This window comes from Rosa rugosa, chromosome 7 (assembly GCF_958449725.1).
Source record: "Rosa rugosa chromosome 7, drRosRugo1.1, whole genome shotgun sequence".
In the NCBI taxonomy this organism is placed as follows: domain Eukaryota; kingdom Viridiplantae; phylum Streptophyta; class Magnoliopsida; order Rosales; family Rosaceae; genus Rosa; species Rosa rugosa.
The window spans coordinates 16,844,058-16,914,091 of NC_084826.1; the positions used below are offsets into that span (position 1 = coordinate 16,844,058).

At 37.7% G+C, this 70,034-nt stretch overlaps 5 protein-coding genes, 2 long non-coding RNA genes and 1 pseudogene across 14 annotated transcripts; 3 read left to right on the forward strand and 5 right to left on the reverse strand.

Moving 5' to 3' along the window:
- Positions 1–804: 804 nt before the first annotated feature.
- Positions 805–3,880, reverse strand: LOC133722759 (ent-kaur-16-ene synthase, chloroplastic-like). Of its 5 annotated transcripts, none has more exons than XR_009852901.1 (7): positions 3,530–3,880; positions 2,807–3,273; positions 2,547–2,727; positions 2,039–2,256; positions 1,806–1,841; positions 1,508–1,659; positions 805–1,324 (listed from the first exon to the last, which is right to left on the reverse strand). XR_009852901.1 is itself a non-coding variant. In XM_062149632.1 (7 exons), exons 2-5 carry the CDS (start codon positions 3,057–3,059, stop codon positions 1,831–1,833), a joined length of 642 nt encoding a protein of 213 aa, XP_062005616.1. In that variant the 5' UTR covers positions 3,060–3,273; positions 3,530–3,880; the 3' UTR covers positions 805–1,324; positions 1,508–1,646; positions 1,806–1,830. The 5 variants fall into 5 exon arrangements, 4 of the variants coding, with proteins under 4 accessions (XP_062005616.1, XP_062005615.1, XP_062005614.1 ...); XM_062149632.1 differs by having other exon boundaries at positions 1,508–1,646; positions 2,828–3,273; XM_062149631.1 differs by having other exon boundaries at positions 2,828–3,273.
- Positions 3,881–9,661: 5,781 nt separating this feature from the next.
- On the forward strand, positions 9,662–12,367 carry LOC133721294 (F-box/LRR-repeat protein At4g14103-like). 2 transcript variants are annotated; one of them, XM_062147868.1, is made up of 4 exons: positions 9,662–9,901; positions 10,210–11,272; positions 11,500–11,679; positions 11,939–12,367. In XM_062147868.1, the coding sequence occupies exons 2-4, from the start codon at positions 10,265–10,267 to the stop codon at positions 12,191–12,193; spliced, it is 1,443 nt and encodes a 480-aa protein (XP_062003852.1). In that variant the 5' UTR covers positions 9,662–9,901; positions 10,210–10,264; the 3' UTR covers positions 12,194–12,367. The 2 variants fall into 2 exon arrangements, with proteins under 2 accessions (XP_062003852.1, XP_062003851.1); XM_062147867.1 differs by having other exon boundaries at positions 9,665–9,901; positions 10,234–11,272.
- A 6,253-nt stretch (positions 12,368–18,620) lies between these two features.
- Positions 18,621–20,723, forward strand: LOC133721850 (uncharacterized). Of its 2 annotated transcripts, XR_009852365.1 has the most exons (4): positions 18,621–19,009; positions 19,090–19,185; positions 19,341–19,393; positions 20,514–20,723. It is a non-coding gene; the product is annotated as an uncharacterized LOC133721850 (long non-coding RNA). The 2 variants fall into 2 exon arrangements; XR_009852364.1 differs by having other exon boundaries at positions 18,624–19,185.
- Positions 20,724–21,436: 713 nt separating this feature from the next.
- LOC133721643 (laccase-15-like) lies at positions 21,437–23,951 on the reverse strand. Its single transcript, XM_062148315.1, has 6 exons — positions 23,815–23,951; positions 23,570–23,721; positions 23,207–23,451; positions 22,891–23,019; positions 21,793–22,737; positions 21,437–21,705 (listed from the first exon to the last, which is right to left on the reverse strand). The coding sequence occupies exons 1-6, from the start codon at positions 23,911–23,913 to the stop codon at positions 21,575–21,577; spliced, it is 1,701 nt and encodes a 566-aa protein (XP_062004299.1). The 5' UTR covers positions 23,914–23,951; the 3' UTR covers positions 21,437–21,574.
- Positions 23,952–32,794: 8,843 nt separating this feature from the next.
- On the reverse strand, positions 32,795–35,228 carry LOC133722933 (uncharacterized). The gene is made up of 4 exons (XM_062149779.1): positions 35,190–35,228; positions 34,573–34,686; positions 33,336–33,419; positions 32,795–33,181 (listed from the first exon to the last, which is right to left on the reverse strand). Exons 1-4 carry the CDS (start codon positions 35,226–35,228, stop codon positions 33,125–33,127), a joined length of 294 nt encoding a protein of 97 aa, XP_062005763.1. The 3' UTR covers positions 32,795–33,124.
- A 1,336-nt stretch (positions 35,229–36,564) lies between these two features.
- LOC133720980 (uncharacterized) lies at positions 36,565–38,964 on the reverse strand. Its single transcript, XR_009852028.1, has 6 exons — positions 38,848–38,964; positions 38,611–38,785; positions 38,060–38,106; positions 37,450–37,688; positions 37,133–37,223; positions 36,565–36,927 (listed from the first exon to the last, which is right to left on the reverse strand). It is a non-coding gene; the product is annotated as an uncharacterized LOC133720980 (long non-coding RNA).
- A 4,924-nt stretch (positions 38,965–43,888) lies between these two features.
- On the reverse strand, positions 43,889–46,605 carry LOC133721642 (laccase-15-like; annotated as a pseudogene).
- Positions 46,606–63,383: 16,778 nt separating this feature from the next.
- Positions 63,384–67,129, forward strand: LOC133719683 (putative F-box/FBD/LRR-repeat protein At4g03220). 2 transcript variants are annotated; one of them, XM_062145852.1, is made up of 4 exons: positions 63,384–63,618; positions 64,733–65,788; positions 66,223–66,402; positions 66,721–67,129. In XM_062145852.1, exons 2-4 carry the CDS (start codon positions 64,814–64,816, stop codon positions 66,997–66,999), a joined length of 1,434 nt encoding a protein of 477 aa, XP_062001836.1. In that variant the 5' UTR covers positions 63,384–63,618; positions 64,733–64,813; the 3' UTR covers positions 67,000–67,129. The 2 variants fall into 2 exon arrangements, with proteins under 2 accessions (XP_062001836.1, XP_062001837.1); XM_062145853.1 differs by lacking the exon at positions 63,384–63,618 and having other exon boundaries at positions 64,692–65,788.
- Positions 67,130–70,034: the final 2,905 nt, after the last annotated feature.

Consider the following 70,034-nt stretch of genomic DNA (forward strand, 5'->3'; position numbering starts at 1 on the left):
TCCGGTTGCTGCATCCACATCTCATCCGTTTGTCTGTGGGATCCTCCCCCTTCGGGTTTTCATCGTGCCTGTGCCACCCTCTTCAGAGATGGTGACGGACGGTGGTGCCGTGGTTTGGTGGATCCAAACCAGATGTGGGATCCGGGATCTACCGAGTGGAGGCTTCCGGTAAGAGGTACGATCGGACTTTCTTCGGCTATAGCAAATCGGCTCCGGGTTGTTGCTGAAATCCGGCGATGGTTAGAGAAACTGCTTTTGATTTCTCTACGTCAGTGGCGATCCTGGCTGTCATGGGTATCGACCAAGAGATCGGCCCTTTCGGGTGAAGGATGGAGGCGTTGTACTTGGGCCCTTTGGTTGCAAGGGGATCCTCGGTCCGGTCTTGGTCAGGGGATGGCAGCGGCGGTGCAGTGCGGCTCGGCATCATGGTGGTGCGGCTCAAGAGGGGGCACTACCAGAAAAAAGGCCTTTTACGGCCCACATTGTGCGCCGTAAATGACAATTTACGGCACATTAATGTAGGCCGTAAATGAACATGTCGTAAAAGACAATGATTATTTACGGCGCTCTTGATGTGCGCTGTAAATGAGTTACATTGTGCGTCGTAAATGAATCAAATGTGCGCCGTAAATGATAGTACATTTACGGCACATATACAATGCATGCCGTAAATGAGTCGCACTGTGCGTCGTAAATGAGTTAAATGTGTGCCGTAAAAAATGATACATTTACAGCACACATACCATGCACGCCGTAAATGATATTTCAAAAAATAAAAAAAAAATTATATACTCCACGTTTTTTTTTTATTAATAAATAAACTTCATTCAGATATCTACATCACATAGGATTTACTTACAAGTAGAATACCGGAAGAATGAACAACATGCAGCTATCATTAATCACAATAATTGTGATACATATTGACAAGCACAAATGTGAGAATACAAAAATAAACCAAGGCCAAGGAAAGAACATATTACTTCTTTCCTGCTTTTCCCTCCTTTCTTCTTACAATTCCTTCAGCATAATTTCACACTCTTACCTTTGTATGGCTCTGTAAGTCTCCATTTCCTAATGGAAGCAGCAAACTGGCAGATTTCACTCTAGTCATAACCACTAACTATGATTCTGGGGTTTTTTTCCACCTTCACTTGTCTGCCATCAGGAATATCCATCCTTACTGGATGGGAGAACCCAAGACTCAATACCAAGATCCTTCGTTCTAATGTTGCTCGAACCATCATCAACCAACTATAGCCTCTTCTCGAATCCTTTGGATACTACTACCACCAAGAATCTAGCATCACTCTCTTCCCAAAAGCTGCAGAGTAGAAAAGATAAAGGAAAAAAATGAGTCAAGATAAGCACCTACATTTATCAGGACATTTCTTTACAAATGGAATAAAAGACAAAGATTAAAACTTTTCTTGATTCTTTCATCATATGATTTTGAATTTAACATAAACCACACACAGAAGAAGCTGAGTAAAGAAAAATTCCCAACCTTATGCAACACAATGTCAAAAGGGCCTTAATCCGAAAGAGGCCTGTTATAATCAATAGCAACAAATAATATTCCCTTGTTTCTGCATTAAACAACCAATGGCACAGATGCCAGCATCTGAAAATATATCTTCATCCCCCTGCAGCCAGCATCTGTTTGTTGGGTAATGTCATGCTTCCCCATGGATGAGAACTAATACAATCTCACTTGAGAATAATAAAATAATAATAATGTGGAATCCAGTTTCATGAAAGTTACATTCCACTACTGGTTCTACATATGGTGTCGGATTTGATACCTGTATGTTTCATCAAGTACACTCCTTATTTCCTCCCTGAAATGTCAATCAACACCCATACTTTCAAGACTAGAAACCATAGAAAGGCGAGCATAGTTATCTAGAGGATAAATCATTGGAACTGGATAAGGTAAATTAAGAATAATCAGTTTAAATCAATCTCAATGTAGCAAATACAATTAAAAAGAAAAAAATATTGATGGAAACTTGGAAAGTATGAAGGTAGTAATAACCTGCACTTCCAAACTTTTCTATGAGTGAGCGTAGATAACTAAGACAACCAGCATTGTTGAGGTGAGTAAAAGCAGCAGCAGTAGTTGATGGTGAGTTAAACAAGGACCCATTCTTCTTCTGGTACTTCATGACCATCTCCCAGTCCTGTGACTTTCCGATTCCTTCTGAAATATATGCGAGATAAGCTCTCCACCCCTCTGAGTTGCTTCTGTTGCCTCTAAACAATGGCATAATGGAACATAATTTTCAATTACAATGAATTAGGGTGGAATTCAGAAATGTATTCCATGGCTTTCACAAGCATAAGACCCAATTTTATTCTATACACTCATGCATATCTTAACTCTAAGAAAGGAAACTTGGTCTTTTTCACCCAGTATCGAAAGAAAACATTCTAAGATTCCAATAACAAAGCCAAACCTGCATGTTAAGCTCAGTTGGATTGACTAGGCAAGTCATATAATTTAACCAAATAACCAAAACCCAAGAAGAAAGTTAAAAACATACCTTTGAAGCTCAAAGTCTCTCCTGAAAAGTAAAGCATCTAAGGTTAATCCTCCCAAAGGTAGATTCACATCCAAATTCATTGCAGATTCAATCATGGAAGGAAATATTATATCAAACCCAACAGGAGATGGTTGCTCTCCATCAGTAGCTGAAGCTAAATTTGACTCGATAAAATGCAGACCTAAAATAACAAGAAAGGGTATTAATCTATAGAACATTAATGCAGGAAACATAGAAATATGCAATATCAATGAATGTACCCTTGTCAATTAGTTATTCACCAATATTCCATCGCTTTAGTGCAAGGATGCATGGTAACGTGGATAAGAGGGCATCTTTGGTTAACAACTGATGCAGATTAGGAGGACCCCATGAGCCATCCTGAAGTTGATTATCTAACAACCAATTTACACATTCAGGGAAGAAAGGCTCCTTCCTGGAATTTGGAGAATGGACCATTGCCACCCAAGCAGTGTCATATGATGAAACAGAGAGATCAACCTTGTTGAACATCTTCTTTATTCTTTTTTTAGTTCCTTCCCAACTCTGCTTAAATTAAGAGAAGCATTATGAACTGAAGAAAAGGCTGAAAGTACTTTGACTGTTGAACCCTCCTAATGTCAACATCTCCTTAAACCGTTTTGTGCTGAAAACAAAACCAGGATCTTTTTTCGTTTGCTCAGAAGCTTTGCTGTATGCAGATAGCATCTCAAGGACATATCTCAACCTGCATGTGCAAATTCCATGACCAGATTTAAGCCCTCAATATGAAATTACATTCTAGTTTTTGATCCATCCAATAATTAAAACTAAAATTGATTCAATTACTCCATAAAACCATAGTAATTCAAATTATTTTCAATCTCTAGCACATTATAAAACAAGAAACTAAGTATCTAACAGGAAATGGAAGATTGAAAACATAAACAGCTAGGGTTCGAAGAAAAATCGAAGCTCTGAGAGGGGAAGAGAAATAGGCGTACCGATCGGAATCAGAAATGCGCGGACAGCGAGCCTCACCGAGCTTGGAGATGGCTTTGCAGAGAATAAGGCTGACGAAAGCATGGTCGAGCTGAGAGTGGGACTATGGGACAAAGACTGCAGATCTGAGCGGAGGAGAAGTCGTTTCTCTCGGCGGCGAGTTCGGTTCCGAAGAGAAGAGATTGAAGGCGGTTTAGGTTATCGTCGACTTGCATATATTCAAATCTGGAAAAGACACCGGCTTGGCTTTTGCGTAGTTAATCGAAGGCAGGGGGTGAGGGTTTGGGTTTTTTTCTCTATTTTTGGTGGAGACTGAGAAGCAAAAAAAAAAACACAGAAGAGAAGAATGAAGAGTTGATCTGGACTCTAGAGAGATAAATTCTAATTAGGATAGAGGGAAATTAGAATTTGGCTAAAAATTTGAGCGGGCTCCTTACGGCGCAATGGAAATGTATGTCGTAAAAGACTTGAAGGCAAAATGACATTTACAGCGCACATAGTAAGTAGGCCGTAAATGACCATAAACAAAAGTCTTTTACGGCGCGTAAAAAAAGCATGCCGTAAATGTAATGTGACATTTACGGCACACATGGAAAACACGCCATAAAAGACCTGATAAGAAAGTCTTTTACGGCACACAAAAAAGCACGCCGTAAATGACATTCTTTTACGGCGCACAAGGTATGCACGCCGTAATTTGCGCGTCGTAAAAGACAAGTTTTCTGGTAGTGGGGGTGCCTTGCATTTCGAGTGTCCAAAGTTGGGTTGGAGCGAGGGTGCCCAACTGCCTGGGTGCCCACAGTAGATCTATTTGGGCCTATATTTGTGTCAAGCTGGCTTTGTCAGACCTCATTGCTTCAGGCCGGATTTGGATCTGGATTTGGGATCCAGGAAACACTCAAATCCGGATATTAGATCCGAGACAGTTGCTATTTTTGATCTGGTATTGGTTCTGGTTCTTAGGAGTTCGTTTGCTAATTTTCGAGTTTTTGACACCCTCGGTTACTTTCGAACTCCTGGTGAGCAAATCACCTCTCCTAGGTGATCATATCACCGGTTACGGTTACTATTACATTTACAATGCTTTCGTGACATATGCAGTGCAACGATGTCGTTCGGCATCAAGTCACATCCTGGTTACCTCCCATTTCAGATGTTTCTATGCATCTTGTTATCTTTTATTATTCTTTTTTCATTATAGATGTGTTTGTGCATCTTGTTATGCTTTTTTATTTTATTTCGATGCTTTTGCATCGCTCCATGTACTCCTTAGTTTCACTTAATATAGTTTGTCGTCTTCCCTTAAAAAAAAGATGTCAAATCTTATTATATTTCATGAAAAATGATAATGTCAAATATTTCATGAAAAATGACTAACTCATTCCCAATGTACCATATTTTTTACTGACAAGATCTTGGACTCTTGGTTGTGGTTGTAGGAGGGAATCAATGTTACATTGTTTGTGGGAGTGTTCGGTGTCCTCACTTTCATGATGGAGCAATGCAAAATATGGAATGAAATTTTTTTTATTGATTTGTTTCTTCATATTTCATCTGTACGTGGCAAGAGAGAATGAATGTTCAGCATGCTTTGTTGGCATTAGCAACAAAGGAATGATGAGTTCATGGAAAGAAGATCTTGCAAACAGAGGAATTAATTGATATATAAGACAGCTGGTCGGTTGGAATTGTATATGGCAGCTAGCTAGGATGACTTAAGGAAGGGCACCGGTCAACACAAAATCCATTGAAGTTGATTTGTCCAGGCCAAGGTTTGATTATACTTTGATGGAGCACTAGATAATGGTAAGGGAAATTTTTAGAAACGGTACATGAACTATTCATCACTGTGAAATAAGGTTTTTATATTTCTAGAACTACGATATAAATACATGGATTATAGATCCAGACCCATTTTCGATACATGTCGTTAATTCCCCTGTTAGACTCATGCTACCTGGCCTTTTGCAAAGGGCAATTCAGTCTGTGCAAGTCTTCCTACCATTTTTCTTTACAGACACATGCAACCATGTGATCCCATTTCCCTCCAAATCTGCAATCCCTCCTAAATATCAACCAACCCCTTTATTTTTTCCCTCCAAAACCTTACATTCTCAGTATAACTGTGGATTAGAAAAAGCTGCTATTGCAGTAGATGAGAAGGAAAAAAGCCAAAACATCACAAACACCATATTATCCAAACCAAACTGATAATCTCATACATAATATAGCTTACGGCATTGACATTGTTCAAAATCAAAACAACCATCTGTTACACAAAAGCCTATTAAAATCAATGGCATTTTCAAGGTTCAAAAAAACAAAAGAGAACAGAGGAAAATGCCATAATAACAGAGGCTTACATGCCATAAAATACCGGTAGGTTCATTTTTAAAATACCATAAAATAATTGAGGGTTCAGGGCTTCCACAATCTTCTATGTTCGTATTTTTGGAAGTTCAACATTCTGATTGCTCTGATTGGTTCTTGCAGCAAGTCGAGGTGATTTTCTGGGCTTTATCCTCCTTGCAGGCATCTTGTATCTTTTTCTTGAAGTTGATGGCCCCTGTGATAATGCAGTACAACAGGAATGTAACAAATAATTACAATGACAATTAAAAATCAAACCCATAAAATAATGGCATCATCATTGTTTGGTGCCTGAGAATTTGGAGGTGGCACCACAATGCTGTTGTCTTAAGAGAGCATAGAACTGTCAGTGACATTGTTGAAGTTTGGCATGTTCATAGATGATGCCTGGGTCTGCATTGACATTTGCAAAGTAGCTTGATTCTTGTGTGGGTATGTCTTCCTTTGCAGGCTGCTATTGAACATGGTGTTGTTCAGCTATATTAGCTTTATTAGCTTCAGGCACCTCATTGTTGTGCTCAGGAACAGGAGCTTCAATATTAGCTTCATGCACAGGGTTTTGTTTAGGAACAGGAGATTCATTGCCCTCATTTGCAACCTGCAAAAACAGAGTCATTTGTATCCTCAATTGCCAAACTCATAGCCCGTGTATATTGAACAACCAAAAAATAAACAAGTCATTTGTACCTAGTTTCTCTTCAAATAAGTCCTTAGATTATGGCCTTTCTTGCTACACAGCCCACAGCTCACTCAAGAATAATAGCTTCTAGGCAATTTTTCTATTCCTTGAGGTGGTGGCTCTTCACCTACAACACATTGACATTATTGACCAGTTGTGTAAAGTTTTACAAATAAAATGAATATTATAGTATGAGTTGAAAACAATTTACCAGGTTCTTTGGTCCTCTTTGTTTTGGGCATTCCTGGTTGCCTCCTGTAAAGGGGAGGTGCAATTGGCCTATCTTTATGTTCTCATTCCTCACCACCAGCTATTGGATGAAGCATAACCTCATATGTCTCCATATACTTCTTATATATGTGTGTACCATTCAGAGACAAAATCATCTGGAGACCAGCCACATGGCAGTCCACACATATCCCATTTTCTGCATGTGCATTTCCTCATATCCAATGCCACAGAGTGTTGAGTAATCACTCCTGATTCACATGCCACACCTCTGCCTTGTACTTCAAACCTCCAATCACTGGACTGTAATGCCCTGTAATCACTTGCCCAAGCTGCATATTTCTTCAATAATTTCTCTACCCTTGGTCCCACCTTGCTTCTCCAGTTAGCAGCTGAGTTCCTTCTATTAGCAAGTCTGACCATTGTTGCAACCCTAATCTCCTCTAAACATGGAATTATGGGATTCTTTCTTGCTTCCAGAATGCTCTTGTTGAAAGATTCACTGTGATTATTTAGCAGAACATCACACTTAGTCTCTTCAGCAAAGTGAAACCGTTACCAATGCCTTGCATGCCTGTCGTTACACCAATCCCAAGCTTTGAGAGATATCTTCTTCATCTCATCCATATTCTTAGTGTATTGGGCCATGGTGGTTGATCTGGTCACTGCCCACAACCTCTGTTTCAACTCAAGTCCAGTGTGTCCATCCCTTTGAAATTATTGTGTAAATGCCTTACACAATGTCTGTGTTCTGAGTGAGGAAATAGTTCAACAATTGCTTGTTCCAGCCTTTTCTGCTTGTCTGATATAAAGACATAATGAGCTGAATGCTCAATCTCCAAGTCATCCTTAAGAAAAGTCAAGAACCAGGTCTATGAATCTCTGGTTTCTTGCTCAGCAATGGACCAAGCTATGGGATACATCCCATTGTTGCCCTCAATACCTACTGCTGAAAGCAGTTGCCCCTTATGAACAAACTTCAAGTGACACCCATCCAATCCTATGATGGGTCTGCAGCCTGCCCTTCCAGCCTTCCCTCAATGCAGTAAAGTACATGTACATTCTCTTAAACCTGGTCACACTGCTATCCAACTCAGTTTGAATCAAGATGGAAGTTCCTGGATTCCTCATCTTCAATTCATGAGCATAACTTTCCAACTGGTTATATTGATCCTCAAAACTTCCCTCTGCGATCTTCTCGGCTTTTGCCTTAGCCCTATAACACATGTGGTACCCTATGTTCATTCCAAAGTCCCTGTTCACAACATTTTAAATGTCGTCTCTGCTCCATTTTCCATCTGTCATGAAGGTGGACTTGTACTCTTGAGCTATAAAAGGGGCATGACAGTGATAAACTCTCTTTGCAATGGATGAACAAGTGTGTTGTGGTATGTATGTCCTAACTTGCAGGGTGGGGTTTAACATGTTAGGGCTGCTTGCATACATCCAGTATGGGCAGCCTGGACTTGTCTTGCCTCTGACCAACACCTGATGCTTGGTGTTTCTAGGAAAACGAAGTTCATTCTTAGTCAATATAACATGTTTTCTGACAGCATGCTTAAACACCCCATTGTTAGGGAACACCATTCCCAAACAAAACCTTGGATTCTTCATGTCCGTCTTGACATTGAATTCTTCCCAACCATGAAATCTCTTCTTCCCCTTGACTCTGAAAGGCCCCCTATCTTCACCTTCAATATCACTTGAATTCACACTACTGAATCCATCATATTCTTTTGCATCATCTGAGATATTTCCATCAAACCCCATTTCTTCATACTCAGGCACTATGCTTGCATCACCATCCACATTCTTCTGAAAGAAGACTTCATCATCATTCCCATCTAACTCATAATCTGAGTCTGTGATCACATCAATATTCGGATCATCACTGTCAGAGCTGTACTCATACTCTTATGCAGGAGCAGGCCTTTAAGACTCACCACCACTTCTAGTAGCATATGCACTCTACACATCTTTCCGTGGTCTTCCCACTTTCTTCTTTGGCTTTTCCACCACTTTATCCTTTCCTTTACCTTTATCATTCCTAACTGTAGAAGTTGGACCAGCAGCTGCCACTCCGTCATTTGGTTGAGGTTCCCTAATTTGAATGTCATGCCTTACTGTTCTTCTTGGCCCATTACTGTTCAAATTCCTTGGCCCATTGACTGGCCTGCCTCTTCCTCTCTGATCAGTTAGTTGTACATGTACATCCCCAAAAATAGCTTCCAATTCTATCATCTCTTATGCTTTCCCCATAGGTTCATCCTCTGCATTTCCCAATGCCTCATCATCTGTTAAGGGTAAGTCTTCAATGTAGTGACCAAAGTAGTTCAAGTGGTCAGGGTCATCATCATTGTGGCGCACTCCAATTCCCAAGGAGTGAAGTGTCTCCTAGGTGCCAAACAGACAATGTATAAATCCACAATTCTTCTACTGGTTGGAATATATTGGATCATGTCCAGAGCATCACGATCATTTGTAATAGGCAGGTACCCGCTCCCATCCTCTGATCTAGGTATCCGAAATCAATAAGCAATTGGGCCATGCTGGTAGCCCAAATCGTATGCCTAGTAGTTCAGCCCGGTAAAAGCCAGCTTGTTAGGGTCAACCCCATCCAACAAAACTACTTCCTCTTCTCCCCCAACTGCTTGACAACAATTTGATTGAGTTAGGCTGACGTGGCGGGATCACATAGTTATCCAAGCAGATCCTAGCAATAGTTTTTCTAGCAGAGAAGTCGAATCCATACAAAATAGTCTTTTATTGAAATGTTATCAATGGTACAAGAAGGCAGTGTGTATCGATCGGTTGAAAACTTTTGGATTGTGGACTTGTGTTAATAGGTGGCAGTCGAACTTGGTCCTAAACCCAAAGCCCACTAGCCCAGGCAGCGAGCAGCTTGGTGGGAAAATTTTGGGCACAACTCGAATCTCCCTCTTTTATTTAGAAGTAGAACGAGAGATGGGTGTCTCCTTCTCCTGGTAACCCACTCAGTAGATCGGCGCGTCCTCCCTTTTTGCCGCCACCAGATCGCCCCGTCCTCCGTTATCGGCTTCCAGTGATACCCATCTTCCTGATCTGGGACAGCTATCGGGTATGGATTCACTATTTACATGTTCGTCCCTTAAACCCAATAATTGGGCATCATCTCAAGTCTGTTCTCACTATTTGTTTCGAAATTCTTCTGGTTTAGCTCTAACCCATTACAGAGCAGCCATAAGCAAGGATAGAATTCATTAGGTTTTTTTTTTTTTAATTTTTTTTTGGTGCCCAAAATGTATTATATTTACAAAATTTGAACACTTTTGTCTATTGAAATTGCTTTTTGGTTACAAGCATATAGAGATTGACATATGATTGTGGGCTTGGTGCTGTTGATGTCACATAACATATGGGATGTAGTTTTCATGTCCTTAATGCTTGTAGGTGTAAGGTGGGTTTAGAAGAAGAAGTATAAATGGAGCGAAAGCAGAAGTCATTGGCAACTTCGAGTTCTCGAGCTCCAGGAGCTTGTGCTGACAGTGTTTTTAGATTCTTTAGTCTTCCAGAGGAAGTGTCCCATCACATTCTCTCCTTCCTTCCTGTGAAAGACCTCATTCGCTATGGCGGACTGTCCAAGAAATGCAAAGATTTGCAACTGTCGACTCCGTCATTGAACTTTGAGGGGTTTTTGCACCTGTCTAATAATAGGCATTTCAGGTTGTTGAGTTGCTTGGATAGGTTTTTGGTTCTTCGTGGGGATAATAAGATACGACGCTTCCGTGTTGATTGGAATCTTGCTGTAGGGAAAACTGCGAGCTTGTATAATGAGCTTTACCGAGTGATCACGTGGGTGCATGTTGCAGTCAAGTGTAATGTTGAAGAGCTTGATCTCAAGTTGGCAATTCCCGATGCAACGATGTTCGAGCTGCCTCTTTGCATCTTTGATTGTGGATCCTTGAGGTCTCTATTAGTGGAGTGCGATAAAGTTCTAGCAACGCCTTCCGTTGCGTGTTCTACTAATCTTCAATACATAAAGTTGAGAAAGGTTAAAATCGATGAGGGGTTTTGCAAATGGATCTCGTTTTCTTGCAAGTGCATCAAGGAATTACATTTCGAAGAGGTTGAAGTGGAAAATATTACCATTGAAAGCTTGTCTCTGGAGTCATTTAGTTTTGTGTGTCCCTCTTACTGTGACCTGCGTCAACTTCAAATCTCTGGGGAGAAACTTGAAGAGATAGTTATAGAGTGGAGATGTGATTTACCTAGCAGCACATCCTTTAGTGTTTCAGCTCCAAACCTTACATCTTTCAAATGGACTGGGAATTTGTTGAATCACCAGAGTCTAGGGAATTTAGTGTGTTTGGAAAAAGCAGAGATTTTTCTGAGTCCTCCAGCAGATGACTACAACTTTGACAACACATTTGAGGTTCTCCACAGCATATGCAAGGTTAAAGTTCTTGTTCTAAGCGAAGAGACTGCTAAGGTAAAACCTCATACCAAAACTCTTTTTTGCCAGATACCTGATCATTTGCAATATGCCAATATGGACTTATGCATACTATGTCTTCTTTGTAATCATTTTGACTATTACCTGGAACAAATTGCCTGGCTATGAGTCTTTCCTAGTCAAATGAATGTGTGAGCTAATTTATGTTAAACTTCTGAGTTGTTTTACTTGAGAGTTTGCTTTTCATGTTTTTAATTTTGCAGGCTCTATTTAGGGAAGGTCACATTCCTGCACAGTTCAATGATATTTCTTACTTGGGTATGGATATTAAGAGCTGGGATGATGATGTAGTTCCAGCAATGGTCTCTCTTATGAAAGGAATGCCGAATTTGAATACTTTGAACTTGAAGTCTAACCATTCCGTAAACATCCCAAAGCCTGAGGTATGTGCATGCAGTCTCTGTATCTCTCTGTCGCACACACATGTGCAGTTGTGCACACTTGCGTACACAACAATGTTACCATTTGATGTATCTAGAATGAGCCTGTGAGGTGCATATCAATCTTGGTTAGAGAAAACGAAAGCAGTTGTGCTCTAAGAAGGGTTATCCTAATATATCGGTTTTGCAGCTCTGGGAACAATGTTATCCTTATTTGCCAAATAATCTCTTAGTAGTAAGAAGTTGCTTGTTTCCTTTCCAGGAATGCCGATTTGATAGGACGTACTGGAAATCCCAAAACTTGTCTTTGATTTTGGAGCTGAAGGAGGTAATAATAGAGCTTTCCGTTGGGAACATTGAATTGGAGTTAGCAAGGTATATCCTTGAGGATGCTAAGAACTTGCAGAAAATGGTGATAATTTATTCACCACAGCAATCAAATCTTATCAGGGGACTAAAGGAGAGCAAGAAGAATTCCACCGCTATCATTGTCTTTCAGGAAAAACAAAGAAAATGAAGGAAAAAACAGAGGTTTAATACTTTTCTGAAGAACATATTATGTTAGAATATGAAAACGACTGAATGTTGATAAATGCAATGAGGCTTATGTGGCTTTATTTTTGGGCAAAGGATCCTAATTCTGTACTCCTAGTTTGTATGCTCTAATAGATTTGTTATTCACTTGCTTTGATTTTGTTTTGAGGACAATCCAATTGCAGTGTTTTGTTGAAAATCTATTGCAGTGTTTTGCTTAAAGTTACAAATGTTTGTTTATTTTTCAAAACCAGAGATGAACGCTTGTTATTATTACTAATATGACTTTACCCTCAAGGTAGGTTATGCCTTTATCATGTATGGCAACGATTTTTTTTTTTTAGTCATTTTTTTGCAATTAAAGAAAAAATTCCAAGTAAAGTAATCTGTAGTCCCCCCATTGAACCTCCAAAAGCAGGACATGGTGCTAATGTTTTCCCTTCCCAAAGAAACCAGAATGACCGGTTATAAACAGACTTAACAATCGTGTAGATTTTAATGGGAATTCGCTCCGAATTCATTAGTAGACACAGAGATTGATTCGGTGGTTCAATTTGATAATCTGATAAGAATCCAAGTCCGATAATTCATTAAGGCCCCGTTTGGATAGGGTGATTTGGAGTTGAGGATTTGGATTTCAGTCTTCCAAATTCAAATCATCTCGTTTGACTTTCTTCTTTAGTGGGTATTTGGATTTCTTCAAAATCAGCCCAGAGATTTCAGATAGCAAAAGTTGATGATTTCAAATAACTAGGAGACCTTAGTTATTTCAAATCATCAGGTCTTGGACTCGTAGAAAAAATAGATCGCCCCCTCTCTCTCTCTCTCCACGTCTCCACTTTCCGGCTCTGCCTCTGTATCTTCTTCTGCATTGCCGATGACTCCAGCAACGGTGGCCAAGCTCTCCACCGCCAACTCCATCCCAATCTACTCTCTCTGCATCTCTGCTCAGCCTTTGTAGCTTCTTCTACATCTCCTATGACTCATTGACTCCGACGACTGTGACCGAGCTCACCGCCATTGACTTCATCCCCTCCGAGTCAAGTTTTCGATTGCTCTGAAGCTTTTGATGGTTGACTTGGTTTAGTTGGATGTTGTTCTAATGTTGCAAATTCTAAATCTTCAATTTTAAATCTTTACATATCTTTTTTCAATCCAAATAGTGAAATTTAAAATACACATATTTCAATTATGCAGATTTTAAATACATAAGATTTGAAACTCAAATCCAAATCAAAATTCTGTTTCCAAACGGGGCCTAAGTTAATTGTATACGTAAGCTGAAAATGGATGCTTGAGATTTTTTTTTTTTTTTTTAAAAAGAAGGACTGATGCAGCTGTTCTCAAGTGAGTCAAGTCTTGATTAATGAAACTGCTGAATACAAGGGGGGAGGGGACATTGAACCTAAACCCCTGATTACAATAAGCATCTACAGAACATCCTGAAATAATATTAGGAGACTACAAAATACATGTATTCTAACAAGCACAATTAGCAAATAGTGCACTGCTGGCTACTCCATTTTCTTTGACATAGCGATGACACATTGGAAAGATAATATATAACTCGATTACAATGAAGCATGATTACTAAAATCACAGCTTTCCTACTATGTTGCCGCTAGAAAATAACTCCGATCACACTTAGCTTCATTCTGCCACTAGGAGGTGGATCGCCATTTAATAATGGATCGCCTCCTCACTAGGCCAGACAAGGCACTAGCCCTACAAGATACATGCATGGATTTATTACACGCCAAAGGCGAGACAACACTAACCAAATAAAATAAACAAAACTAAAAACATATATAATAAGACCAGCCCAGGCCAGGATAATTTTTTTTCTTAGTAACTCAATAAATATTAATACTCAGGGAGAGGCTCTAATGAGGACCACTATAGTGAGGATTAGTTGAAAACTTTTTTATTAGACCCAGTTTTCGATTACATTTCGGCAAATCAACTGTTAGATGTTTAGATATTTATGAGTAGATCATTTCTGCAAATTTTCAACCAAATTGGAAATTGTTAAGACATTTATAATAGTGATTTATCATTTATGAACATGAACGGTTCAAAATTGACAGATTTGGTTGTCCATTTGTTTGATCTAGTTTGATACCTTAACGATTAGCAATTTAGAAGAAAATTTTCAGAAATGATCTAATCATGCATACATAAACATTTAATTGTTGATTTACCGTAATGTAATCGATAAGTCGGTCTCCCAAACCGTTGATTAGAAAGTCATCAACTAATCCTTATTTTAGTGATCCTCATTAAAAGGGCTCACACTCAATAAATACTAATACTAATTAATACCCACATGAGTCACAGTCTGGGGCGTAGCCAGATGGTAGGCTGTCTGAGCTGTAGTCTAGACAAGATTTTGGCCCAAAAAGTCCTAAGTATATGTATATTTCCCTTCTGCCCATAATAGCCCAAAGGAGAAAAAAAAAATTATCTGGAGCTACTCCACCGAGTCCTCGACTGCAGTACGGCACAGCAGGTCAGTGGCTGCTTACTTGCTTAGTTGAACGATGGAACGCTTGAACCCACAAACTCCCGTCAGAAATCGCCGTGAGTCCGTGAGTCCATGATGTTCGGCAACGACCCCGAACCGCCCCGGTAATTTAGAGATTTAAAGTCCTATTTGGGGGTCATAGATTCACAGGTACAGAAACTCTATCTTTCATCTTCATGGAGATTTAAATTCGGATTTGAGGCAACAATCTTGAAGCCCAATTGTTGGGTTTGTAGGTTTAATCTGAAAAGCTCTAATCTTTGAAATCATCTGGTCGGGTTTGTGGTTTTGTTGTAGGCAGACATATTGCTGCTGCGTTTGGATGGAATTCACGGCATGCTCTAGTCTCTAGAGGTGCTTGATCAAATTTTTGTGCACTTCTAATTAGCCTAGACAAGTTTCGGTTCCTGAATCTACCACTAGTCACAGTTGAACTTTGGGGTGTTCTTTATGGCCTTCAACTGACATAAGATCCTGGTTACCCAAAAGTACAAGTACAATCGAGCTCGGCTGCTACTATCTCTTGAATCTGTTCATTGCCTCTGTCTTCACTTGCCACAATAATCAAGGCTTGTCAAGCTCTACTTCACAAAGATTGGTGCTTTAGTGTGAGTCACAAATCTACAGCCAGCGAAACTTTGTTGCTGATTTTATTGCTAGTTTTGCTTCATCTCTAGACATGGGTCTCACCATAGTGGATGCTCCTCTGCTCTCTTGTGAGCTGTTTGTTCCTTGAGGATTTGTTCTTGAGGGTGTATGTATGATTGTATGTATATATAATTAATGCTCTGGCAAAAAAGGACTGGATTTGGCGATACGAGATTGATGACAAAACTCATATCAATGAAAACCTCTTCGCCAATGATTATGTCTATAATTAGTTCTTTTTTTTTTTTGGTCGAAAGTGAGACTTTCATTAAGAAAAGGCAAAAGCCCAACCAAGAGCCAGACAAACGTCTGCAGCCCATCAACATGAGGAAATAGAAAGTCGAGTTCTCCTACGGATACCAGACTGATACAACAAAGGAGGGAAACGACTCAAAATGGAAATATACAGCAGCTCGCTAATCGAAACTGGAGGACAGGGAAGTCCATCGTTCCGGAGTACAAGAGTCATAGACGATGGTGGCCTATTGGCCCATCTGATTAGACCTACCGCCTGCTTTCCAAGCGAGGTTGCCGTATGGGCTGCCATGTTCGCTTCACGGGGAACCCATTCCCACGAGATCCGATTGAAGAAGCGACTCCTCCATCTAATCTCTTCAATAATAGAGGTAATTTTCCAGTTTCTATTCGTAACATTGGATTTCAGGGCTGATATTACCTCTAACGAATCAGATTCAACTCGAACATTCCTCAGGTTTTGGTCGATAGCCATTTCAATCCCCGAAAGGATTGCCTTAGCTTCTGCTGCCTCAACCGATCCCTCATAGCAGCGCTGTGCTCCACCCACCACCACTGAGCAATTTTGATCACGAATCACAAAACCCAGACCCCCGTTTGAAGAATTGATCCAAGACGCATCGCAATTGATTGTCACCCAATTCGGAGGAGGGGGTTTCCATCTTGTAATGCACTCAGAAACTGAAGCCGGAGTGGGAGCAGTTGCATTCATAAATTCAGTAGCAAGGGTCATTCCAGCATCAAGAACAATGGCAGGAGAGGGTATCCGATGCTGGTAAACAAATTGACATCGGGCCTTCCAGATTGGCCAGCTCAAGAAGCAAAATAAGGTAAGCACCTATCTTTTCTCATTGGTTTTTGTGAATGCCCCAGCAATTCGTAGTAACCAATTGTCAATAGAAGTAATCTTCTGTTTGTCAATTTTTAGTCCTAAAGGGGAACCAAACCAGATAGGATCAACCCAAGGACATAGCAGAAGGATATGCTCCATAGATTCTTCAAATTCTCCACATATGGGGCAGGTAGGATTAGTTGTTAGTCTCCTCCGAACTAGGTTCTGGAAAGTAGGGATAGCAGCATTCAAAACCCTCCAGAAGAACAACTTAACCTTTGGTAGAGTAGGGAGTTTCCAAATTAGTTTCCAGCATTTCGGGTCCACAACATAGGAAGATCCAGTGCTAGGGCAAGAAGAGGTTGATTCATGTGAATGAATCCAGTGATACCCTGATTTAACAGTATAGCTTCCCGATTTATTCCATGGCCAGAGAAGACGATCAGGTCCCTCCCCTCTGCTAATGGGAATTGCTAAAATGTGGTTGATAGCTCCCGGTTGGATTAAATGAAGAATCTGGTCCAAATCCCAGTTCCTAGTCTCCCAATCGATAATTTCACTGACCAAACTGGGAGCACAGCTTGGAACTACCCCCATAGTTTGTACCTGCCCAAAATTTGGAGGGGGGATCCAGCGATCCGACCAAATATTGATAGAAGAGCCATTGATGACTTGCCAGCAAGAACCATTTAGGAAAGCATCTCTAGCATCAATTAGGCTTGACCAACCCCATGATGCCCGGTACCCTTTCACCGCCTTCGAAAAATCACAGTCAGGAAAGTATCTTGCCTTCATCACTTTAGCCCATAATGTGTCTGGGCTCTGCAATAGACGCCAGCACTGTTTAGAAAGTAATGCAAGATTGAAGTTGTGAAGGTCCCTGAACCCAAGTCCACCCTCAACCTTCGGCCTGCCCATGTAGTTCCAGTTCTTCCAATGAATCTTTGGACCTGACTCCGTAGAACCCCACCAAAAATTGCTCAAGGCTGAGTTTATATCATCACAAATTCCTTTAGGGAATTTAAAACAGGTCATGGGGTACGAAGGGATAGCCAAAGCTACAGACTTGAGCAGAATTTCTTTCCCGGCAAGAGAGAGGGAGTTTTGCTTCCATCCCTCCAATCTCCTAGATATCCTCTCCTTGATAAAAACAAGAGCTTCTTTTTTTGATCTGCCCCATATAGTTGGCAACCTAAGATAGGTGCCTGGGTTTTCGACAACATCAATCTTTAGTAACATGCACATTAACCTCTTCATCTGATCTGGAGTGTTCGGAGAGAAGAAAATGCTAGATTTCTCGTGGTTTATTTGCTGCCCTGATGCTAAGCAATACTCAGCGAATAAACGAGAGAGTTGACTGCAATTCATAAGGGTTGCTTTCAAGAAAAAGAGTGCATCATCGGCAAAGAAGAGGTGGGAGAGGGTAGGACAAGACCTGGTTAGTTTAATCCCAATAAGACTGCTTTCACTCACAGCATTAGTCAGCCTAAGTGATAGTACTTCACTAACAATGAGGAAGAGATAGGGGGATAAAGTGTCCCCTTGCCTCAAACCCCTACTAGGGAGGAAGGCCTTTCCAGGATTCCCATTCAAAACAATAGAGAAGGAGACCGTTGTTACACAAGCCATGATAAGATTGATCCAACTTTGAGAGAAACCAAACCGGATTAAAGCCGCTTCTAGGAAATCCCATTCGACTCGATCATAAGCTTTATTCATATCTAGGGTTTAGGGTTAGTTCTTTCTTAGACCTTAGTTGTGAACATGGTATAATAGTAATTTTTAAATTTCCAAAAACAGAGATGTGTATTTAACATTTAGAGGGATGTATATAAAACTACTCTTTTCGCGGCTAACCTCGATCCATGGTTCCTTCAACTGTTTGAAGTAAAGGCATATATGCACATCTCTTGTTACAAGCACTACTAGAAAACAGGCCAGAGGGCACCGACTTGGGCACACCGATTTGGGTTGGTGCTCTTAGATAATAGTATGACACGGTCGAGAGTAGACGCTGTATTGCTCTGGAGATGTCACTGAACTTCAGTGCCCATATACTCTATTTCAATATATTACTTTTTTTTGGTCTGATATTTCAATATAATACTTTAGTTTTTGGTACAATTTTGACATAATAATCGATAAGTTGCGTGTGTGGCACACTTTCTGTTGCTGGTATTTACCATTTTGACCCCGACGTCAGTTAAAAGGACTGAATTTGACGTGGGTGAGTGAGTCTGTAGAAAAGAGCTTTCAAAACTCAAATAATTCCTTGGCCTTTCCCTCCCTCATCGTCTCCATTTCTTCTTCTATCTGAAATGATGTACGGATGCCGAATCCGCTATCACCTTAGATATGGTTGCGACACCGCCTACACCAATGGCTCGAGGGTGAGCCGATCTACAAAACCCATATGGTCGTGCCACTATCCATCGCCGTTGCCAAAGTTCATCACATCACACTCGATCGCCGATCCGGATCCACATGAATGTGCTCCGAAGTTCATTGTCTCGATGGTAACGGAGTAAGACCGGTTATGTGTATGTTTTCTCCATGCCTTAACAAATTTCTCTGTTTTATGCGAATTTCTTCGTTTGACCCATATGTGGTGATTTTGCAGATATAGAGTAAAATAACAACCAAGGTAGTACAAGCATTGTTTTTCCAGTGGCTATTTTTAATCAGGCATTCACATTTTCTAGTGTGATACATAAAGGTAAACATAATCTAGCAAAGCAATTGATAAACGACCCAGCAATTTATAAAACTTGTATTCAGCGTTGATGCATTAAATCTGCACGTCGAGGATTTTTCTGAATCCATAGAATAGAGTCAACTGTGCAAGTTGAGTTCAATGTTTTTGCAATGCAGGAAACACAGTTTGAAGCCGCTGCATCCAAAGTTTATGAGTCATATTTGAAGAGGTATGCTGCCAAAAATTTATATATTTCGTTTATCATGTTTTCAACATCTAAGTTTTATCTAAGTGTGCGAGCAGAGTTTAAGAACATGGGGTGTTAGAGGTTCCAGCAATAGGAGCCAATGTGAAGTCACTAAATTCTCAATTTTTGGCAATTTTCTGTCCTTGGGCATTGTGTTGTGTAGTTACCCATGGATATATCTAGGAATGTAATGATCTATATGCTTGGTGGGAGCTGGTTTCAATGCCACTATGTCTTTTAACGTTTTGGGATTCTTCTATCTATTCCTATTGTTATGAAATTGTCTGATTATTATTTGGGTTCAATTTTATTTCATACCCTGATTTCACAACAGTTTTGTTATTACCAGCTAAACGGAGATTTTAGTTTTTGGTTTACTTTGTTTGAATATTCAATATTCTGCGACATAGTAGTCCCATAGAAGGTTTTTGAGTAGTGTAGTTCAATTTGTATTGATTTACCCAGATACCTTTTGATCTCCCAATTACCAAATTCTAACAAGTACTCCTTTAATATTGAAAGGGTTAAAGTTTCTTCACTTCCTATCGTACCCTACGATGATGCAGATGAATTTTATCAAGTAATCATATAGTAGAATGTTATTGTGTGCTCTTTGTTGCTACAAAACTGTGTCCTTTTAAAATGTCTCCTATCCTTTAAGCTTTTGGATTTCTGGTATACATAATTATGACCTTGGAATTTCTTTTTTAGCTCTTCACTCTTTTTTGGCTTTGTTTTTGACAAGCTTATAAAGAACTTTGCTATTGCAACCAAACCAGAAAAAGAGTGAATAAAGATGGGGAGGTTGTAGGGTTATAGCTTAGTTAAAGCTTGAACACAACACTAGATTAATTGTTAACTTTTCACTCTTCTGGAATCATAGGTTCATATATTTGAAAAAAGAATGGTTTCTATATGAAACCATGTTCATGTTGTAGTCGGCTAATTGTTGTTCATATTGTTACCAACTCTTTCCTCTGATGACATCTATTATCATTTGTTCTTTTTTCTATGTTATCCAGTATGGTCTAGTAATATTCAATTTTGCCTACCCTCTACTTAATCACCTGCTACAATCTGATGCTTATTTCACTGTATGCAGAGTGAGCTTGAAGATTATTCGAGGACATAAAGCCCCACTATACGGCTCCAAAATATTTGCATTGAGCGTGTTGTACTGGGTCGAGAACATATAGATGCCAAGTGTAACCATCTATTATTGATTTGATGTAAACTTATGGTTTCAATACAGTACTTGAACAGCAATACGTTTGCAGATATTCAATGGATAATTCATAGTTTAGTTATTACATTTTGATGGAATGCAAATCATTTTGTGAATTGTGAGCCAGGAAAGAAATGTAAAGCTCTTGTTTGGTGCCAAATTGGCGCTACTTTTTTAAAAACAGTACGAGTAATTTAGACACCGTTCTAATAGCTGCCAGTTAATGATATAATTGGTGTGAAAGAGGTGGCAAATGACAAGACATAATTGATGTGACAGATTGTTTGTCAAGTTAAAAGTTTTGCCACCGATTACTTATTGGTGTTCTATGCTGCATTAGAAACTGGAGCAATGGGGACTGACATTGGATGGGTGGCCGCATGGTGGCTAATGAAGAAAACAGTGGCCTATGCACCATTAAGCACCCTTAACTGATGGTGTCCTATAGCCAATTTTGTGGTAGTGAAGTATGCAACATTGATGTTGGTTATTTGCTACTGTGCCATCTTTCTTCAGCATCGCCTTCATCCTAATGTATGGGTGATGATACAAATTAGTTTCATCTAGCTAGGTTCATTGCCTAACTACTCTTAAAACCAAGTACACTTCCAAGTAAATGAATCCCGTACCAACCGACAACTTATCCACATAATTATAAACGAGCAAAATTCTGACTGAATACTTAATCAGTGGTAACATATTGAAGAAGCAAGCAAATTAACAAGTTTAGGGATCAATTATTAGAAATCGTCTTTTGTTATTTATTGGAAGTTATCAGATCTGTTACACTGTTAAGCACGCAACTTAAATAATACGTTTTAATTTATTTTTTTTGAAAGGATACGTTATTATTTATGTAACATCATATTTCATTGCTCAGATATATACTACACCATGCATGACCATGGAGACACTAGTAAGCTAGTTTAGCCAAATTTTCAACACGGCGGCATGTCTGGTGGCGGAGGCAGCAACGTTTCATTTGGGTGTTTTCCATTCTTTACGATGAAGACGGTGTGCATTCCCCATGTTAGGTGACGTTCAAGATGACAGTGTAAATACCACACTCCTGAAATAGAAAAATATTTAGATATTAATTAGCAGCGAGCTGAGGTCAAAAATACTAAATAAGATTTGCTAATATATACTCAATTACCAGGATTTCTGGCCTTGAATCTGATAGCGGCCCATCCACTTAAGGGCACAGTAACTGTGTTCCTAAGAGGAGGATCAACAAGATTGAAGCTCAATGGGTCCTTTTTTACATCAAAATTCCCAAAGCCAGTTCCAACAATGTGGAAGCTATGGCCATGAAGATGCATGGGATGATCTATCCCAGCCACTAAATTTGTGTTTTGAAAAACAATTTCCACATCCGATCCATATTCCAAAACCTTCACCTTTGTGTCCCTCTCTGGTATTTCCAATATCAGAGGGAAGTCCTCAGCTGTGAAGTTAAAAATCAACGGTGGAAAATCTGGGAAACCCTCTTTATAAACCCCTTTGATATAGTAATAGTAAGCTTGTAATATATCTACTCTGGGATCCACAAAGCTTATGTTGTTCATACTGGCAGCTAATCGCGTCCCATTGGGTCCTTCACAGGTTTGATTTCCAAGGCAAGGGAGTGTGTTCACCGATACTGTTGAAACCATTCGAGTGGTGGTGGTTTTTACGACATCGGTTTGGTTAATGGCTAGGCTTTTAAGGCTATTGAAAAAGCCAAAGGCTGCATTCGTGTTGTTATAGTAAGGAAGGTAGGGAAATAATGGAGGAGTTTTACCATTTCCATTGCCATCTTTGTATTCAACTATTGATGTGGTTGTGGTGTTGTCAAAACCAATCGCTAGGTTACCTTGGTAAGCCCTAGCAGCCATGTAATAACTACCAGGTTGTTGGTCTGTGAACAACAGGGCATCAATGGTTTGTCCAGGAGATATTGTGATGTAGGGTGTTGAGATTGGCGCGGTGTAGGCTGCGTCTGCTGCGACCACCGTCAGGTTATGGTTTGCGACTGAGAAGAAAAGGATGCTGTTCATGGCAGCGTTGACTATTCGGAGCAGATGGGTCTTGTTTTGGTCCACAGAGAGTTTGAATGTTTCTGCAGATTAATACAGAAAGTGCATGGGAATATTAATTGCAGTATATATTGAGTTAGTAACATTTGCTAATTGTTGATTGCTTAACTGACCTGTTTCCCTGTGTAGTTCCTAAGGACTATGGAGATTTAATTGATTAATACATACATATGTACCTGATTTTGAGCAAGGATAGAGGTCTCCTGGTTGACCATTGATGGTGTAAGCATCAGAAACATTGGGAGTTCCTCCGGTTCTAACAAATTCATCAAGTACCTCCATTACATCACTTTTCCACCACTCACCTGCATTTTCAGCGGTATCATCATCAGTTTTTAGTTCTGATGTAAATTCATAAATAAATAAAAAGTTGAAAGAAAGGACGTCTCAAAGAGAGCAGCTTCCTGTCTTGTTTATTTCTGTTCTTTTAGATAACTTGAGTACCAGAGACATAAACAAAACAAAAAAATAATAAAAAAATAATTAGGATACCTAATATTATGGGAACCTCAGCATGGGGCTTGGGAAAAGGGTAGCTAGTTCCTGGTTTTGGATAGACAAAAATTGGTCCATGAACCGTCGCCCGGGACCAATCACTATGAGCGTGCCACCAAAGGGTTCCTTCCTCAATAGAAAATATGATCTTCTGCCTGAAACTCCCACCCGGTTGAATACCACATTGTGTGATGTATTCAGGACCATCAGACCATGGATTCCTCGGTTGCTTGACTCCATGCCTGCAGTTGTCCTCTATATTAGTTTGATTAAGAAAAAGTACTGTTTCTGCAAATGCTTTCTGAAATAATCAGTTGTTGAAGAAAGTCAAACAAATTGAAGTTATATATGTTTGTGTACCAGTGAATAGTGATGTTGTATCTGCCTCTGTTATGAACATTGACATAGACCGTATCTCCTGCATAAGCTCGTAAAACTGGTCCCGGAAATTTTCCATTAACTGTCAATATTGACTTAGTGCTGCACAGCCTTGTATATGTGGATTCTTTCACCTATACAAGAGTTGAGAGTCATAAAGTAATTAACAAAGCAGTGCAGATATGATTGAAATGACAAGCTCAGGAACTAATTAAACAAATACATACGACCCAATTATAATCGGCTGAAGCTTGACGATGAAGGAAGAGTACTAGTAGAAATGATAAAGCCTGAAGTGCTGATTTCCACTTCTTAGCAGACCACATCTTCCTTAATTTGAATTTAATGCACAGTTGCTTTTGCTACAAATTGTTGGTGTTGAAAGCATTCTAGTTTGCTGAATTTATAGAAGAGGAGCCAAGCTGATGAGAAGAGGGGCGGCCATTTTTCTTATTAGTTTAGTATTGCGTGATTATGACTATTTTTTTTTTTTTTTTTGCACAATGTTATTATTAATTAGTTCATCTTCGTGTTAATTAAATATTTTTAACAATCAAGTGTATATCAGATGCTTCATAATTTAAGTTTCATTAACATTTATGTATGCATGCCAGAAATGAAGGTATCCATTTATCAAAAGACACGATGTACCGATCAAAACCTTAATTGGCTAATCCGCGCGCACTTAATGCTGGATTAATTTAAAAGAAATCGACATTGAATTATATACAGTTTGATTTCGTTAGTCTATGATAGGAGTTCATCGTTAGTTCGTTACACCATTCGGATAATAATCATTATTTTAATTCAAAAGAAAAAATTTCTAAACATGTTTCTGGGAGTGGACATTATTTTCTAGATATATTCAGTAGTACGCTTCCCATTTCAGCACGAAATAAATGAGCAACTAATGTACTCAAAGGGTGAACATCTTGGTTAACTGCCTAAGCTCTAGGCCCTAGCTAGTAGCTACCAAGTACCGACAGTGGCAGAGCCATGCATTTAAGTTTAAAAAATAATAATATAAAAACATACAAAATTTTAAATGTAATTTCTATCTATTACAATGGTAATTATCTTCGACGAGATTTCATATTTTGAAATCGTTACATGATAGTCTCATCATCTATACTAGTAAAAATATCTTTCTCAATATATGAAATCCAGCAATCATTCATAAACTCGTCTCACATTTGACTGCGTAAACGAGTCTTCACAATGTTCATAGCAGAAAATACTCTTCACGAAAAGAATTAGTTGAGAATCATTACTTGACGATATATATATATATATATATATACACACACACACACACAGTCCTTCTTGGCAAATGACGTCCTTATCTAATCTTTGGGACGGATTTCCAGTTTTTGACCACTTTTCGATTACATATTCACATATTTACCGTTCAGTTTTTAGGTTCTAATGTATAGATCATCTCTGCAAAATTTCAGCCAAATTGATGATCGTTAAGGCATTCAAAACTGCAATTTACCACAATGAACATGAATGGTTCCGATTCGACAGATTTGGTTCGTTCGTGTAAATTACAGTTTTGGATGCCTTAACGATCATCAATTTGGCTGAAAATTTGCAGAAGTGATCTATACATTAGGACCTAAAAACTGAACGGTTAAGATGTGAATATGTGATCGAAAAGTGGCCAAAAACTGAAAATCTGTTCCATAAGCTTAGGTAAGGATATCCTTACCTGAGAAAAATCCTACCCACACACACATGTTATTGATATAATAAAATATTTTTCTAATCGTTTCTGTATTGGACTTAAAAATCTGTAAATAGTAAGGAAATAGGAATCATTAACTATAACCAATTGTATTATTGATGTTAAAAGAATTTGGGAAAGAAAAATATTATATAAAATATTAATAGTGATTAATTATCAAGGTTGGGAGGCTGGTCCATCTCCTCAAATAATCCCACAAGAAAGAACAAAAAAAGAAGCACGTGCTACATTAGTCAAAGTTATCCCACAAGAAAGAACAAAAAAAGAAGCGAAGCACGTGCAGCATTAGTCAAAGTTATCCCACAAGAAAGAACAAAAAAAGAAGCACATGCAGCATTAGTCAAAGTTAAAAAAATTAATTTAAAAATATATAACAAAATCAGATTCTAATATAATGTTAATATACTATATATATTATAATTTTTTTTTCAAAAAACTGAGTGAGGAACGGGACCCACTGGGCCCCTACCTCCCTCTGCCCCTAGCTACCGAGTATAATATTTAAAGATTTTTCTCAAATATATGCATGAGAATCTCATATATAAGATATGAATTGTAGTTGGAGACAACTTATTGCTATAATTGCAAAGACTACTATAAAGCACTTTCTCTGCTTTCTTTGGTAAATGAAGAATTTTGTTATTTCTTTCACAACAAATTCTACCTAAAAACTCCAGCATTTCTCTTTCTTTTCCTTGTGTATAATCTACAGTGCAATAAAATCTACAGTACAATATACACTTACGAAATCAGTTACGTGTAGTACTGTTTATATAATCGTATTCATCTTTTCTTTTGAACTTTTAACAAGAAGTATGTGCCTACAAGCAATGGCGTAGACACACTAGGCGAGAAATTTTGAGTTTTTGAAAACTGTCCCTGATTGGTTGAAATATATATAAAAGATTTCCATACAAAAATTATACTTTAATATGTTGTTTGACCCTTCTGACATAAAGGAAAACAAAATGGTTGAACATTTTTGTCTCATTTACCAATTATTTACGACTTGGACAGTTGTAGTATTGCATAGCTCCACTATTCTTTTAATTTTTTTACTATATTTTATTCATTTTTTTTTTTAGGAAAAAAAGAATTTTATTATTGAAACATACGATTACAATCGTAAATGAGGACATTCAGAACAAACTCTAGAGCGTTTGAGAACCATTCAATATGGGTATTAGCATCAAAACCATAACTTGCAAACCTGTGGGCTACTCTATTGGAGGTTCGATAAGCATGTTATATCCCAATCGAAGGCAACTCATGAAGAAGAGCCTTGATATCTTCATCCACTAAGTTGCCTAGAGTTGTGAAATTCTCACCCTCCTCACAAATAGCCTTGATAGCCAAGAGACAATCACTTTGAACAATAACATTCCTTACTGTCATGGTTTGCAACAATTGTAGCCCATGTTTAATTGCAAGAAGTTCCACATGCATTGCAGAAGTGACATACTCTTTATGATAAGCAAATCCAGCGCGATAAATTCACCATTTTCATTCCTCAAGACACCTCCACTCCTCCATGAGTTGCTGACTGTAGAAATGCTCCATCTATGTTCAATTTTAGCATCCCTGCAATAGGTGGGCGCCAAGGTTGATTGCCTTTAAGTCGAGGAGAAACCTGACTTCCAGCAGCCTTGTTTATGTGGCTATAATCTTCAAACTAGGCCATAGTACTAGCGACAATAGCAGGAGCAGCAATAGCAGAATCATTCCAAAGCTAGTGTAGGTATCTAACTCCATTGAGAAATCAACGACGGTTTGGCAAATAATTTTTCTTCATGAATCTAGTGTAGAAATTGTACAACCTAATCTTCTAATGGTTAAATTCTGTGTTATCAACATTGTACAACTATGTTTTTTGTGTTTTGTGCCGTTTCAAATTTTATAAATAAGAACTCTTGTACTTGATGTGCTTGTCTATTAGCCTGGCCACAAATTACTAGTATATGAACATATGCTCAACCGGGCGTTTGGTGATTTCGGAATTGAGACAATTGGAAGGTGGAAGTGCAAAAAGTATTTTGTTCTTTGGTTTAATTTTTATTTTAATTTCTTTATAAATTAGGTTTTATAATGAAACTTGCCCTTCTAATGGTGAATATTGCTAAGAAGAAAGTATTTACATCCCCTTGCTCAAAATTTGAATAGGGAATCTCTCAACCTATATTCTCAGAAGAATAATATCACATGTTGGGATGTTTTAAACAAAAATCGCTCATCCAACCATATAAAAATATCAACTTCACAAACTAACCCGAGCAAGTTTATGAGCCATTACATTGCACTAGTTGACTTGAAAAAGATTTTCGAGACAAGGCTCACCCGAATCAATAAGATACATTGCTTTCGCAAAATCGGATTCATTGTTTGGTGTTATCAAAACTCAAAAGCAACCAAGTTCCCCTATTCCTCCAAGAATTTGGGGGCCAAGTATCTAAACTCCTATACTTGTAAGAATTTATTCTTATTCATCTCATTTCTATTCCATGTAAATAAACGTATCACATTAGTTTAGCAAAGAAAAGGAACACTGTCGGAAAAACAACAGAGGCCTCCTCCACATATGTTACAACGTCTTCAATAACATCTCAAAACTTGAACCATAGTACGATAGACATAGCCACATAGGGATCCACATCACCTTTTCCCGCCAAAAGTTAGTAGGCCTGTTGGGCTCTGCTTTAGTGGGCTTTTCGTTCGGCCTTGTTTTAGTAGCAGCAGTATACTCGATCTTCTCCCTCGCATCACTATCTCACTTCAGTTTTGCTTTCTATGTTTCAGTTCCGCAGAGAAAATGCTGGACAGTATCAACACTTTGAATTTCAACTTATCAGTTCAGAGTTCCGCTGGACCCCTAAGGGCTTTAGCTTCAAGTCTCGCTCAGGAGGTTGGGATTTTACCGCCCCACGTTTTCTTTTGCACTGTTTATTTATTTTTATTTTTTTATTTTATTATTATTATTTTTTATTATATTTTTATTTTTTTATTTTTGTGGTGGTGGAAAGTTGAAACCTTGGATACCACCCATGAACTATTTAAGTATGAATGAGTGTTTACATAGTAACAAAAACGCATAATTCATATACCCATTCATATGGTATCAAGTAATTCAAGTTTTAGTCTTTGATGAGAGCATTGGTGAATCTATTTTGCGAGTTTCTCTGTTTGGCAGCCAAGTTTGAGAGTTGAGATAGAAAATTTAAATTAACGTTTCCACCGATGCTGATTTAGGGGGGTGTATTCAATCCAAATTTTAAATGATTCTGATTGATTTTTTTATAATCCATGGATTCTCGTGGATTCTACAAAATCCACGGATTGTTTTAATTCCACACGGATTTAAATAGATTTTAATGTATTGTATTAGCATGATTTGTTTAGATTTGTTTGGATTTCATAAGTGCATGGATTATCCTTACAACAATAATTGAATAAAGAACATAATAGAATATTACTATAATTTTTTGGACAAACATAATATAATAATTATTAGGACTTGAAAAAAAAAAGTTCTATAAAAATAAATTCTGTATGTCAAAATAGATTAGCAAAAATGTAAACACAACCAAAGGAACACATATGAAAAATGCAAAGGCAATTAAAAATGTACATTACAAAGCTGCATACTCATCCATTCCAACCTCATTATCATCATAACCTTCTCTATCTTCTCCAACACCTAATGTTCTTGCATCGGTAACACTACCCAATCCGACCTAGTTTTTCCCAACCGCTACACCATTCCCAATAGCAATTTTCAAGTCCTCATAATCATCAAATGTCCCATAGCGCAAGTCGGTGTCCTTTGGGTGAGCCTAGGAAAAAATAAAATTTTTAAAATTGTTATTGCATTAATCTTCAAACCAGGTTTATTTATGAGAATAAAGTAATTAGACTCATATAGTATTTAGGAAGCTCACCTTAAGGTATTCCTCCCATGCTTCATTAGAAGCAGTGAACCTCTTTGTAGTTGAATCAAATCCAAAACCGGAGCTAAAACGCATAAGGGTAGAGTAAGAGTTCCATCGACCTTTAAACCATCTAAGCCTGCTTTGGTAGTTTTTGTAGGTCTTGTGACACCCAAGTTTTGTATTAAGAACATGAAGTATTCTTTCTTCCATTGTTTGCTTACTTAAGATGCCACTATTATCGCGCCATCCCCTAACGGCGGCATCATGCAACCATGAGTTCTAACAAGGTATCACGTACTCTCTTCCTTGGTCCACTGCTCATAATTCCTTTTTTTTTTTTTTTTTTTTTTTTTTTACATCTTGTTGTGGATCAACCATGATGATAATACTCTATTATACATACACAGAAATTTTTTCATTAGTATGTATATATAATCTTTTGTTTTGTTTCTTGTTTATAAACACGTAAAAAATTACCACAAATGCAAACAAGTGACAACAAGCATATAGTCTTCTAAAGGTAATTTGATCATAGCTAGCTAGCTTAATTAAATGTGAGGTTGGAATACATATATATTTGCATCAGTAACACTACTAAAGACCATTCGATTATAGCTAGTCTCCAATTATGAAAGAAAGTTTATTCAAGATTACATTAAGCAGATTTCCATACAAAGTCATCAAAATCAACCAGTCACATGAAAGGTGAATAGGGATATATAGTTATCTTATTACCTCTTTGCTTCAATTTCTTTCTTGAAATCAAAGTTCGGCTCACAGTCGAGAACCAATACAAGAACCTGCTCATTCCAAAGAAAACAGTTAGGATCGACTGCAACTTAGCATTATATTTCACCCAAAAACTCAAGAAAACATGCTGGAGGACATCCTCACATGGGATTGCAACCTTTGTTCATATTCAGAGGTATGTAGTTTTTAAGGGCTGGGAAAGTATGTCATGTACAGAGAGGTAACCATGGTGTTTTAATTAGATTACTTCCAGGCAAAGGAGAAAACCATCTTAAACCACAATTTGTCTTTGGCCAAAGAAACAGGATGGATTTTGACGTAGTATCATGGAGCTACGTGCTAAAACAAAGTAAAATTGATCACAAACCAAACTAACTGATCACCCCCCCCCAAAAAAAAACACACACACACACCAAATGAAGTAAAATTACAGCTAAAAGATGCAGTACATTAGAGAGGACATCCTCACTATTATTTGTTAAAATTCATGAACTGAAGCAAAGTGTACCTCAAATTAAATTCCAAAGTCTATAGCTCCCCAAAGACAAAAGAAACTGATGGTTCTCCTGCAAAGTAAATCTCTCCAGAGTTAGATAAAATTACAATGTATGGAATAAGAGCACCCAGCTTGTGAGATCAGTTGGCGAAAAGACAATGCAGAAATTTGAAAGAGAAGAAAACTAGGGTGTAAATAAATGAAAAAGAAATCACTTAGCTAGATACCTTATTACGGTAAAAGCTAGCAAATAGCAACAAATCCAAACAATATAGCAGATTTGGATAAAAACAATAATATGCCACTCTGGTCAAAACTAATAAAAAAGATCGATGGCAAATTTGCTATTATCAAATTACACCAGTTTTGGTTGTAACAAATAAGCTGGTATGATTTGCAATAGAACTAGTTACCAAGATTAGAGCCTTTAAGTAATGAGGAAAGGATCACTTTCAAACTCAGTGCAGTGGCTTGGAAACAAAGAGGCTAGCTATAACCTTATAATTACTTGAATTCCAATTCAAGCAAAAAAGACCATCATTTTTCTCTTTTTTTTTTTTTTTTTTTTTGTCCGTATCAACATTCCAACCATTTGATATTTTTTTAGTACAAGTATTACAGAGACATTAATCTCATTGATTTCGACTAAAACCAGTAGAAAGGATCACAAAATGTTCCACTTTCCCGCCAATACCTGGCAAATCATTTTATTTATTTATTCAAATGTCATCAAATTTTGACAATTTCTTTTTACAAAATTTGAAGGTTAGATTTTGGTACATGTCCCATATATTCAGAAGGAAGAGTACATAAGTAGTGAACAAGGATCTGAAGCCAAAAATGGTCACACGAAAAGAGAAGTAGAAGGCAACTCACAATTGAGAGAACTTCCTGAATGATCAGCAAGCACCAATTCAAGTTGCAAAGCTCCAAAAGCATTTGATAGTTTATGTTAAATTTAAACATACAATTCTAATGACTGCTTCAAGGGAGGCTTTCATTGTAACTCGAGTTTCAACTTAATTAACTAGGACTTCTTCATATAGCAATCTACAATCTGAGGTCATCCCACAAGTGAGTGCAAGAATGCATATGTGTTGAGCCAGGGGAGCTCCATATATTTATATATGGATTTAAATGGCATAATTCTAAAGCTTGTGAGTGTATGCACCAACAGTTGACCACTTCATTTAAGTTTAGAGAAAGCCTATATGTCTGGCAAGGATCCGGCTTCTCTACTAGAAAAAATATTGCTAGGATCTGCTTGGAAAACCATGTGAGCCCGCCACGTCAGCCCAATGCAATCTAATGGCTGTCAAACTGACAACAAATGTGGGATAAGAAAAAGCAAACGGCCCACTAACGTTAGTGTTTTTTCAAGTTTCCCCTAACAATTTTCACTCTTCCCTCCACTTAGACTTCCTCTTCCTCACGGCTGAAACGTTTCTCACTCTTCCTATTTACCCTTTGGTCTCAATCCAAACTTCATTCATCTTTGGGTGCTGGTGCTTTGAACTTTCATCATTTAGGTATGTGTATCTAGCTCTATGCCTTGACATTTTTATTTTTATTTATGTTAATTTCCTTTATATTGATCTTAGCCCATTTAGATTTTTAGTTCTGGGTTTTGGTTCTTTGAAATCTCAGCTTTGTAGTCTTGGGTAAGATATATAGTACATCAAGTTATTTAGAGCTGTGCTGACTACTTTTTTGTGTACAATTGGAAAGCAGCTGGAACAATTTTTTTTTTTTTTTTTTGAAGAAATTCTGCTGCATTTTTGATTAGTTACTTCCAGTTGATTCGACAGCTAGCCAAGCAATTGGAGCAATTAATTTTTTGAAACACTACTGCAATTAAGTTTTTTTTTTTGGCGGTGTACTGCAATTAAGTTTTGCTCCACTGAGTAGTGTGCAACTAGAATGTAAAAAGTTAAAACATTATCTTCTGTTAGTAATATGTAATTTCCAATTATAATCTCGGATTATATACTCTGCTCTCTGTTCTTATTCTTTATAATTATTGTCATTACTCACTGATCATTGATTATACATGTTTATGGTTATTGTGATTACTCATTGATCATTGATTATGCTTTCACTCTTCTTTAAAGCACATGAAGATAACTTCTAGCGTCATGAGTAAAACTCTATTTGATTTCTGTTTGTATTATCATGAAGATAACTTCTAGCTTCTAATAATTATTCAACCCAATAACTATCTCAGCAACATACTTGAATTCAACTTATACAATATAATGCCAATAAAAACATGATTTCATTCATAACTATAAATTCCGCAGCAAAGCGCGGAAATATTTTCTAGTATATTAAAGGAAAAGGAAAATAGTTAATACATACAGATTCATTACTGCCTACTTTCTGATTAAACTTCAATTTATTCTCAAAAAAAAAAAAAAAAAAGGATTGAACTTCAATTTAAATACATCATGAGCAAACAGATGGATTGAATTTGAACCACTGGTACTCGGCTCTCTAACTGACGAATACACCAAAATCCAAAAGAGCACAAAGCAGACTAGTCAGGGCAACAGCGACGAGACAAGGGATGCCCTAGAAAATTGGTGCTCTGTACAAAGCTACCCATGAAGAGGAGTATCAATCTACAAAAAGTATTTCATCCGGTCATCTCTTCTCATTGCATTGTATACAGCTTGGACCTGGACATAACAATAAAATGGCAACACAATTATGTTGGTCAGATGTCAATCGATTCAAACACAAATCTATGAAGATATATTCCATCCATCATAGATACATGGCAATAATATTGACAATTAAAAGTGTGAGGCAGGGAGCGAGGGAGGGGAAGACCTGTTCACTAGAAATGACTTGAACAGGACCAATGTTTACAGACACATATTTGCCTCCTGATGATAGCTTCTGCTTGACACGACCCTGTCATAACACATTTGCATGCATCATTTGCTGGGAATTCAACTTATCCACTTGACAAACAAATCTATGAAAACATAATCAGAAATTCAAACCTGTTGTTGATTCAAAATAGGCAACAAAAGTGTTAAAACCCCACATATTGCAGTAAGATGTTGCATCATTTTACTACTTTCTAAAGCAGGCATTGGCTTTTATAAAGTATATCATAATATTATCTGTTTACAGATAAATATCAACCTATGATTCCGAGAATGATGACTGAGCCAAGAGGACGAAGATTTCATGTACTTCAAGATAATAATCCCATTGAAAATCATGTCAATCGAAAATATAGTTGGCTGTATGAGAGAGCATGGAAGCAAAGATAATAATTTCGGCAGGAAACTAGTCTGTTTTTTTTCACCATCATATTAAGTTCCAGTGTCTAAACTTCTTAATGCATTCTCAATTTGGCTATAGCCTAGAGAGAGTATACCCACTTGGCTGTCTTGTTCCTTATACCCTGAACTATTGGTTAACATTGTTCAGTTCACATCAAAAGAGCCGACTAGGGTTATGAGCTCAGGGAAAAGCCTCCATACTGCATTATGGCCAACAGGGCTATCCACCTTACTTAATGAATGATTGGACAAAGGAGTAACAGGGCTAGTCAGTTCCTTGCAAAACACATGCAGCCTACCCCATTCCTTGCAGTTCTAACGCAACTTAAAACCCAGCATAGCATAAGTTCAACATCATTTCTAACACGAGTCATGCGTTGCCATTTTTCAACTTTAACCTTGCAAGAAGATACTCCTCATTGCAACACATTCACTTATTATCCGGCATTAGATTAGCATTGTAATACTCTTTCTCTAGGTACAAGTGACAAGAAGCATCTCTAAACGGCTACCCCGATTCACTTATATCAATCCGTGCATTCACATACTTCAGAATTGAACCCTAAAACAAATTGTTGATGGCCAATTCATGTCTAGTCTCAATCAAACTACTCTACTGTACAACCCACGGAGATCAATATATTCAATGCAATCCTTATTATGTACAAAAATTTCAACCAGAAGCTTGCAAACACACATGCATCATAACAGTCCATCAATATTCTATCGAAAGATCGAAAATTATTGGCAGCCGAAAATAGGAAAACGTATACCTCAAGGACGGGTTGTTGAATTACGGATTCAACAGCAACAACCATAGCCTGCACAAAATCATCCCCTCCGCTTCCAATTGCAGTGAATCCTCTAACAGTTGGGTACGAACTTACCTTAAATCAAAATTTACCCAGAATCTCATTAAACTTATTAATCCCTCATCAACTTAAATCCCTAACGCAAAGTAAACTTATCTTACCCAAGACTACAAAGCTGAGATTTCAAAGAACCAAAACCCAGAACTAAAAATCTAAATGGGCTAAGATCAATATAAAGGAAATTAACATAAATAAAAATAAAAATGTGAAGGCATAGAGCTAGATACACATACCTAAATGATGAAAGTTCAAAGCACCAGCACCCAAAGATGAATGAAGTTTGGATTGAGACCAAAGGGTAAATAGGAAGAGTGAGAAACGTTTCAGCCGTGAGGAAGAGGAAATGTAAGTGGAGGGAAGAGTGAAAATTGTTAGGGGGGAACTTGAAAAAAACACTAACGTTAGTGGGCCGTTTGCTTTTTTCTTATCCCACATTTGCTGTCAGTTTGACAGCCATTAGATTGCATTGCGCTGACGTGGCGGGCTCACATGGTTTTCCAAGCAAATCCTAGCAATACTTTTTCTAGTAGAGAAGCCGGATCCGTCTGGCAAATCATTGTGATACAGTATGTAGCACTCAATATAACTACAACTTGATACAAAATCATCAGTAAAGTCCGTCTCAACTTTGCATGAGCCAAATTACACCGATCACAAAAACAAGATCCATATTCTTTTCAGGAGCAACAACATATTTTTGAATGCTAACCAACCCTTGTTGTTCTCAATGGTACAAATAAGGATAACTTGATTAGTTTCTAATAAGGACATCACTATTTCTATAAAGCTCAATAATCCAATACAAAGCCAAGCATAAATTTCAGCCTAAAAAAGAAAAAGCCCCAAAATTTCAACCACCAATATCAAACCCCTTAAGCAAATCAAATAAAAACGTTCTTTCAATGTCAAAAAGAAGAATCATTTGTCCGCATAAACCTAATCAAAATAGCCAAAACCACTGCAATCAAAATTGAACATGCATATCAAAAATACCTTTTTAACAAGTGATAATTCCTACCAAGATTCACAGGTTGAGGTCAGCTCGAGGTCAAGTCGTCTTCTCTCTTTGTCAGTTCGTCTTCCCTCTTTGACGTCTTTTCATCTTCAGAGAGTGAGCGTAAAAAAAGAAAGACGTCAAAATCTCATGTCTAGAGGGTGGATTTCTGATAGGGTTTGGTATTTATACCAAGCACCTTAGAATCCTACAAAATCAAGCATCTAATAAAATCTTTCAAAATCGTTGGGATTATGAATACCACCAAATTTAAAAGGACTTTTTAAAATCTTGATTGAATACCACAAGATTTTAAAGGACTCTTAAAATACAAAACAATCCTATAGAATTAGGCCCCTTAATTTATTTAGAGAAACATGGATGTTCCATATGAGTTTACCGTCTGAATTATTGATATCAATTTCTTCGGTTTTGATTGCTATGGTCTTTGGTCCAAACCTGTCTCTTTCGAAGTCTCTTGGATTTCTTGTACTATTTTTGATTACCAATCCATTTACTTAACCCTTTAGGTGCAACTTTTAGCATTATTGTCATCCAGTTTCCTGTTTCTCTTGAAATAATGATTCGTGTTTTTTTTTTTCTGTAAATTTTTTCCCTTTGGTTGTTTTGGGCTTCAGGGCACTTGAATTTTAGAGTCTATGTTTATCTTCCTTAACTGATCATGTATATTCGCTGACTTTAATTGAAACATTAGCAACTTATGTGGCCCCAAAAGTTAGTAGCTCCTGATCTAGTGAATTGGCAGTGTTTACTTGTTCACTTGTTTTGATTTAAGTGTTTAGATGGATACTGCACCGTGTTTTTCTAACCAGCTACTCATCTCTAGATCTCACTAGAAAGCGTACCCGCGCTTTGCTGCGGGAATATAGTCGTTCAAGAAACGATAGAAGAATAATCAAACCCATCAAACAAAATCAGAAACACATGAAGAAGTTTGCCAAAAAATTCAACCAAACTTCAGTTGGAAATGCTGTTCTCTGTATACAAATAATAGAAGTGTTTAGTAATCTCTTGAGGGATTAGGTGTCTTGTTGGTCCTGTGGCTTGGGCCAGAAGGGGGGATTTTAGGACGCTTTGACATGAGCATAATCCTGAGAAGCTGCTTCCACCTCGATGGTGCTACAAATCAAACAGCAGCAGTCTGTTCTTCACAGTTGGTGCATTCTTTTGTAAAGCATCTAGGCTTAGTGTTCTGTGATCATTTGGAGCCACCAGGCAAGTTCTAGTTGTTGATGTTATGGCTGCCAAAACTGAGAGAAATCAAAACTTTGATGGTATATAGTGAGGTATATAGTGAGGACGGTAGGACACCATAAATCGAAGTTGTGTGTGTAAAATAGCATGCATTATGAACATGTGGTTATACTGAAATAAAGCATCACATATATTTGGGAGGGATCAAACCACAAATGAAATTTTATCTCTTTTCCAATAATTTTTTTTTACCTTGACTTCCTCTGATGTAAACACTGGCCTGTAAAGTATTAGAGTTTTCCCAAATGTAATCTTCAGAAACTTGATGAACACTGTTTGGAAGCTGCAACAAATTCAATCAGTTCATGATGAACACAATTATTTGATGCTTATAATCATATGAAATGTTACAGAACAGAGCTATTGGAATTGAGGAAAAAGGAAGATAAACATACCAAGTAAACCAGAACAAAAATGAGGGTTTTTTTCACTATATGTTTCAAGTAAAACATAACAATTACTTGTGCTGCTTAAACTTAACATTGCAATGATCAGCATAGGCTTTGTACCTCTCAAATTAATCTTCGCTCCAAAGTAGAAGTACTGCTGTTTAGCCCTAACCTCTCAAGTTCAGCTTCAAACATTGCCTCTATTTTACTCATCGACTCTGAACTCGTAGAACTCTACGATCATACTTGTCCTTATTCTGTTTAGGAGATTTGTTCTAAATCCAACATCAGTAACTATCATCATGTGATCTTCCAGTGTGCTTTCAGTCTGTAGTGTTTATTTGTTCCAAACAAATAACCTACTAACATGAAAGAAAAAAAAATCAGAATTACAGGAGAAACTGAAAATGAATTTAAAAAGCATTTAGCTAATGTTTCCTCTTGAAAACCACTACACATTGGTAAAAAACTAAATATGTAGTAAAGCACCTGAAATTCAAAATTTGAAGGGGGAAAAAAAGAGCCTGAAATTCAAAAATTTTGAAGAATTTCTGTTTTCCTCTTTGCATATTCACAATATTTGTTTAAACGAAACTTTAAGATAACATCACTTGCCTCAAACTCAGCATGTCCATGCAGCACAACCTTACATGCTACAATGTGGTGCACAACATGCTTCCAATAGACATTGTCTACAGCATGTTCTTATATGAAATGAGTTACAACTTACCACTGATGTTGAAGATCTCCATCAGCAAAATTACATAGACAAAGTAGCTGCACACAGATAAATGAAGACAGGTCTCACTAAAAAGGAAGAAAAACCAGAGACCAAAAGTTACATGGCAGCTGGGAAAAGAAGTGACAAATCAGAAAAGCAGGAAGCAATACTCGGGATAAATGGCCAACCGCGTCTATCCTAATTATATCGGAAAAAAAAAAAATGATAACTATTAACTACTATGATTCATTCCCTATTATTGTCCCAAGCCAACAAAGTAATTTGCCTTTTCGATTTTTGCAAGCTTTATTTGATCCAAATACAAAGACAGCAAATTGATATGTAAATCAGATAGATAGTGACTAATAAAACATGGATATGCCTAGCAGTAATAAAGTAAACTGACCCAACCACCTTGTTAAAAACTGGAGCTGTTTAAAACGTAAAAAGTACTGGATACAAAGCAAACGAAAGACCGATTAGGATAGCTAGAAAACTGCATACAAATAACTAATTCAAGGAAATCAGTTTAAAGTATGTTGGTATTGACAAAATCTTACCAATATAAGCAAGAGCTTCCCGTCTCTCTCTTCTCCTTCTTTTCGTTCTTGCCTGTTCTCTTGTCTCTCTCTCTCTCTCTTTTTGTTTCGTCTCGTCCCTTTCTCTGTGTTGGGGGAATAACTAAATCCCAAAAGAAAATACATTTTATTAGGTCTAATAAAACAGAAATCCAACCTTTATCAAGCTTTCCAATTAACAAAATTAGCAAATCTTTTGTTAAATCATTGAAATCCAACCTTTATCAAGCTTTCCAATTAACAAAATTAGCAAATCTTTTGTTAAATCATTCTCATCATTAAAAATCAGCAGTATAAGGAACTAATAAGAAAAGGCTGACTACTGCTAATTTCAAAATGGTCCTGGAGATACAGTGACTAAACTTTTTACCTTTCCTCCATTTTTTTTTCTCCTGTAGAAAACTTATGTATTGAAAAAATAAATGGTTGAGCTGTAAAACAGAGGTACAAAGAAAACTATTAAGGATATCCATATGACTACGATAAAAAGAAAGGTAGCTTTCACTTGTCCAATATCAAAAGCAGAAACAATATTGAAACCTCTTGCATATTGCATGGAAGCAGCACTGTTAAAAGTTGTATCAGCTCTCTTTTGTTAAATAACCAAAATAAGATTCTCATTGAATACCATTTGAAATCAGAACTACAGATTCTTAGTTTCTGCTAGTTAATATATAACAATAAACTTAAGCATCAGTAAAGGAACCCAAAAGTACCATGACTTGTCTTACTGATAAAAGAAAACTGCATACATACATCTCTCTCCAAATTCTACCCAAATTTTCACAACGGTAAGAAAAAAGTCAGCAAGTACCTTGCTTGTCAGCTCGGCATAGTAAACAGCCCCAAAACCACCTTGTCCAATCTTATCGAAGTCAGCTAACAAAAAGTCAAAATTCGAAAGGAGTTAGGAAAGGTGGATTATTAACCTGAAGAAAATCAGAGAGGAAGACAAAAAATAAGAACAAAGAAACCATACCCCAAGACATATATGTCTGATGGATTATCAAGCTGCAGAAAATTGTGCAGATTAAGGTCACTATGGAGAGATTTCCCTCTTACATTCCAGGTTGCTACAAAAACTCTGAAGAAAACTGCACAATTCAGTCTGTTTCCATCCATCTTTTGCCATGTTTGCTGAACTCCAATTTGCTTGAAATTTTAGTATGTTGTACCTTAGCATGTCAACTTGGGATCCGGAAAGTTTCGAGTTCACTGCCCTTAAATTGAATATTTACTAATTTTCTAAACTTGAGCTGCTCCTACCCTTACATATACCTCTTGGCATTACACACTCTGTACCAAAAAAAACAGTTAGATAAGAAATTTAAAAATCTAGGTACAACAAATGACAAACTGATATAAACCCTGAACCTTTTTGAAAGCCCAAGCAAACCCAATACAATCAATAAATGCCGCAGTTACAAAATATTGATCATGGATAAATTCCAAATGCAGAGATCTAAATAAAACACAGGAGTTTAGATTGTTTATTTAAAAATTTAATTACACCCTCTATTACAATAAGAATACTGATCATTCATAGTTTTCAAAAAAACTATACCTGGATCCAAAAGATTCAAGGAATCTGACTGCAAACTGTTCCCAAAATCTGCAAAAATAAAATAACAACAGTTAAAGTTGTAGACACTATAAAGTCAATAAACAAACACTGTAATAAAAAAATTTAGTCTATACCTGAATCAAAATGGGAAAGCAAGATAATACTGAGTAACAGACAATGGAACAGCAGCAGAAAGACGGTACCAATACTTTTTTGCATAAAATCTGCAAAAGCAAGACCTAACAACTATGAAATCATAAAAGTCATGGTTAAAATCACTTGAACTCATTTAATAATTATGAATTCAAAAACAGAGCCTCAAAACAACAAATAAAAAATTGAAAACAATAAGAAACGGAAAATCTATAAGTTCTTCCATAAAAACTATACTGCTGCCACTTAAATAAAGCTTCGCAGACAAATGAGTTCAATCTAATGAACAGCATCACCTTAAAAACAAAGAAGGTGCTATAACGAACTCCTCCCTAACTTCTCTCAAATATCACTAATCTTGATACCTCAAATGTAATCAAACATATACTAAAGTCAAAAGGATGGAAAAAATATTATTCATCTCCTTTTATGCAAAAACCTTTGAACCGATTTTTATGTTTCTCTCATTTTTTAGACCAATATATTGCTTCCTACATACACTGTAAGTTCCCTTTATATATATATTGCTTGAGAACTTATGAAAAGCATGACACTCAATACCGCAAACCAATATATGCACCTATCAACTTAGAACAAAAATGGATCCATTCATTCATTCTGAAAATAATTGAAAACGAAAATAGAAAAAGGAAAACAAAATAAATACATGCAGCAATTAAAAGATGAAGAAAAAAATAAAACTCAAAAAAAAAATTGCATCCAAAGAAGTCAAATTTGAAGAAAAGTGAGCTCAGCGGCCAAAAGAATGAATGCATCTCAACTGTTGGTAGTTTTCCAAGCTAACCATGGAGTTTAAAATCAGAAAACCACACCAAAAGTCTCTGTAGATTTACTTTTTGGTTCAAGTATTCATTGAGAAGTTTACGCATCCCCTAATCTCTGTAAAAATTTAATCTTCACTCTATCCTTTTCTATTGAATACAGAGGGAAAAAACAAAATTGAGAAGGGATTCTCTGTAAAAATTTTAATCTTCACTCTACCCTTTTCTATTGAAAAGAGAGGAAAAAAAAAGAGTGCATCTTCTTTCTCCGCTGCTCCTCACTATCTCTCTCTCCAGCCCATGTTTAACTCTTTGGAAATACTCACGAAGAAGAATTAAGCCAATATCACTTTCACAGTCAACAATTGGATGCAATTGACCCAGACATCTCACAATGATATTCATATAATTTACCCAAAAAAAAACAACAGAGATAAATTGAAAGAGGAAACTTGATTAATCAAACCAGATGTGAGCAAAACCCATGAACACAAAAAGTTTTTCATTTCTAAGCTCATTGACATAAACAAAAGCAAAAAAGCAAGTCAATAGCTTCAACTCTGAACCCATATGAAACAAAGAACCAGTCAATAGCCATCATTAGCAAAACAGAGATATACCCATTAAAGAAAAATTAGAAACACCCTCAAACCTCCAAGCTTTGCACTAAAAATCCCAAAAACAAACACAACAGAACACCAAGAATGTTAATTGAAAAACAGAAAGCAAAGCAACTAAGGACGAACATAATAAGGTATACTTGCAAGACACAAAACAAATCCCAAAACCCAATCACCAAACACCAATATTTTGAACCCAAAAAACCAAAACACCAGTATCTTGAACCCAAATTAAGAACGAAGACCATTACCTCGTTAGATTAACTAATGAAAGAAGCAAGTTAATAGCTTCAACTCTGAACCCAGATGTCGTACTCGTAGACGGTGAGATTTTGTACTCGTTTTCAACCCAACCTCTGTATCTTAAAGCAACCAACAGCAGCAGATCCAACTTTCACTCTCTCTTTCCGCCGATTTAGTCGTCTGAGGGAGTGAAGGAGGCTGTTTAGAAAGCAGGGGAGAGAGCAAAAAAGTTGGTCTAGGAGGCTTCTGGAGGAAGAGAGGAGAAAAAAAAAAAAGGTCAGTGGCAGAGCGTAAAAAAAATCCAAATGAGGGCAGAACCGTCTTTTCAGTCTCTTAGGCCTTCTCCAACCGGTTTGTTTAAAGTGCCAAAGGGCCAAAAATGGCCTTTTTGTTCTCCAACCCAAGTGACTAAGGGGTAAAGGGCCATTTTTTAGGGCCAAAAGGCCAACCCAAGGGCTAAATATAGCCTTTAGGATAACACTTTAGCCCTTAGGGCTAAATGGATCAGACATGGGAGGCCCACCCGTGTAGGGCATGGGTGACATATGCATGACGTCAGCTAGCCGTTGCTTTTTTTTTTTTTTTTTAACCGTTGGCTATATAGCCGTTGGTTTGAAAAAAATAATATTTTTTTTTTGACCGTTGGCTATGTAGCCGTTGGTTGGAAACAATTTTTTTTTTTTTTTTTTTTTTAAAAAACTTTTACTCCTTTGAGTAAAGAGTATTATGACGGAAAGAAAAGGGAGATAATGGAGAAAATTCGGCGCCGTGAGTTGTTTCCGTCATCCGGTTCGACATCGAATGAGTACCGCCCGGAAATGTCATTCAATGACTCGGATGAGTAATTAATGTTGCCCAAATAAATTGTTATAATCTATTAAAATTTCCTTGTAACTTTTATTTATTATGAATAAATTTTGCTTGTAACTTTTATCTTTGCTTACTTTGTCATGAATAAAATAAATATTAAAAATATGATTCCAGTTTTATTTCATTTCAAAATTAGCTAAAAATATTTTTAATTATCTTTAAAAAAAAAATACAACCAAAAAAATATTTTTTATCATATAAATTATTTCAATAACTATAAGTCAATTGACTTTAAAAAAATAAGCGCACACACACACATATATATATATATATAACCAATCCAAAATGTTAAAATATATTTTAGGGCTATAATTTAGCCTTGACGGGTTGGAGACGGTTGATGTCAGATCAATGAATAGTACAGAATTTAGGGCTAAAATTTAGCCCCAGGGCCATTTTTAGCCCTTTGGGTTGGAGATGGCCTTATGAACAGTAGTAACAGTAACCGGGCTTTAGTATATAGTATAATTGTTAGGTTTGTCTGTGGTCAAGCTTGTACACTAATGTACTTGCACAGGTACTTAAGAGGAAATATGCTTAGTGAGCCTCCATCTTTTATAATATTGTTACCTTATGAGTTGAACTTTTACCCCTTTTTCAAGAGTGGCCTTTTAGTTTTCATGGTGCTAATGTTTTCTTTAGTATAGTGAGGAATTTTTTTTTCCTTCGTAACTCAATAAATATTAATTCTCAGGAGAGCCCCAAATGAGGACCATTATAGTGAGGATTAGTTGAAGACTTTTTTATTAGACTCATTTTTCGATTACATTTTGGCAAATCAACTGTTTGATGTTTAGATATTTATGAGTAGATAATTTCTGCAAATGTTTAACCAAATTGAAAATCGTCAAGGCATTTATACTAGTGATTTATTATTTATGAATATGAACAGTTCAAATTTGACAGATTTGGTTCGTTCATTTATTTGATCTAGTTTGATACTTTAACGATTAGCAATTTCGAAGAAAATTTTCAAAGGTGATCTACTCATGCATATATAAACATCTCATTGTTGATTTGCCGTAACGTAATCGATAAGTGGGTCTCCCAAACCATTGATTAGAAAGTCATCAACTAATCCTTATTTTAATGATCCTCATTAAAAGGGCTCACACTCAATAAATAATAATACTAATTAATACCCCCAGGAGTCACAGTTGAACTTTGGGGTGTTCTTTATGGCCTTCAACTAACATGGGATCCGGGTTACCCAAAAGTACAAGTACAATCGACCCCGGCTGCTACATGCATGACCATGGAGACACTAGTAAGCTAGTTTAGCCAAATTTTCAACACGGCGGCATGTCTGGTGGCGGAGGCAGCAACGTTTCATTTCGGTGTTTTCCATTCTTTACGATGAAGACGGTGTGCATTCCCCATGTTAGGTGACGATCAAGATGACAGTGTAAATACCACACTCCTGAAATAGAAAAATATTTAGATATTAATTAACAGCGAGCTGAGGTCAAAAATACTAAATAGGATTGCTAATATATACTCAATTACCAGGATTTCTGGCCTTGAATCTGACAGCGGCCCATCCACTTAAGGGCACAGTAACTGTGTTCCTAAGAGGAGGATCAACAAGATTGAAGCTCAATGGGTCCTTTTTTACATCAAAATTCCCAAAGCCAGTTCCAACAATGTAGAAGCTATAGCCATGAAGATGCATGGGATGATCTCTCCCAGCCACTAAATTTGTGTTTTGAAAAACAATTTCCACATCCGATCCATATTCCAAAACCTTCACCTTTGTGTCCCTCTCCGGTATTTCCAATATCAGAGGGAAGTCCTCAGCTGTGAAGTTAAAAATCAACGGTGGAAAATCTGGGAAACCCTCTTTATAAACCCCTTTGATATAGTAATAGTAAGCTTGTAATATATCTACTCTGGGATCCACAAAGCTTATGTTGTTCATACTGGCAGCTAATCACAGGTTTGATTTCCAAGGCAAGGGAGTGTGTTCACTGATACTGTTGAAACTATTCGAGTGGTGGTGGTTTTTACGACATCGGTTTGGTTAATGTCTAGGCTTTTAAGGCTATTGAAAAAGCCAAAGGCTGCATTCGTGTTGTTATAGTAAGGAAGGTAGGGAAATAATGGAGCAGTTTTACCATTTCCACTGCCATCTTTGTATTCAATAATTGATAATGGAGCAGTTTTACCATTTCCACTGCCATCTTTGTATTCAATTATTGATAATGGAGCAGTTTTACTATTTCCATTGCCATCTTTGTATTCAACTATTGATGTGGTTGTGGTGTTGTCAAAACCAATCGCTAGGTTACCTTGGTAAGCCCTAGCAGCCATGTAATAATGACCAGGTTGTTGGTCTGTGAACAACAGGGCATCAATGGTTTGTCCAGGAGATATTGTGATGTAGGGTGTTGAGATTGGCGCGGTGTAGGCTGCGTCTGCTGCGACCACCGTCAGGTTATGGTTTGCGACTGAGAAGAAAAGGATGCTGTTCATGGCAGCGTTGATTATTCGGAGCAGATGGGTCTTGTTTTGGTCCACAGAGAGTTTGAAGGTTTCTGCAGATTAATAAAGAAAGTGCATGGGAATATTAATTATTGCAGTATATATTGAGTTAGTAACATTTGCTAATTGTTGATTGCTTAACTGACCTGTTTTGCTGTGTAGTTCCTAAGGACTATGGATATTTAATTGATTAATACATACATATGTACCTGATTTTGAGCAGGGATAGAGGTCTCCTGGTTGACCATTGATGGTGTAAGCATCAGAAACATTGAGAGTTCCTCCGGTTCTAACAAATTCATCAAGTACCTCCATTACATCACTTTTCCACCATTGACCTGCATTTTCAGCGGTATCATCATCAGTTTTTAGTTCTGATGTAAATTCATAAATAAATAAAAAATTGAAAGAAAGGTCTAAAAGAGAAAAGTTTCCTGACTTGTTTATTTCTGTTCTTTTAGATAACTTGAGACCAGAGACATAAAAATAATAAAAAATAAAAATAAAGAATTAGGATACCTAATATTATGGGAACTTCAGCATGGGGCTTGGGAAAAGGGTAGCTAGTTCCTGGTTTTGGATAGACAAAAATTGCTCCATGAACCGTCGCCCGGGACCAATCACTATGAGCGTGCCACCAAAGGGTTCCTTCCTCAATAGAGAATATGATCTTCTGCCTGAAACTCCCACCCGGTTGAATACCATATTGTGTGATGTATTCAGGATCGACCATCAGACCATGGATTCCTCGGTTGCTTGACTCCATGCCTGCAGTTGTCCTCTATATTAGTTGATTAAGAAAAAGTACTGTTTCTGCAAATGCTTTCTGAAATAATCAGTTGTTGCAGAAAGTGAAACAAATTGAAGTTATATATGTTTGTGTACCAGTGAATAGTGATATTGTATCTGCCTCTGTTATGAACATTGACATAGACTGTATCTCCTTTATAAGCTCTTAAAACTGGTCCCGGAAATTTTCCATTAACTGTCAATATTGCCTTAGTGCTGCACAGCCTTGTATATGTGGATTCTTTCACCTATACAAGAGTTGAGAGTCATAAAGTAATTAACAAAGCAGTGCAGATATAATTGAAATGACAAGCTCGATCAGGAACTAAATAAACAAATACATACGACCCAATTATAATCGGCTGAAGCTTGACGATGAAGGAAGAGTACTAGTAGAAATGATAAAGCCTGAAGTGCTGATTTCCACTTCTTAGCAGACCACATCTTCCTTAATTTGAATTTAATGCACAGTTGCTTTTGCTACAAATTGTTGGTGTTAAAAGCATTCTAGTTTGCTGAATTTATAGAAGAGGAGCCAAGCTGATGAGAAGAGGGGCGGCCATTTTCTTAGATGAATATGTTGATTGGAAACAACACTCGTTTCAATTATTGGTACCACCGTGATTATGCATAAAGTTATTATTAATTATTACAACACTCGTTTCAACACTCGTTTCATATGACTATTTTTTTTTCCTCACAAAGTTATTATTAATTAGTTCATCTTCTTGTTAATAAAATATTTTTAACACTCTATATATCAGATGCTTCATAATTTAAGTTTGATTTACATATATGTATGCCAGAAATGAAGGTATCCATTTATCAAAAGACACGAATGTGTTGAGGATATATAACATCCCACATGAAAAAAATAGGACTTTGCCTATGGGTTTATATGACTTTGAGCCACTCCATCCATTGTTAATTGGTTTTGTATGTGAACCCCAAATTACTTTATCATGGTATTAGAACTAGTTTATCCCATGTGTACATGCCAATTCGTCACATGTGCGGTGGCGTGGGTGTGTTGATGATTTATACCCACATGGGAAAAAAAAAATTCTACACACGTTGCTTCTTTTCTACACACGTTGCTTCTTGGTTAGGCCAATTCTTAGGTGCGGGTAGCCGCACCACGTGTACGGTGCGGCTGCCCAATCAAATTTAAGAAATTTTTGTCTTTGTTCCGAAATTATCCCTGATTTTTAAATGTGAAATACCCAAAATACCCCCCTGCTAGGGGAATGATTGGCCTGCCGCACCACGTGGCGGTGCGGCTGCCCCACGCAAGAATCACTCTCTTGGTTAACTGCTTAAGCCTTTTTTTTTTCCCACATGTTGCTTCTTGGTTAACTTTCTAAGCCCTAGGCCCTAGCTAGGAGCTACCGAGTACAATATTTAAAGAATTTCCTCAAATATATATGCATAAGAATCTCAGATATAAGACATGAATTGTAGCTGGAGACGACTTATTGCTAAGACTAATATAAAGAACTTTTAACAAGAAGTATGTGCCCTACAAGCAATGGTGTAAACAGACTAGGGCAAGAAGGGTCAAAGTTTTTGAAACCTATCACTGGTCGGTTGAAATATAAAAGATTTCCTTACAAAAATTATATTTTAATATGTTGTTTGACCCTACTACATAAAGGAAAACAAAATGGTTGAACAGTTTTGTCCCATTTACCAATTATCTACAACTTGGAAAATTGCATAGCTCCACTATTCTTTTAATTTTTACTATATTTTATTCATTGATCAATGATTATGCATATATATTTAGGTTTTTTACCTTCTTTTTTTTTTCTTCTTCTCTCAGTCATCTTTCTACGTATGTATATCTATATTTCACCAAAGAATTCATTCCAAATTTTCTCTCCTACAAAAGGTAAGACTTCAACATCAACTAGAGAGTACATTTTTTTTTTTTTACTTGTTAATAAATTCAATTCAATTCAGTTAAAGAACTTTCTTTTTTTTGAAAGGTGGATTTCATTAAACGCATGCCAAGATGGCCATTACATATCCTTCTGCTGCCTTCAACTAGACAGATCAAGAAGTCGTAGCAAGAGAACTACTGCGATACATAGAGACAGACCATCTATATTCGAACTAACCGCTCACTTATTTAAAAGTGAGCCTATAAACTATGGAAAATCAAAGACATAGTAAATAGGCTCCTACCACAATGAACTAGCTTTTTTCCTTGCCCTTCAAGCTAGGGCTTGGAGGCTTGCCTGAGTACAAAACAGTTAGGACTTCTTCAGCAGAGACCTTCGTTGCCTTAGGAGTTTTATTTTTGGATCCCAAAGGCCTTCCCCTCTTCTTTTTTGTACTTGGCAACTCAAGTGATGGTTTTGGCAACATAACTTCAGCCGATACCAACATACCTCCTGGAGTTTCTACAAGGCCCAAAGACTTAGCGCTAAATTTCGAGGAGAATTCAGGCATCCGAACCTTTTTTGCAGAAGCAACTGGACTTGATCTACCTTCAAGCAAGTCAGACATCAAGAAGTGCAATTTTTGTGGGGAGGGAAAAGACCTGCCCCTCTTAGCTGGGCCATCTGCCACAACTGGAACAAGAGCAAGGGAGTTCCCAACAGTAGGTTCCTTCACACTTGCATGTTTGATGATCACCGGCCTTCTTGGCTTGCTGGACTCAGGACCCCCAAACAACGACCGACCCACCGGTGGCAAAATAGGCGTGGTGATGCCCTGAAACCTAAAAGTTCCCTCCTTGAACTGATGGCCGTGTACTCCAAGGAACTGTTGAGTGAGATCTAGCTTACGAGCAACCTGTTGTTCCATGGATTTCACAGCAGATGGCATCATGTTAGGGCTACATGGGCCTTTCTCATGAAAGACACAAGCACAGTTATCACACATGCCCACCATATTCTCATACAGAAAGTGCACCTCCTGCTCAACACCCTTGGCAAACTTTAGGGTTTTTTTTTCAGATAGAATGGTTTCATGATCGAGTGGGATACACGAACCCTAATCTCCCCTGTGGCATCAAAGAGCTTTCCATCAATGTCCAGATACTTTCCCGCCATCGTAGCCACATTGGCAATGGTGGTCCTCTGTTCAAAAGCTGGAGGCATATCAGTTATACGAACCCAGAAGAACAGATCAAGCATAGGCACCGATCTCAGTGGTGCGATACCATCATAGGGCTGCAATACCACTAGAGTCCGATTAAAACTCCATGGTCCACCCATCAACACCTTTCGGCAATCACTCCTAAGATCAAAAGAGAACAGAAACCTATCTGGTGTCCTCTGCTGAACATTAAAGCCTTGACTCAAAACCCAAACACGCCGGAAGTGACGCTTCAGATCCATCGCCGTCGTTGGCTTCGTGGTGAGGGGTCGTGCCAAGAGATAGGATTGGGAAGTACGCTGTGCACCGCCCTCAGTCATGGTAGAGATGTCAACAACGTCATTGCTTGCAATGGCAAGCGAAGTAGCAAAGTTCCGGGTAACTGAATCGATATTGGCCATGATAGGCAGCGAGATGGAGTAAAGATTGGTGGGTGTGGTTGCAGAAGTCGCCGACACAGATGCCGGAATTGGACGCTAGGGTTTCTAGGTTTGAGCGGCCGTGAGAGCCTTTTGTTAAAGAACTTTCTTTAATTCTCTATATAGATTAGAAATTTTTAGAGATTGATAAATTTAACTTATTTACCATGAAGATCATAAAAAGTGATGATTGGATTAGAGGAATTTGTTATATTTGAGTATTGTAATAATTTATAATTTTTCTTTTATCAGAAGAATGATATATAAACGAATATATGCAATTTTTTTTTTAACGATCAAGATATGCAATTTTATGATTTTTTTTATTTTTATTTTTGTGTGTGTGTTATAATCGACTAATGATGAATATATGAATCCTGACCCTCCTAGTTCATGTTTCTGCCCTACAACAAACATCTTGTATGGCTTACAGTGCTGGACCATGTTATTTGGACTCAACCTTCCGGTTTGGGCTTTCCTTAGTATTGATTCTTGGACTTGGCCTCTTTAGCGAAAAGTTTCAGTTGACCCAAAAAAAAAAAAGTGAGAGAGCAAAGTGACCCTTTTTGACTCTGCCATGTAAATTTCCTTTTTCTCTGATCTTGTCCCTTTTGTTCTTCCAACCCTAAAACCCGCTTTGGTCTTTCAGACTTGTTCTCGGAGCAGAATTGTCTCTTGGTTTTAATGTATTTCAGGTAAAACGCATCTACTATAAAGCTAGCTTTCTTTGTTGTTTAACTTGTTTTCCTTTATCATTTTTTTTTTTTTGACAAAGTTTTCCTTTATCATAGTTTGCTGCTAATTGTTTGGTAACCAGTATTGGAAAATTGGGGATTCTGTTGCTTCCTGAACACCCCATCCCCCCCCCCCCCCCCCCCCCCCCCAAGAAAACCCGAGGAATAAATGCTTCTAGAGTTGGTGTTGTTGATTTCATATATATGCATAGTTCTGATTTCATATCCTGGATTTTTTAGGTGTAAAAAGTAAGGTGCTTTTAGCATAGCAAAAGCAGAAGATACTAGGTATAATGGAACAGAGGCATATGTTATCTGCAGTTGGAGGTTCTGAAGCTCAAGTAGCTCATAGGGATAGGAAAGTAGACAAATTTAGTGGTCTTCCAGACAATGTGGCTCATCATATTCTTTCAGTCCTCAATTTTAGGGCACTCACTCAACTGAGTGGTGTTTCCAAAAGGTGCAGAGAGTTGTATCTGTCCAACCCATCATTTGATATCTATGATAATGGAGGAAACAAGCAGGATCAGTTGGGCTTGTTGAATTGTATTGGTAGGTTCTTGGTCCATCGTGGAATAGTAAGATGCGATGTGTTCGTATTAGTTGGGGTTTCTCTTCTGGCATCTCTGATGAGATTTTTCGGTTGATCACGTGGATCAAATTGTAGTAAGGTGTAATGTTGAAGAGCTTGAATTTCAGGTTATGAATTGGCATCACCTGAAACTATAGAATTGCCATCTTGATTCTTGCATTGTTCTTTGTCGATCTTTGAGGTCTCTAGTGCTTGACTTCCATGCAATTCTTAAGTTGCGCACCTTTGCTTCTTTCACTAGTCTCCAAAGCTTAGAGTTAAAACATGTTAGAGTGGATGAGAGGTTTTGCCAATGGATGTCGAGTAGTTCCTGCAAATGCATTAAGGATTTGCGTCTTTTTGAGGTTAACGCAGATAACATGACCATCAAAAGCTCATATTTGGAATTACTCAGTTATGTGGTTCATGGTTTCAGTGACCTCTGCAATCTTAGCATCTCAGGTGAGAAACTTGTTCACGTACATATAGAGTGGGGATTTTATAAGCCCAGCAGCAGATCTTTAAACATTTTCGCTCCAAATCTTAAAACTTTGAAATGGTTTGGAAAAGTATTGGATCACTAAGAGCTGGGGGATTTAGTGTGCTTAGAAAAAGCTGAGATTCTTCTGGAGCACAGGGAAAAGTACAAATTTGACAATGTATCTTTGGTTCTTGGCAGTATATCCAGAACTAAAACTCTTATTCTACTCGAAGAAACTCTAAAGGTAAAGATACACTCCTCTTCAGACTTAAATTATTAAAAAAATAGATATATTGCAATTTGGAGTTTTGGACTTACGTAGATTATCTTTTGTGGAATGTACTGCATGTGTGAGGCTAGGGATGGAAATACTACGGAAAGCTAATTTCTGTTTCTTAAACATCGAATGAGTTGTTTCATGCCATATCTTTTAGAATACTGGTCACACTAGGGGTAATGAAAAGTCAGATTACTGAGAAAATTTTGTTCGGAAGCGGTGTACACTCTGGTCTAGATTATTCCTAAGTTGCAATTTATATAAGGGGCTCTTTTATAGTACTTTTATTCCTTGGTTTATTGTAATTAAACGAGAAAAAAAAACAACTGGTGGGAAAGCGCAGAGGGGATAAAGATGGAGAGATTTGAGATGTAGAGAATAATAATATATGGCACTAAAATTAAAAACTGAAAATCATTTAAAACTATTTTACTGTATTCCGAAACTATTTTATGTATTCTCTTTCTCTCCCTCTCTTTCTCTCAACTCTATTTTCCGTTTTCCCTTTTTTGAATATTACCAGAAATATAAGCATTGATGTAATAGACAATCTTTATAATTTGTAAAGTTCCCAAAGTTCTGACCTAGCCGTCTCTGCTAGGGTTTCTCGGTGTATTCCTACATCGACAAAATCTCAAAAATCTCATCTTTCTTGATCAATTTTCACTCTCCATTCTATGGCAGACGTGATGGAAGGTCTTGCTACGGCGTTGACGTGCTCGGATTCAACCCTAGTTTCGTTGGGGGCGGCAGGGGCTGCTCCTTTTCAGGATGGTAATTGGTATATGGTAGGGCGGTTGTTGGCACCAAAAGCAACGTTGCCGGGATTCAAAGGCACCATATCCACCATCTGGCATATCAGGGCAGGGCTCACTATTTAGGATGCAGGAGATCGCTTTGTCTTCCAGTTCGAGAGTGAGGCTATTCGCAATCGAATTTTGCATGGGGGACCTTGGTTCTATCGAAACACCATGTTGGTGGTGGGAGAGTATGACGACCTCAGTCCGGTGGAGGAGGTGCCTCTGAACATGATGGAAACCTGGGTTGCGGTCAAGGGACTACCTTTCGCTCTGAGAAACAAGACGGCGTTGTCCATGGTGGGATCGTTGCTCGGAAGGGTGCTCCGGTTGGATCCGAACGCTCTAAAAAGAAAAGAAGAAGAACAGAGAATCAAGATAGCCTTCGATGTCCATCGCCGGATTCGTGTCTGGAAGGTCTTTGAATTCTCTCTAGTTGTGAAACTGGAGCTCACTTTTATCTATGAGAAGGTCAAGGGCTTTTGTCGTGACTGCGGGTTATTTGTTCATGATGCCCTAGGTTGTGATAAGCTGCTGATTAAGGAGAAGGAGGAAATTCAGGCTAAGCCACCGATGGCGGTGTTAGCTGGCTTGTCCTTGACGTCGGGGGTAGATGTTAGCCCTAATCCCTTGGATGGTTCTGGTATGGGGTTGGGGATGAAGACTGTGGTTGATCGAAATTGTAACGCTCTGGTTTCACTTGAGCAGGTGTCAGGTTTCTCTGATAATATTGCTGGCAGCCATGTCTTGGCGTCAACTCAAGGGGTGTTGAGCTCCAAGATGTTTGGAACTCCTATATTGCTGGACCAGGTTTTGAAAACTGTTGTTCCACTTCCCATCATCCCGACTGAGGTTTACTCGAAGTCATTGGATACACTACTAGAAATCTGTTCATTTACATCACATCATTTAAATCGGTTAGACTTGCACATGATGTAAAAAAGTAAGTTAACATCGTTTTAGAAAAATACCGATTTAAATGTATACCATTAACATCAGTTCTTAAAATGACCGGTGTTAAAAGTTTTATTTGAAAATTTGCGGGAACCTCATTTTCGTGGACGCGCTAAGTGTTTTAATGAATTCAAGGACGCGGGGACGAAAACTTAAAATTTTCACACTTAAAAAAAAGAAGCACTCGGCCCGACCCCAAAACTTTCTCACTTTGCCTCAAGCCCTAATATCCATTCTCAACCCCAGCATCACAAACTCGAGCTCCTCCTTCCCAAACTCGAGCTCCTTATCAACTTCACGAACCTTCCTCCTCCATTCTCCGCTGGAATCTGAAGAGCCGAAAGCCCGACCTCGATCTGAAATTGAAGTAACAGCTTTGAATCCTGAGCCGGCCTCGATCTGAGATTGGCAGAGTCGAAGAAATTGAAGAGGCTCGCTTTGGTCTCCTCCGCCCTCTGCTCCACTCTCCTCCTCCGCCGAATCCGTCGGCGATAGGCTCTTCATCTCACCTTTCCACTACTCCCGATCTTACGCCACCACCCAAACATTTCTCGAAGACAAAAAAAAGGGCCGCAAAAAGTGGTTCATTCTACCTCCGTTCACTGCCACCGTAAACGGCGCCGCTTTGGGACGAGAGCTCTCAAAGATGTGTATACTAAACCCTCCACCTCCTCAGCTACGACGACGCTTAAATGGGTCACCAGGTGATGCCCCGAGATTCCCAGAAGCCTTGTTCAGAAGCTCTTTCGCTTAAGACAGGTTGAAGTCTTTTGAAGTTTCATTACATTTTGGAAATGGGTTCTTGAATGGTGATTGGAAAGTGGTTTGCTTTGATTATTTATCACAGGTTCGAAGAGAAGCATCTGACATGGATCAATGTGTTAAGGGTATCTGAAATTTGTATTAACTTTTGTTTTGTTCTGTAATGGACTAATGGGTAGAGCTCAGAGCTTTTGTTGCAATTATATGGGGTAGTTTTGTTTCTGATTTCGATTTTCGTGAAGGTGGGGGCTAAAGACTTGATGAACTTAGAAGATCGAATATGTCTTCCTATTTCTGTGAAAGAGTTCCCTGATGATAAATAAGAAGAGGGACATTGTAGTGAAGAAGAAGTCAAGTTTATTCGTAGCCTTGTGTTGTATAAGGTTCATAACTGTGGTCTCTGTCGCTTGTGTGCATGTTAAGCTAGTTATCTTGCTTACACATGTTATTTGCAATTTTTTGTTTATTAATATGCAGATTCTGTTGTTCCTTGTCTATTGAAATTGCCGGCACTCTGTTATAGAGTAAATAAAGTGAGATTCATCTCTATTTATGTTTCAGTTTTACTTGGATTTGGGTTTAGGAGCAGGATGACAAGAAGGCCCCTGACTCTGCTGCTAAAGTCAAAGGCGAATCAGCCAAGAAGTAAGTTTCTGATCCCAAGATTCTTCAACTATTTCTGGCTGGTTGATTTTGAATTGGAAATTTGATCATAATATCTGATTGTATGAGTGATCTGTGAGTCTAATTTGTTTATTATTGGTTTTCTGCAGGGGATATGTTGGAATTCACATCTCAGGATTTAGAGATATCCTTTTAAAGCCGGAGCTAGATGCAAACTTTGCATGCAATCTCAATTTAGAGATTAGAAATCAGTACCAAAATAAAAATCGATGTCTCATGATTACCAACATATCGAAATGTGCCCACAAAATCGATGTACCTAAAACCAGTGTACATCGATTTATAAACACGAAAACGTAATCTATTGTCAACGTACAAATCACTTACTATAAAGTAAACCAATTTACCATGAAACACAGAACATCAGTTTTAAAAACCTGAAGTGATGTCTACGACGAAATAACACATTAGTTCATATCAAAAGAAGTGATGTACATAAAACCAGTAAACATCGTTTTACATGAACAAAAACGATGTCCCCTGTACAACAACACATCATTCTTAATAAAGTAACCGATGTTGCCTAAGGCCACATACATCGTCCTTAGGAAAATAAGGTGGCAAGATGCATGTAAAAATGGCCAAGAACAACAATAGTTTTTGAACACTGATGTCTACGACAGTATTAGACATCATTTCTGAAATTGTAATCGATTTAAATGTTCACTTAGGTATTGTTCGAGATATATTTTATTAAGCATAAAATGTGAAAATATGAAGAATTAAATATAGTTAACATATAAGATTATGATGATTATAACGATTATACATCGATTTGTGTTTTAGAATCGTTGTTGGTTGTTGTCTGGGACATCGGTTGAAAACGCGCTTATACTGATGTCTATACTTTTCTCTACACCCACTAAGACATCGGTCGAAAATTAGTTTAACATCGGTCCAGAACCGATGTCTATGAACAAAATTCTAGTAGTGATATGTTTCCTGCCTCGGTAGGGACTGGAAAAGAGGCTGCTAGGGTGGAGTTCTCTTCCCTTCAAGTGGTGCTAGTTGGAAGGAAAAGAAAAGCTGCAATCAGTTTGGATCGCTTTGGTAAGAAATATTTGGCTTTTCCTGACTCTACGCTTGAAGTGGAGGAGAATGTTTCGTTGGTCCTGCAGCACAAAAATGGCAAGTTGATGGTTTCGCCAAAGAAGAAGACGATTCGGCGTCCCAAGGGCAGTAAAAACAGAATTAAGAATGCAGATGAGCAAGAAGTGAAAAAGCTTCGAAGGTATAAGCGTCGTGGAAAATCCTTGATGAATGGTTCAGCCCTACAATCATCTGATGCTACAACTGGTAGTAAGCTTGATGCTGTGCAGATGGAAGAGGGTGAGGCTGTTTAGATGGTGATGCCTTCTGATGCAGAGGGCCAGGTGGAAGGTGATGCATCACCTTCTATAGCTAGTTTAGTTTAATTTCGTTTTGGGTCGCAAAAACCAGTGCCTTAGTTGAATCCATTTTATGTCTGCTTCGAGGTTTTCTTGGTTTTTGTTAGAATAATGGTGCGTGGATTTCCTAAAAGGTGGGTGTACTGGGGACTTTTCGGGATTTTATTCTTCTAGAATAGGGTTTAGGGAGGTTCTGAGGAACGATTCTTTCTGTCGACCCCAAAGGGGTGTTTCGTTTTTGTACTGCTTGCTGAATTTAATGAAAGGGCTGACCTATTTCGATAAAAAAAAAAAAAAAAAAAATATAAGCATTGATTTCATAAATGAGTTATGAGAATTAAGAAGCATCATTATTTGACTAATTATCTTATTTTTTTTTTCTTTTTTTTTTTTTGAAAGGGGCTAATTATCTCATGTATAATTGTATATGTTGGAAATTTATGGCATTTAGCTTAACTTTACTACCATTGTTACTTATATTGGTTTTGGGTGCTAATTCTATTAAGAGTTTGCCTTCATCTCTATAATATTGTAGGCACTGTTCAGCGAAAGTTCCACGCCTTCTCCCTTGAATGATGTTTCTTTCTTGAGTATGCACATTGGGAGCTTGAATGATGACATAGTCCTTGTAATGGTCTCTCTGCTAAGTGGAATGGCTAATTTGAATACTTTGCACATAAGCACATATACTTCTGATCTCGTTGATTAACCAAAGGTAAGCTAAAGCATGTGGCTCAATCTCTAAAAAGTAAAAACTCGTTGTCAGTGTCAAGTGTTATGTCTAAAGCTTATGGTATAATCATGTTTGCGTGTAGTGCTATTATTGGAATAACTTTTCCATTCTTTCTATTTTAAAAATTGTTTGTTAGTATCTTTTGATTTTTTTTTAATTGATCTGCTTGTTGCTATTCCAGGCTTGCGGATTTAATAAGGAATGTTGGAAGTTTTAGAACCTGGATTTTGTTTATCAGCTTAAGGAGGTAATGATAGAGCTTTCTCATGGGCGTAATGCAGTAGAGTTGGTCTTGTATATTCTCGAGCATGCTCAAAACTTGAAGAAAATGGTCATAGTTTGTTTACCCCACCAATTCTATCTTTCAAAAAGGGTAAATAAATGCAAGATGGTTTCTGCTCCGACTATTATCTTCCAGAAAAAAGTGGCTGAAGTGAAATGCAGGCTTGATATGTATAGGTATCTAACTACATTGAGAAATCAACGACAGTTTGGCAGATTTCATGAATGTAGTGTAGAAATTGTACAACCTAATCTTCTAATGGTTGAATTCTGTGTTATCAACATTGTACAACTATGTTTTTGTGTTTTGTGCCGTTTCAAATTTTATAAAGAAGAACTCTTGTACTTGATGTGTTTGTCTGTTACCTTGGCCACAGATTGCTAGTATATGAACAGATGCTCAACCGGGTGTTTGGTGATTTTGGAATTGAGACAATGGGAAGGTGAGGTGCAAGAAGTCTTTTGTTCTTTGGTTTTATTTTTAATTTTAATTTCTTTATAAAGTAGTTTTATAATGAAAGTTGCCTTATGTGGTAAATATTGCTAAGAAGAAAGTATTTTATATCCACTTGTTCTCCTTTTATTTTATTTTATTATTAATATTTGAGTAGAAAAGGTAATTCATTATACAATTCAGCAAGCAGTACAATGATGACTTGCTTGTAAAGGCACTCAGAAAAAGTCATTACACAGCAAAGTATACATTAATTACACCCCTAAACGAGCACACTACTAAGCACATCTCTAGGACACCCACCTTTTTGAATTGGGAAAATGATCATTTACCCAATTTTGGGGTTAATTAATCCCACTTACTCAAACACTCTAAGAGATTGCCCACTTACCCAATATTTAATATATATTTTTCCCTAATACCCAATTAAGTATTTTTTTATTCGTTTTATTTATTTTTGGGATAATTTTGCCCTTTCCTTCTTTGTCACTGAGAGAGAGAAGTCATTGGAGAGTGGAGACCTTGCCGGACTCCTGTGACCAGTGGCCGGCCGCGGACTCTGGTGACCGGACTCCGGCGACCGATCACCGGAATCCCGAATCCGGCTACCGGACTGGTGACCGGATTCCGGAGTCTGATTTTATTGCCTCCTAATAATACTCTGTAATTATATTATTGCCTCCCAATACTCATATTATTGCCCCCCCAATAATCATATTATTGCCCTCTAGTGAATTGCATAAACTCCCAAAACTAAAATGAATACACTACAGGCACAATTGATCAATTTATATGTTCAATTCTACATGTTCATTTTTTTTTCCTTCCCCAATTCTACATGTTCATTACCTGCTTGTAACAGAAAATAAAGCCACTGATATAAATTAAAACTAATTCCAAAGTAAGTGCCTTTATAAAGCCCTAGTGTGTCTACATGTTCACTTTTTTTTTTTTTTCCTTCCCCATTGTCGGAGCTCACAGTATACCAAAATAAAAATAAAAATTGGCCACCCAGAATTTGCTCTGGGCACCAGATCGGTGTTTGGTGCGACCGGGACCGGTGGTCGGTGGAGACAAAGAAGGAGTGCGCTGGAAATCCGACCTAAAATCCGACTATTCAAACGGTCCTATCGCTCGGCATCTGGTCGTACAGCTGGAGAGAGAGAGAGAGAGTGCATAAACAGTATAGATCGGAGAGAGAATTCTGATTCCTCGCCTTGCCGAACTTGAGAATGACGTCGAGCAGGGGCTAGAGGTGGAGATTGATAGTAGGGTTGATCGAGGTATGCGTCGGCGTCAAGCATCTGTCGGATCGTGTCGGAGTGGAGCAGAAACAGGTTTTCCGACGGTCTGGGTTGTAGTCCGGTGAGCTGGCGGCGTCGAGTTCTGGTCTTGAGTCGGATTTCCGGCATAATTCCAGCGACGGTGGGGAGAGAGAGAGAGAGAGTCTCGGAGGAGAGAGATGCTGAGGGGAGTCGAGAGAGAGAGAGAGAGTATGAGGGGAGTAATTGTTAATTAATATGAGGGCAATACTGTCAATAGATGTTAGATTGGGTAAATGAGAATAAAAACTCTTACTGGAGTAAGTGGACAATTTTTAGGCTAAAATTGGGTAAGTGGTCATGGCCCCTTTTGAATTAAGCGCAAAAACAAGAAAACAAAACTACCCCAAGAAAGAATAAAGTAACCAAGAAGTAGTCCGTTTCTCGTCGATCTTTCTCACTGAAGCAGAAATTAAATCAATGGACATATGTCTCAGAAGAGGTAGTCACATTCTCAACTAGAACAGAAGCAGAAGCATAGACATTTGGGTTAGGAGGATCACTCAAATCTTCCATAACCACCCTGTCATCCTTTTTAGCAGACCCATTCTTCAAATCCATCTAAGGAGCAGCTCCCATTGGTTCCTCCACAGGGAGAGACTCCCCCTTAGGTTCCTCCTCAAGCATTCTTAGAAATCTTTTCCTACCTTTCACTTTAGAATGAGGCTTTACCACTAACTCCTCCTTCTTTGCAGCTTTGTTTTTGTTCTTGGATCCTTTAGGTATGCCAATCTTTGTCTTCTTAGGAGAGATCATTAAACGACCCTGCTCTTGAGGTAAGGATAGTTCAATATCTTCATTCACCAGCAGCTCTGGTATAGGAAGGAACAACAAACTTTTTTCGGCTTTAGCAGAGCTACCCCTGTAGTCCGTTTGTGGCCACTAAACTCCACAATTTCCTGTGCCGTTGTCACTGGGATTGACAGTGCTCTGTTCTTCAGCAGATCTGAGGCCTGAAAACCAAAGTTTAAATGTGAGAAGAAGGCATCCTGGTTTATATGCTGGAGGGCTTGTTTTGTTATAGTTTAGGACAGAAACCCTAGGTCTCCTGGAATTTAGGGTTACTAGGAGGCCTAGGAGTACCAGAAGCCTTAGATGCAATACCAAGATGAGGACCTTCCACTGCCGTCACAAGTGACAGCCCCTCCATCTCACCCACCGGTGTCGATACCGGCAAGTCTTCCTTATCTTTAACAAAGAGAAGATCACATCCCTCCACATCATGGATGAACAACCCACAGCTCTTGCACAATCCTTTCACCCTTTCATAAAAAAAGGATAAATTAACCACCACAGTAGGAGAGAAAGAAAACTTACAGTAGAACCTGAAGCGACGCTTTGAGTTAATCACCAGACGGATGCGCTGTTCTTCATCCTTACGATAGAGAGCCACTTGATCAAACTGCTCCACTTTCCCGGTAAAGGATCCAATCATGGACAAAGCTAGTTTGTTACGAAGCTTCGGAGGCAATCCTCTTACTGCCATCCAGATTTCCAAAAAATAATGCAGAACAAAATCGATGGCCGACACACCGGCGTACGATGCTACAACGAGCATGTTGCTCCGGTAAAACCAAGGGCCGCTATTGAGATATTTGTTTCGATCTGATTCACGATCAAATTGCAATACAAATCTCTCCTCGCATGCACTGAAAGCCTTGTCGCATCCTCCCCATGGTAATGATGGATCCAACCAAACCAGCGACATTAGGATTTCATGTGAGTATTTTCCCCACCATATAGTGAGATCAATATGCACCTTTTTAGACAAGGCGAAGGCTGTAGCCAAGGTGGAGATGGAGTCTGCCATGGAGAAGTGTTGAGAATTGTAGAAGACGGAACCGTCAGTGATAAACCCTAGCAGAGAGGATGCTAGCTAGGTCAGGGAAAAAAGTTAGTAAAGACTGTTCCCCCTTGCTAAAACTTTAAATAGCGCTAGAGATAATATCTCAACCTATATTCTTGGAAGAATAATACACATGCATACTTTAGGATGACTAAAACGAAAATCGCTCATTTATCCATATAAAAAATTTACTTCATAAACTGACCTGAACAAGTTTATGAGCCACTACATAGCACCACTTGAAAAAAATCTCCGAGACAATGCTCACCCGAATCAATAAGACACATTGCTTTCGCAAGATCGGATTCATTGTTTGGTGTTATCAAAAGCAACCAAAGTTTTCTTACTCCTTTAGGAAATCAACTATATATGATGGGGCCTAAACATCTAAACACCTATACTTTTAAAAGTTTAATCTTAGGGAAAAATGCACAGACAGTGGCTAGACACTTCGAGTACTGTCAAAATGATACCTGAACTTTAAAATTTATCAATGTGATACCTGGACTTATATTTTCTTGTCAACGTAGTACCTATGTCAACTTTCCGTCACGGCGCCGTCTATTTGACCACGTGTAACGCACGTGAGGCCGGAAATGAGAGCTAAATGACTGATGTGCCCTCAAATTATTTTTTTATCTCAATCATAATTTAATATGAATAAAATAATTAATTTTTTTTATAATTAATTCTAAAAAAAATGAATTTGAAAGCTTGTTCATCATCGGTTCTTTTCTCTCATTCATCATCAGTTACCCATAATTTCTTCTTCTCTCTCATTCATCATCAGGAGATTGAACAAGGACTTTGAAAGCTTGTTTCTTTGAAATTGAATTGGGGCTGGTGTTTGGGAAATGATGATATAGCGGCCATGTGAGGTTCTTCATAGGCCATCTTTCAATTTGAATCAAGTAATTAAGGTGTTCTTTTCTTGCTTCCATGGTTCTTGAACCCAGACATAAAAGAAAACACAACCACCAACAGAAAACCAAACTTCTTGGATTCCAAAATTGGAAGATGGGCTCTCTCTCTATGGTCTATACTTATTTTTTACTCTCTACTTTGTAGAACACCTTCACCAACCAAAAACCAAACTTCCTCAACCGATTTTGGTAGTGATATCCATAACCAAACTTTCTCATACATTTTGTGTCTTCAATCCAACAACTCAAAACCCAAATCAAAAGTGATAATCTTTTCTTATATCAGAATATGGGGTACCTTTCTTGCAAAGCTGAATCTGCTGTCTCTGTCTCCAATTCCCAGATCGCATCATCCGATGAAAAACCCATCAAGATCCAACACTTCGATTATAGTGATCTCGTGGCTGCCACCAATGCATGGCTTCTCTGATCAGAAGCTCTTAGGCAAAGGAAGCCATGGCTATGTCTACAAAGCTGTACTTCGGGGCCGTCTTGTTGCCGTCAATAGACCGTCCAGATCTCATAGCCGAATTCCTAGACCCACTTAGATTTCTGGGCTTGAAGCCACCAACGAAATCGAGATCTTGTCAAAGATTCAGAGCCCAAGATTGGGCAATCTTTTGTCGAGTTTTTGAAGATGAACAGGAATGGGTTTTCCTATTGCTGGGATTTCTTTTGCTTTTTTTGCTGGGTTTAAGAAGATGAAGATGAAGATGAAGAATTGTTAGGTTCAGACTTATTGGATTCAGATTTTTTTATTTTTTTATTTTTTTATTTTTTTATTTTTTTATTTTTTTTATTTTTTTATTTTTTTATTTTTTTATTTTTTTATTTTTTTATTTTTTTATTTTTTTATTTTTTTATTTTTTTATTTTTTTATTTTTTTATTTTTTTATTTTTTTATTTTTTTATTTTTTTATTTTTTTATTTTTTTATTTTTTTATTTTTTTATTTTTTTATTTTTTTATTTTTTTATTTTTTTTTGAGTATGTATTGGATTGGGATCTTGGTTAATAGAACAAAGTAAAAAAATTTATTCATCTTTTATTTTCAATATAATAAATTATTTAGTTATTTAGTTTTTATTTTTAATTTTGAATTTATTCTTTTAAGATTTGTTGGAGTGAAAAAGTCTTTTTTGCCCTCATTTTCAGCCTCACGTGCGTCACACGTGGTTAAAATTGACGGTGCCATGACAAAAAGTTGACGTAGGTACTACGTTGACAAGAAAATATAAGTCCATGTATCACATTGATAAGTTTTAAAGTCCATGTATTATTTTGACAGTACTCGAAGTGTCTAGACACTGTCTGTACATTTTTCCCTTAATCTTATTCATCTCATCTCTATTCCAAGTAACTGTGTAAGTAAACATATCACATTACTTTAGTAAAGAAAATAAACACTGTTGGGAAATATTTTCCGACGAGCTGTCGTTGGAATCACCTATGTTAAAAACAACGGAGGCCTCCTCCACATAATCACATATGTTGCAACGTCTTCAATAACATCTGCCGTGAGAAGTTCAAGTACCACAGAGGGATCCACAGCACCTTTTCCCGCCAAAAGTTAGTAGGCCTTTTGGGCTCTGCTTTAGTGGGCTTGGAGCAATATACTCTTCTCCCTCGCATCACTATCTCACTTCCATTTTGCTTTTCTATGTTTCAGTTCAGAGTTCAACACTTTGAATCTCAACTTATCAATTCAGAGTTCCGCCGGACCCTTAAGGGCCTTAGCTTCAAGTCTCGCTCAGGAGGTTGGGATTTTACTGCCCCTTTTTTTTATCACTGTTTAATTTTCTTTTGGCCTGTTTTCTGTTTTATGGTGGTGGAAAGTTGAAACCTTGGAGAAAACCCATGAACTGAAAGCATAGCATTGGTATGAATGAGTGTTTATATAGTAACAAAAACCCATAATTTCATATAACCCATTTATATGGTGTCAAGTAATTCAGGTTTTAGTCTTTGATGAGAGCATTGGTGAATCTATGTTGCGAGTTTCTCTGTTTGGCAGCCAAGAGATTGATGTTTGAGAGTTGAGATAGAAAATTTGAATTAAAGTTTCCACCGATGCTGATTTAATTTATTTGAAAATATTAAACTGCTGCCGCCATACCTTTGGAGAAACATGGATGTTCCATATGAGTTTACCATCTGAATTATTGATATCAATTTCTTCGGTTTTGATTGGTATGGTCTTTGGTTTGGTCCAAAATCTGTCTTTTTTGAAGTCTCTTGGATTTCTTATACTATTTTTGATTACCAATTCATTTACTTAACCCTTTAGGTGCAACTTTTAGCATTATTGTCATCCAGTTTCCTGTTTCTGTTGAATAATGATTCGTGATTTTTTCTGTAAAGTTTTTTCTTTTGGTTGTTGTGGGCTTCAGGGGACTTGAATTTTAGAGTCTAGGTTTATCATCCTAACTGATCACGTTTATTCGCTGACTTTAATTGAAACAATAGCAATTTATGTGGCCCCAAAAATTAGTAGTTCCTTATCTAGTGAATTGGAAGTGTTTTCTTGTTCACTTGTTTTAATTTTAAGTTTTTAGATGGATACTGCACCGTGTTTTTCTAACCAGCTACTCATCTCTAGATATCATTGTTAGGTTTGTCTAGTGGTTAAGCTTGTAAAATAATGTACAGGTACTTAAGATGGAATATGCTTAGTGAGCCTCTTTCTTTTTTAATATTGTTAGCTTATGAGTTGAACTGTTTTTTTTTTCCCTTTTCTCAAGAGTGGCCTTCTAGTTTTCATGGTGTATCGTAGTTGTTAGGGTTTATAGGATTTTAATCTGGGAAATTCTGGACCCTCTTTTTGGTTGTGTAGAAATATTGTAAATTCTGTTGGTCTTTTTAATGTTGCAGGAGAATGACAAAGCTTGTAGCTCCATCCCACTTCCAACGGTCCTATAGGTTGTCTTAGAACCACAGAATAGTATCGGTCTAATGGTGCGCAAGTATAAGCTCCGCCCACGGCCAACTGCTAGAGTAGACAGATTTAGTATCCTTCCAGATGAAGTTGCTCATCATATTCTTTCATTCCTCAAGTTCATAGATCTTGTTCGAGTGAGCACTGTCTCTAAAACATGCAGAAGATTTTATCTATCAATTCCCTCATTGAAAATCAATCGATATAATCTTTATGCTAGAAGAGATCAGGAGGAAGTAGAGTTATTGAATTTTTTGGACAGGTACTTTTTTAATCGTGGGGATAATAGGATACAGCATTTTCACATCCACTGGAGTTTCAATTGGAAGCCTTCTAATGAGCAGATTCAAGTAACTGAATGGATTGATAAAGCAGTAAGGTGTGATGTTGAAGTTCTCGACATTAGTTTCTGTGCACTTCCACCCTTGTTTGTGATGCCGTCTTCTGTCTTTGTTTCTCAATCTTTGAGGTCTCTATCAGTGCACTTGCATGGGGTGATTCTTCAAGCTCCTTCATCATCTCTTTTATGTAATCTGCATTCCTTGAAGTTGAGTGAAATTAAAATAGTAGATGAGTGCCTTTTCAAATGGATATCATGTTCCTGCAAATGCATTAAGGAGTTGCAGCTTGATCAGATTAGAGGGTTGCCAAAGATCACCATCGAAAGCTCATCGTTGAAATCATTTAAGGTTTGGAGTAAGGACCTCTTCCATCTCAACATCTTTGGTGATAAAATCGAAGATATACATATAACTTGGAGGAAATTTTATCCACCACCTAGCAGAAAATGGTTAAACATATCTGCTCCAAATCTTAAGTATTTGAAATGGGAAGGCAATTTGATGAATATCCAAAATCTTGGGATATTAATGAGTTTGGAAAAAGCTGTGGTTTTTCTAGAGTCTGCTGTAAATGAATTTGACAATGTATTTAAGGTTATCTGCAGCATCAGCAGAGCTAAAGTTGTTATTCTAAATGAATGGACCATTAAGGTAAAGATACGGTACTGGTTAGACTATTTGACTTTTAGTTAAACAAGTATTTTGCAATTGATCTCATATCTTTTCTAGAATATTTTATATACATGTTTCAATAATTGTGATACCATTGCTGTAATTACTTTCTAGAGTAGTGGTACTAATTAACTGGGATGTAGTTGTGCAGCTGATATTTAGGCAGAAGCTTTTTTTTGGAATGCCATGTCTGTAAATGGAGTTTTAGGTTGATACTTGCATAATTATAAAGAAAAAAAAAAACAGAGAGAACAAAAGAAAAGGAAGTTTATTTACTGGAGTTTAATATTTTGATATGTTAATGTAACTTTAATTTATAATCTGATTCTGATTTTATATTGCACCAGTTAGTTAAACATTAGAGGGTCAATCTTTTATTGTTAAATACTTCTCCTTTGAAAAATTGCATGCAGGCTTTGTTGAGGGAATATATCATTCCCACACCATTAGATGATCTTTGTTGCTTCGGTGTGGAACTTAAGAACTTGAATGATGACCTTGTTCCTGCAGTGGTCTCTCTTCTTAGAGAAATGCCTAATCTGAATACTTTGCAAATACAGTGTAGTCCTCGCTCAAGTGTTGCTAATTCTCGAGTAAGTGAAGTCATATTGCCTCTCAATCTCCCCTCTTTCGATTCACATGTATTTTTTGTGATGTTATTTCTAGAATCAAGTGGATATTGCTCATGTATAGTTACTAAATAATATGATCTCTTCCATTTTTGGTGGGTTTGTTTAATAGAGAAGGTTTTTGTGACTTATTGATACAGGAACGAGTGGCAATAATAAAAATATTAATATATTATAAACTTGTGGATTGAGCATTTCAGGGTCTGGAAATAGGCCCATATTTATTCTTATGGTTTGTTTGACAATTTTAATTGATTTTGTTGTTGCCTCGTTCTCTTCCAGTGTTCTGGGATTGATATGGGATTCTGGAAATTGCAAAACCTTGCTTTCATTTACCAGCTCAAGGAGGCAAAGCTATGGCTTTCCAATGGATCGAATGGAATTGAATTGGCAAAGTATATCCTGGAGCATGCTCAGAACTTGGAGAAAATGGTCATATTTCATTTATTCAAGGACTCTGATGTTGTAAGGGAGTTAAAAAGCAAGATGATATCCAATGCCACAGTTGTCTGTCATGTCAGCAAGGATGAAAGAGCAACCTCATTACGTTTTATTCGTTAGGTTTGTTTCATTGTTGGAACTTTATCTCAGATGTGTAAAGTTGCATTGTGCCATTTTTACTAATTTAGACTTTTAGAGTGAACTATCTGATCTTTAGTATATTTGTGTTCAGCGTACTTCTATTTTATAATTGTCATATTCAGGTTTGCCCAGACGGCCAGATGTATTATTTTAGGTAAAATAGTTGTGGAATAAGAAATGACCAGGACTCCTGAAAAATGCTAACTAAATTAAAGAGGGGTTTTCTTCTGGTTAAATAGCAAAGATTAAAGGAGAGGCTTAGTGAGAACATGACAATGCAATGCATTATACATATCCAAAGGTAAGGTTTCTGTAATTAACCAATCTTTGGCTATATATTTTGGGGTGAAACTAGAAAATCAAATACTATCTCCTCTGGAGTGACTGTGAAAGCCAGTTAGCTCCATTAGAACTATGTTGGAACAGTGTAAGTTGTACTCATAAGCTTTTACTGTTTTTGGGAATTCTTTCTTTGACTTTAGGACTATGGTTTTATGATTTACAGTGGAAGTCGTACCTGTTACCTACCTTTTTTTTTTTTTTTTTTTTTTTTTTCGAATTTGCCCGCGGAGAAGACCTTGTTGACTGACCTAGCTTGTGGGAGGTCCTTCATCATTGTTTGGAGTATAAGCAATTGAATTCTCAAAAATCTTCTAGGTACAAGAAGATAAAAGGGAGGAAAAGGTTCTGAGTCCTAATTGGTATATGCAACTCCTTATATTCTATTAACTTCGACGAAAAAACAAACTCCTTATCTTCTATCTTGAAATTAATGTCTTTTGTTACCATGAACCAATAATGAATAAATCGTCACTTTTAAGATAGAATCGAATTTGCTCACCACTTAAACTCAGAGAATCCGGATCCTTCAGATATCAGCTTACCTCGGGGAGACATGGAGTTTTAGATCACATTCTAATTAGGGAAAATTTCGCAAACAGTACACCAAGTAAAGGCCACTAATAATTCTTATACATAAAGTTCCAAACCAAACATTTCGGTACACGAAATCTGAAACTCGACCCACTATCAGTACACGACGTCAATTTTTGACACCAAAATATCCATTATGCCCTCAGTTTTTTTTTTTTTAAATAATTTTTTTTTTCTGTTATTTTTTTTTCCTTCGTTTTTATCTCTTTCTTCTTCCTTCTTCCGGGCTCACTCCCTCGCTTCCAACGCCGCCTTCCTCACCTCCACGCTCACTCCCTCGCTTCCAACGCCGCCCTTGCCCTCCAATTGAACACCCATTCCTCCACCCGAGAGCAGGTTCTGCTCTAAATTTAGGAGCTGGGTTTTTGAATTTGATTGTGATTCTTGTGGTACAACTCTGAATTGTTGCATATCTTGTTCAAAGTTTGGATCTTTCTTATCTGGGCGTGTTGCTTTTAATTCGAATTAGGAGGTTTCTCTATCTGGGTCTTTGATTTTGAAGCAGGAGTTAGATTTTCCCATTGTTTTTTTTTCTCTCTCTCATTTCTTTTCACTCTAAAAACTCTCACACTCTTTCTCTCTCTACTCTCTCTCTCTCTCTCTCTCTCTCTCTCTCTCTCTCTCTCTACGAGACAAATTGTGGTCAATCTCGCGGATCAGATAAAGCTGTTGGCAACTCCAAAACATCAGTTGAAACTGGAGATGACATGGAATCATCAAAGAAAGCTATACTAGACAAGTTAGAGGAGAGGAAAAGAGAATTGGTTTGTTGCTCTTTCTTTTGATCTTAAAATTTTCTCACATCTTGTTCTTTTTTCAGAGTGCGTGTGCACCTGTGTTATCTTATTTTGGTGGCTGAGAAGTTAACAGAGGTGGGTGAGCTCGGGCTTCTTCTCACATGAAAATAGAGGTGGGTTTCGTGGAGCCGGAAGAAGGAAGAAGAAAGAGATAGAAACGAAGGAAAAAAAAATAACAGAAAAAAAATTATTAAAAAAAAAAAACTAAGGGCATAATGGACATTTTGGTGTCAAAAATTGACGTCATGTACTGATAGTGGGTCGAGTTTCAGATTTCGTGTACCGAAATGTTTGGTTTGGAACTTTATGTATAAGAATTATTAGTGGCCTTTACTTGGTGTACTGTTTGTGAAATTTTCCCTTCTAATTAATAGATTATCTACACCGCGCTTAGTATTCATGAATCATGATAGATTAACATCCTCTTAATCAAATTAATTTGCGCCCACTTTTGGTGCATGAACAAGTCTCGATTATCTAAAAAGTCTCTGTACGCCGATCAATTAAGAGCCCGACTCCTCGATATTCAGCATATTTAAGGAGTACTCTCTTCGTTGGTAGAGTAATTTATATGCTACCACTTATTTGTATAAATGGGGTCGTTTCTTTCGTTCCTTCATATATATGCTACCACCTAGTGTTCTTGAAAATGAAAAAGAAACCGAGAACCCTGGAGAGGTTCAGTGATCTTCCTGACCAAGTTGCCCATCACATTCTTTCCTTTCTCACCATAAGAGACTTAACTCGGTTCGGTACCACGTCCAAAAAATGGAGAGAGCTTTACCTATCAGCTCCATCATTGAACTTTAAGGTAGATCCGTAGATGCTTCCTTCAGAAGATTAACGGCCAAGCGAGCTAAGTTGCTGAACTCTGTGGAAAGGTTCTTGCTTCAACGTGGTAATAATTCAATACTCTGCTTTCGCGTTTCTTGGGTTTTCCATGAAAATGGAAGGGCAAGGATGCGTGATGAGCAGTTTCGATTCGCCTCGTGGATCCAGAATGCTGTAAGGTGTAATGCCGAGGTGATCGAACTAGATTTTACTGTCAGTGAGTTCATGTTGCCCTCATGCATCTGGATTTCCACCCACTTCTCTGAGGTCCCTAGTGGTAGGCTCAAGTTATATGATTTTTCAAGTGCCCTCCCTTTATTTCTCATGTAATCTGTATTCCTTAAAGTTGAGAGGCGTAAGCATAGAAGACAAAAAATTTTGTAAATGGATCTCATGTTCTTGCAAATGTCTTGAGGAGTTATCGCTTGATCATATTGGTGGCAAAGGGTTGAA

What these genes read in the sequence shown, in the direction of transcription:
- LOC133722759 (XM_062149630.1), bottom strand. Translation starts at nt 3,059, where the DNA reads ATGTTCAACAAGGTTGATCTCTCTGTTTCATCATATGACACTGCTTGG. An exon ending in AGAGACTTTGAGCTTCAAAG is followed by an intron (nt 2,257 to 2,546) that starts GTATGTTTTTAA and finishes GCCATTGTTTAG; the next exon opens with AGGCAACAGAAGCAACTCAG. An exon ending in AGAAAAGTTTGGAAGTGCAG is followed by an intron (nt 1,927 to 2,038) that starts GTTATTACTACC and finishes TACCTTATCCAG; the next exon opens with TTCCAATGATTTATCCTCTA.
- LOC133721294 (XM_062147868.1), top strand. Translation starts at nt 10,265, where the DNA reads ATGGAGCGAAAGCAGAAGTCATTGGCAACTTCGAGTTCTCGAGCTCCA. An exon ending in TAAGCGAAGAGACTGCTAAG is followed by an intron (nt 11,273 to 11,499) that starts GTAAAACCTCAT and finishes TTAATTTTGCAG; the next exon opens with GCTCTATTTAGGGAAGGTCA. An exon ending in TAAACATCCCAAAGCCTGAG is followed by an intron (nt 11,680 to 11,938) that starts GTATGTGCATGC and finishes TTTCCTTTCCAG; the next exon opens with GAATGCCGATTTGATAGGAC.
- LOC133721643 (XM_062148315.1), bottom strand. Translation starts at nt 23,913, where the DNA reads ATGTGGTCTGCTAAGAAGTGGAAATCAGCACTTCAGGCTTTATCATTT. An exon ending in TGAGGTTCCCATAATATTAG is followed by an intron (nt 23,020 to 23,206) that starts GTATCCTAATTA and finishes CTGAAAATGCAG; the next exon opens with GTGAGTGGTGGAAAAGTGAT. An exon ending in CTATCCTTGCTCAAAATCAG is followed by an intron (nt 22,738 to 22,890) that starts GTACATATGTAT and finishes ATTAATCTGCAG; the next exon opens with AAACATTCAAACTCTCTGTG.
- LOC133722933 (XM_062149779.1), bottom strand. Translation starts at nt 35,228, where the DNA reads ATGATTTGCCAGACGGATCCGGCTTCTCTACTAGAAAAA. An exon ending in TTCAACAACCCGTCCTTGAG is followed by an intron (nt 33,420 to 34,572) that starts GTATACGTTTTC and finishes GTGTTATGACAG; the next exon opens with GGTCGTGTCAAGCAGAAGCT. An exon ending in AAGTCATTTCTAGTGAACAG is followed by an intron (nt 33,182 to 33,335) that starts GTCTTCCCCTCC and finishes TGTTATGTCCAG; the next exon opens with GTCCAAGCTGTATACAATGC.
- LOC133719683 (XM_062145852.1), top strand. Translation starts at nt 64,814, where the DNA reads ATGGTGCGCAAGTATAAGCTCCGCCCACGGCCAACTGCTAGAGTAGAC. An exon ending in TAAATGAATGGACCATTAAG is followed by an intron (nt 65,789 to 66,222) that starts GTAAAGATACGG and finishes AATTGCATGCAG; the next exon opens with GCTTTGTTGAGGGAATATAT. An exon ending in CAAGTGTTGCTAATTCTCGA is followed by an intron (nt 66,403 to 66,720) that starts GTAAGTGAAGTC and finishes GTTCTCTTCCAG; the next exon opens with TGTTCTGGGATTGATATGGG.